Source organism: Arachis hypogaea, chromosome 9, assembly GCF_003086295.3.
Source record: "Arachis hypogaea cultivar Tifrunner chromosome 9, arahy.Tifrunner.gnm2.J5K5, whole genome shotgun sequence".
Classification (NCBI taxonomy): domain Eukaryota; kingdom Viridiplantae; phylum Streptophyta; class Magnoliopsida; order Fabales; family Fabaceae; genus Arachis; species Arachis hypogaea.
The window spans coordinates 6,245,781-6,317,869 of NC_092044.1; the positions used below are offsets into that span (position 1 = coordinate 6,245,781).

General features: G+C 33.4%; 6 protein-coding genes across 14 annotated transcripts in view; all 6 read right to left on the reverse strand.

Moving 5' to 3' along the window:
* Positions 1-26,109: 26,109 nt before the first annotated feature.
* On the reverse strand, positions 26,110-27,177 carry LOC140175033 (uncharacterized). The gene has a single exon (XM_072201930.1). It carries the CDS (start codon positions 27,175-27,177, stop codon positions 26,110-26,112), a length of 1,068 nt encoding a protein of 355 aa, XP_072058031.1.
* A 1,215-nt stretch (positions 27,178-28,392) lies between these two features.
* On the reverse strand, positions 28,393-30,128 carry LOC140175034 (uncharacterized). The gene is made up of 3 exons (XM_072201931.1): positions 29,255-30,128; positions 28,478-29,178; positions 28,393-28,404 (listed from the first exon to the last, which is right to left on the reverse strand). Exons 1-3 carry the CDS (start codon positions 30,126-30,128, stop codon positions 28,393-28,395), a joined length of 1,587 nt encoding a protein of 528 aa, XP_072058032.1.
* A 440-nt stretch (positions 30,129-30,568) lies between these two features.
* Positions 30,569-37,191, reverse strand: LOC112708788 (uncharacterized). Of its 8 annotated transcripts, XM_072202373.1 has the most exons (11): positions 37,082-37,191; positions 36,854-36,952; positions 36,594-36,653; positions 36,277-36,437; positions 35,817-35,887; positions 35,581-35,693; positions 35,158-35,487; positions 32,774-32,908; positions 31,771-31,827; positions 31,339-31,431; positions 30,569-30,899 (listed from the first exon to the last, which is right to left on the reverse strand). In XM_072202373.1, exons 7-11 carry the CDS (start codon positions 35,180-35,182, stop codon positions 30,688-30,690), a joined length of 522 nt encoding a protein of 173 aa, XP_072058474.1. In that variant the 5' UTR covers positions 35,183-35,487; positions 35,581-35,693; positions 35,817-35,887; positions 36,277-36,437; positions 36,594-36,653; positions 36,854-36,952; positions 37,082-37,191; the 3' UTR covers positions 30,569-30,687. The 8 variants fall into 8 exon arrangements, 5 of the variants coding, with proteins under 5 accessions (XP_072058474.1, XP_072058475.1, XP_072058472.1 ...); XM_072202374.1 differs by having other exon boundaries at positions 32,774-32,878; positions 35,581-35,887; XM_072202371.1 differs by having other exon boundaries at positions 35,581-35,887.
* An 89-nt stretch (positions 37,192-37,280) lies between these two features.
* LOC140175265 (non-specific lipid transfer protein GPI-anchored 31-like) lies at positions 37,281-38,506 on the reverse strand. Its single transcript, XM_072202376.1, has 4 exons — positions 38,137-38,506; positions 38,014-38,040; positions 37,483-37,528; positions 37,281-37,383 (listed from the first exon to the last, which is right to left on the reverse strand). The coding sequence occupies exons 1-4, from the start codon at positions 38,501-38,503 to the stop codon at positions 37,326-37,328; spliced, it is 498 nt and encodes a 165-aa protein (XP_072058477.1). The 5' UTR covers positions 38,504-38,506; the 3' UTR covers positions 37,281-37,325.
* A 16,578-nt stretch (positions 38,507-55,084) lies between these two features.
* LOC112710135 (disease resistance-like protein DSC1) lies at positions 55,085-59,759 on the reverse strand. 2 transcript variants are annotated; one of them, XM_025762246.3, is made up of 4 exons: positions 59,495-59,759; positions 57,381-58,455; positions 56,974-57,282; positions 55,085-56,866 (listed from the first exon to the last, which is right to left on the reverse strand). In XM_025762246.3, exons 2-4 carry the CDS (start codon positions 58,443-58,445, stop codon positions 55,397-55,399), a joined length of 2,844 nt encoding a protein of 947 aa, XP_025618031.1. In that variant the 5' UTR covers positions 58,446-58,455; positions 59,495-59,759; the 3' UTR covers positions 55,085-55,396. The 2 variants fall into 2 exon arrangements, with proteins under 2 accessions (XP_025618031.1, XP_025618033.1); XM_025762248.3 differs by having other exon boundaries at positions 59,063-59,612.
* An 8,586-nt stretch (positions 59,760-68,345) lies between these two features.
* The window catches only part of LOC112708790 (TMV resistance protein N-like), a 9,664-nt gene continuing 5,920 nt past the window's right edge, over positions 68,346-72,089 (reverse strand). Inside the window, exons 2-6 of the mRNA XM_072201856.1 lie at positions 71,443-72,089; positions 71,021-71,329; positions 69,019-70,655; positions 68,812-68,880; positions 68,346-68,584 (exon numbers count right to left, since the gene is read on the reverse strand). The exon at positions 71,443-72,089 is cut by the window's right edge and continues 449 nt beyond it. Of these exons, the coding sequence (XP_072057957.1) occupies positions 68,554-68,584; positions 68,812-68,880; positions 69,019-70,655; positions 71,021-71,329; positions 71,443-72,089 (2,693 nt within the window). The 3' untranslated portion in view covers positions 68,346-68,553. The remainder of the gene's footprint in view (positions 68,585-68,811; positions 68,881-69,018; positions 70,656-71,020; positions 71,330-71,442) is intronic.

The following is a 72,089-nucleotide window of genomic DNA, read 5'->3' on the forward strand; positions in this document are numbered from 1 at the left end:
GTATCTCTAAGTCCAATACTCTCTAGACCTGCTCACACTCTTGCTAACTTAGGCATCGGAGTGTCTTTGCAGGTACCACCCCCCTCTCCTCATACAAACAAGTCGGACGGAACCTCCCGAGTTGCAGACCCATTCGGAGCCCTCCTCTTTCACACATTTGGACCAGCCAACGCCATCCATTCTATTAATCTCCGGTTACCCACCTAACATTGGCGCCGTTGCCGGGGACCCGAGAGATCATCCACTAATGGCGGACAGATCCCACGAAGAAGGCCATGTGGAGACAGACTCTGAGCAAAAGAATCTGGACACAGGCAATAACGATGTGGACCTCACCCTCCACCAGGAAATTGACAATCAGCACAGAGAAGGCACCTCTGGAGTAAAAAACCCGAAGGTAAACTCCTCAGAAGGGCGCGAGTCAGAAAAAGAAGGACCATCCCATGTAACTGAACTCATGGGATTAGTCCACAGCCGCCTGGAACAGTTAGAGCAAGAGCGAGAGCGGCAAAAGGAAACTGAAAAGAGCCTAAAAGAGGAGATGGAACGACGAAAAGAGTTACAAAGAAAACTCTTAAAGTTGGAATCCTCCCTCAAAAGTCGCAACTCCCGTGACGAACACGAAGAGCCGCCCTTGGGTGGGGAAGATCCTTTCAGCGAGGACATAATGAGGGAAAAAGTTCCAAGGAACTTCAAAAGCCCTGATATGGACCTCTACGATGGAACCACGGATCCAAAGCATCATCTGAGCAACTTCAAAAGTCGGATGTACCTAGCCGATGCTTCCGACACTACGCGATGCAAAGCCTTCCCGACCACTCTATCGAAAGCAGCGATGAAGTGGTTCGATAGTCTCCCCCCGAGGTCGGTTACTAGTTTTGAAGACCTCTCGAGGAAGTTTTTAATGAGGTTCTCAATCTAGAAAGACAAAGTGAAACATGCACCGAGCCTCCTGGGAATAAAACAGGAGGTCGGAGAATCTTTACGAGCCTATATGAAAAGGTTCAACAAGGCATGTTTGGAGATTCAAGACCTGCCCACAGAGGCAGTCATAATGGGATTAGTCAATGGACTCAGAGAAGGTCCCTTCTCGCAGTCCATATCTAAAAGACATCCTGTTTCTCTAAGTGATGTACAGGAAAGAGCTGAAAAGTACATCAATATGGAGGAAAACGCCAAATTAAGAGACCTGAGTTGGCGACCTGGGCCCCCTCCCTCAACAAAAGAGAGGGAAAGGGAAACCAAGAAAAAGGAAGAACTCGGTCTCGAAAGACCAAGAAAATATCACTCTTATACTCCTCTGAAAGTTTCTATAGTGGACGTATACAGAGAGATTTGTAACACTGAGAGATTGCCACCCCCTAGACCCATTAAAAATAAAAAAGGGGGGAGCCACAGCGATTACTGCGAGTACCATAAAATATATGGTCACTCCACAAACGACTGTTACGATCTTAAAAATGTGATAGAAAAGCTGGCCAGAGAAGGTTGGCTTGATAGATATCTCATGGAAAGGTCGGACGGTCATGGAAAGAGAAAGCGAAACGATATGGATAGAAGAGACCCACCACCGCAAACACCAGAGAGACATATCCATATGATCTCAGGAGGGTTCGCGGGAGGGGGACTCACCAAATCCTCTCGCAAAAGACATCTCAAAAGAGTCTACCAGGTCGGGGAAGAGTCACCCGACCTCCCTACCATTTCATTCACAAAAGAAGATTGTCAAGGAATAATCCCTGGACACGATGATCCAGTAGTAATAACTATGATCCTAGCAAATGCCCATCTCCACAGAACCCTAGTAGACCAAGGAAGCTTGGCGGACATTCTTTTTAAGCCCTCGTCCTGTACTTATCCGTAGCGGACAAAGCTGTTTCATCAGCCCTAATCAAAGAAACGAGGTCGGACAACATCCAGTTTATTTCATCAGTAAAGTCCTACAGGGCCCTGAACTAAGGTACCACAAACTAGAGAAGTTTGCATACTCTTTAGTAATAGCCTCACGAAGGCTACGACCTTACTTTCAGGCTCACACAATAAGAGTCCGTACGAACCAACCCATGAAGCAAATCCTCCAAAAGACGGATGTTGCAGGGAGAATGGTTCAATGGGCAATAGAGCTCTCCGAGTTCGACTTAAGATATGAAACTCGGACAGCAATTAAAGCCCAGTGCCTCGCCGACTTCGTTGCAGAATATGCAGGGGATCAGGAGAAAAAACCGACTACATGGGAACTCTATGTAGACGGATCCTCCAATAAAACAGGAAGCGGCGCAGGCATAATATTGGTAGATGAAAGAGGAACCCAGATAGAAGTTTTCCTAAAATTTGAATTTCCAGCTTCAAATAATCAGGCAGAATATGAAGCCTTAATTGTCGGATTGAAATTGGCAGAAGAAGTCGGTGCTACAAAGGTGATGATATACAGCGACTCACAGGTGGTGACCTCCCAGATAAGTGGAGAGTATCAGGCAAAGGACCCAAACATGAAGAGGTACTTGGATAAAACTCTGGAGCACCTTGGGCGCTTTGCAGAAACCGAGATTAAACACATAACTCGGGATTTAAACAGCAGAGCAGACGCCCTGTCCAAGTTAGCAAGTACCAAACCGGGAGGGAACAACAGAAGCCTGATTCAAGAAACCCTCCAGGAACCCTCAGTAGCAAAAATAGAAGACAAACAAGAAGTACTTGAGGTAGCCGGTCTAAACCTCGGATGGATGAACCCCTTAGTCGAATACATGAAATTCGACATCCTCCCTAAGGAGGAGAAAGAAGCTAAAAAGATCCGAAGGGAAGCACAACACTACACCTTGGTGAGAAATGTCCTCTACAAAAGGGGGATATCGACACCATTGTTAAAGTGCGTACCGACCTCAAGAACCCCCGAAGTATTGGAGGAAGTTCATAGTGGGATCTGCGGAAACCATCTCGGAGCAAGGTCACTAGCCAGAAAAATAATCCGAGCTGGATTCTACTGGCCGACCTTGCAGAAAGATGCCACAGAATTTGTGAAAAAGTGTCAACCATGCCAGATGCATGCAAATTTCCACGTGGCTCCACCAGAAGAGCTCATCAGTATCACTTCTCCATGGCCGTTTGCAAAATGGGGAATGGATTTGTTAGGCCCTTTTCCCCAAGCGCCAGGACAAGTCAAATACCTGATCGTGGGAATAGATTACTTCACAAAGTGGATATAAGCAGAACCATTGACCACCATCACCGCTCAAAGAAGTCGGAGGTTCCTCTACAAAAATATCATCACAAGATATGGGATACCTTACTCCATTACTACAGATAATGGAACCCAATTCACCGACGCTACCTTCAGAAGCTTAGTAGCCAGTATGAAAATCAAACATCAGTTCACCTCGGTGGAGCACCCACAAGCCAATGGGCAAGCCGAGGCAGCCAACAAAGTCATACTGGCAGGGCTAAAGAAGAGATTGCAGGAAGCAAAAGGAGCTTGGGCTGAAGAGCTCCCTCAAGTGCTATGGGCTTACAGGACAACCCCCCAATCCGCCACGGGAGAAACACCTTTCCGACTAGTTTATGGCGTAGAAGCCATGATACCAATAGAAATCAATGAGCAAAGCCCAAGGGTAATTCTCCATGACGAGGTCGGAAATATACGAGGACACAAAGAGGAGCTCGACTTGCTCCCCGAAGTCCGAGAAGATGCCCAGATAAGAGAAGCAGCATTGAAACAAAGGATGACTACAAGGTACAACAAAAAAGTCATTCGAAGAACATTTGCCTCGGATGACTTGGTCTTAATCAGAAATGACATTGGAGTCAACAAATCAGGAGAAGGAAAGCTCGCCTCAAATTGGAAGGGACCATACAAAGTCAATGAAGTTTTAGGAAAAGGTTATTATAAAGTAACCGACCTGAACGGCACTGAGTTCCCAAGGTCGTGGCATGCTTGTAATATGAAAATGTACTACAGTTAAAAGCGAACTCTACTCCCTGATGTACTCTTTTTCCAACTTCATGATTTTTTCCCAAAATTAAAGGGTTTTTTCTGGAGAAGGGTTTTTAACGAGGCATCATAGTAGAGGCTAAGGGAAAATAGGCTATTAAAACCCTTAGTAGCAAGAAGGTACCTCCCCAATTAATAAAGATCTTTTTCCTCATCTATAATATCTCTTATAAATTCCTTTCTATTTTTTCTAAGTCTTTCTACGAAACGCGCCGACTTAAGCTCGATAAAACGTGAAAATCCCATGAACCGACCTAGATGGTCGTCAGGATAAAACGACGAGGTACAAGTCGGTGTAAAGAGGTTATATAAGCCGATCGTAAACAACTCGAAAACAACTCGACTCGCAAGTCGAAACAAATCTCCGAGTAGAAAAGCTCGAAAACACTTCAACTCAAAAGTCGGAGTGAAGAGCCGAGCAGAAGAAAAATGCATCGTAAAAATAACCTAAGTCATAAAAACTCAATAAAACATGGTTGGGTGTAAGGAATAACAAAAAGAGATTGAAAAACCTAGGAAAAAGTTTAAGGGCTGTCTAAAAGTCCTTAAACAGAAAGGCTCGGAAAAACAGACGAGCCAATAGGAAAGGTTTTCGGAAAAGATCAAGGGGACTTCAAAAAATCAAAAGCAGAAAAGCATACACGCATAAGGTAACTTAAACCCTTATCCAAAAAAGGGTATTTATTTTGTTAATTTAAAAACCCTTATTCAAAAAGGGCACTTGCTAAATATTTTGTTTACGGCCTTAAAAGGCCAAAAGAAATTGTTCAAACATCACCAAACAACATATAAAGAGTTTAAAAAAGGGGGGACTCACAGGCCGAGCCCCCATATAGCCATAAAAAAATTATTTCTGTAGAGGAGTAGACGAATCACCACTACCAGAATCAGGAAGAGCGCCACCAGGACTCGAAGAGAGGCATCCACAAGAGACGAAGAGGAAGTCGGAGGAACAACTGAAGAACTCGGAGCGTCCTTAGAACGAGGAGGGGACTCAATAATCCTCTATCCCCGAGTCTTCAATTCTGACTCGGAAACGATTACGGGGGCAGGAGGATCCACGATAGCACCATCAATAACAACTTTATCAGGATGTAAAGGAGAAAGATCCAAGTCAGGAGCAATAACTCTGACTTGCTCCAGGAAAATCCTCCAAGACTCCTCGGCACCATCAGCGATAGAGTCCTCCAACTCAGCATACGCATTTCGAGAGTTTAGCAAATTCTTCTTCACAGACACAAGATCTTAAAATAAATTCTGATAACTCTCCTGTGCTGTCTTCCTCAAACTCGCCTCCATATTGCATTGGGCCCGCAACTTGCTCTCCTTCTCCCGAAGGCTATCTCTCTCCGCCCTCAGCTTGGCGACCTCCTCCTTCAACTCCCTCTCATGCTCCTAGTAAGAAAGAAGCCTCCCCTCCAGCTCCTCAACCTTCGAGGTTACCCCCAAAGAGCTGAGAGGAGTCTTCTCAAAAATATCCAAAAGCTTGCCACAAACGCCCGCCGCCCTAAAACTCTTCTCAGCCAGAATGGTGAGGTGGTTTCGAACATAAACATCATCCATACTTATATGAGGATAAATGTTCTTTTGGACGAATGCAAGAGCATCCGCCTTAACCCCCCCATCAAAAGAAGAGCCAGACTCTAAAGTCTTGCGCTTCTTCTTCTCTGGCTCAGGAAGAAGTCGGGCGGAGGGGAGTGGCCGAGATAAGGTTGAAGAAGAAATCACAATGGGCTGAGAGGGAGTCCCCACGTTCTGAGGAGGAGGAGGAGGAGGAGGAGAGATGATCGCCCTGGCACCACCAGCCCTGCCCCGGGACTTTGCTTTAGCCTCCTGAACTCTCTGGTAAGATTCCTGAGCATTCTTCCTTGCCATGTCTGCAAAAGAAACAATTAGCAAAATTACAAGTCGGCAAACTTCAAGTCGGCAGATACAAGTCGGAAATAAGAAATGCATATACTACCTAGCTGCGACCGGACAAAGGTCGGCGATCCCTGGAGGAATTTCCTAGTGTCCAAGTATGGGGCCCTCCCCCACACTTCTCGGAAAAACCCCACAATGGCCGCCTCCACCTCGTCCAGGTCATCTAGACAATACTTTTCACAAGGGGAGGCCTCCAACCAATAGAGGGGGAAGCGAGGGGAAGAATTCTCATCCAGGAAAAATGGGTGGTGGCCCTCTACAGCTTGCACTTTGAAAAAATAATTTTTGAAGTTGTGGAAGGATTCGTCAAAAAGGGTGAAAATTCTCCGACCTTGAATGGCTCGGAAAGACACCCATTGCTAATTATTATTTAGCCCACTAAAGGGCTTAGTCATGTGAAAAAGAAAAAAGAAAATCCTCAAAGAGGTCGGAAAGTCCAAAGCGTGACTAACAAATTGATAAATTTTCAGAAAATCCCAGGAATTGTGGTGAAGTTGGGTAGGGGCAACTCGACAGTGGTGCAAAACAGATATTTCAAAATCCGAAAAAGGAAGAAAAACACCCAGACGGGTGATCATACATTCATACATAAAGAAAAAATGAGGGGCCGCCTCATTGGCCCTCCCAAAACAAACCCGGTCTTCCGGACCCGGGATTACCAACTCATATTTTGGCTCGTCCTCCTCCGAAGTACAAATCCTGTGGTGAGTACGAAGATGAGTAATAAACTCAGCGTCGACCAAGGGTTCCTCCCCTAGGACCGTGACATCAACCCACTGAGAAAGAACATCTACGGAAGCCATTTCTTTTTTCTTATAAAAGGTGACAAAAACCTACAAAAGAAAAAGAAAAGAAAAATAAAAAAACACGGTCTCTAAAGGGAGGAGATACGGAGCCAAAATTTACAAACCAACCTATCTACCCACAAAATAAAAGCATGCAAACACAAAGCATGTCATGAAAGAAGAAAAGCTAACCTTTATCCAAAAGTAAAGGTTGGAAGAAGCAGAAGTCTCCAAACGCAAGAATGCAGCACGAACGAAGAAAGAAGAAATTTGAAAGATTGCAGAACGGAAAAATGAAAGAGAGGGAAAGTATTTATAAACATGCTAAGGGGCATAATGGTAAAAACGGAGCAGTCATTAATGAGAGTGCACCGTTACCAAAGCCATCAATCCCTAAGTGCATCCCTAACGGACACGACGCTTGAATAGACGTAACTGTCAGAAACAAAAGGTCGCGAAAATCACGTCGGTTTAAAAACTCGTGTTTCCTCCAAGAAAGTCGGCTACGAACCCGAGTTAAATACTTGAACCCAAGCCCTAAAAAAGATCTTGGGCTCAAGTAGGGGCACTGTTCATACCCTGGCCCAATAATAAAGGCCCAGGTCCAAAAGAAAGGCTTAGTCCAGAGGATTGAGCCTTACTACGCACCGACCTAGTGTCAAGAAGTCGGTGTTGACTACGATTTGTCCTAAAGAAGTCGGGCACGAGATTAGTTGGCAGATAAATACTCATTCAAATGAGTAACCGCCCCTAAAATCTCTCTAACCTCTTCATCAAGCCATATCTTAACCTCCCTAAGATAATGGGACGGTTAACACCCTAAAAATATGGCACTACTCCAACGGTGGTTATTGGCTCACCACTATAAATACACTGACACCCCTCAGGTATCTCTAAGTCCAATACTCTCTAGACCTGCTCACACTCTTGCTAACTTAGGCATCGGAGTGTCTTTGCAGGTACCACCCCCCTCTCCTCATACAAACAAGTCGGACGGAGCCTCCCGAGTTGCAGACCTATTCGGAGCCCTCCTCCTTCACACATTTGAACCAGCCAACGCCATCCATTATATTAATCTCCGGTTACCCACCGTAACAATAATATATTGGTACCCTATACTTTTCTTTAATTTATTGGTAGAAATTTAGATATAGGCAATTTCATTTAAAGTTAATAGTTTAGAGTTATTAGATAAAAATTTAATCAAATTAATCAAATTATTTAATGACTCTCAACTATTTCTTTCATGTAAAATTAACTGCATATCAGTTTTTTCCTAATTTATTTTATCCAATCTTAAAAAATTGTCCAATTTTAATCATATACACTACCAATAAATAAATTATTTAAAACATATTGATTTTAGGTCATTAAACTAGCAATCATATTTATATATATATATCAAAAATCAATAATTAAATCAGTTATTTATATATATTATATATTAAAATATAAAATATACATTAAAAATTAAATAAATAATATATACATATTTATACATAAATATAATATAATTAATTTTTAATATACACGTAATATTTTTACTAAACTAATTAAACTTATATGCATATATAAATGATATCTATAATTTAAAATATTTTTATATTAAAATACAATTTAACTAGTTAGAGAATTGAATTATATTAATATTTTTATTCTTTTTCTTTATTGTTATGAAACTACTGATCATCCAAAAAATTTAAGATAATAAAAAAAGTAATATTAATAATTATATCTCTAACTTTTTTAAATAAAAGTATTTTTTGGATTTATTTGATTTACATAGACTTTTTTTCTTTTTTTTTATTTAAAATCATTCATTATTCTATCTAAAATTTAAACTGATAAAAAAAGATAACATTAATAATTATATCTCTAACATTTATACAACTAAGAACCAATAAAGATTCCGCTAATGACCATTATATTAAGATTCATTTAAATGAACACTAAAAACATATTTCTAGATTTAATATTTTATATTTTCTCTATCTCCTGCATTTAAAATACAAAATCAGTCTTTCTAAAAATTAATACATTTAAACTTAACACAAGACACAATTTAAACAAAAATAACAAATTTTAAATTCTAAATTAAATTCCTAAACCTTAAATCTTATATTATTTAATATTTTTATTTACTTCTAATAGGTGTGCTTGAATAATAATAATAATAATAATAATAATAATAATAATAATAATAATAATAATAATAATAATAATATCATCAAGTAGGGTGTGCTTGAATAATAATAATAATAATAATAATAATAATAATAATAATAATAATAATAATAATAATAATAATAATAATAATAATAATAATATTATTATTATTATTATTATTATTATTATTATTATTATTATTATTGATGATATGAAAGGTTAATTCATTAGTCATATTATTGATTATAGGAGGTTCAGTGAGAGAGGGATTATAGGGCTTTTCATTTGGAATCTTTGAGTCCTTTTTTCAACAGAGTTGCATGCCCATTCCCTTTGAGATTAGAGGGATTATTCTTTCTTTTTATTCATAAAATATACACTTAAGAATAAAATAACATATATATATTTTAGTCTATTCTATCAAGATACCTTTCAATAAACATAATAATCATAGTATAAATTATATATTTACTATTATTATTAATTTAATTTTTTTAATATTTTATCATTAAACATAAAAAACTTGAATTAAATATTTTATATATTTTTTTTATAAAAAATATTAGAATTAAAATATATGTTTACTACTATTATTTTAATAATAAATTTTATATTTTTAGTATTTTATCATCAATCATGAAACTTGTAAAAAAAATTTAAATTAAATATTACTAGAGGTACAATCATTAATATATATTTTTTCATTCATTTAAATTTTTAAAAGAAGTAATTTTATAACATAATATCAAAGTCTATATAGATCTAATATTGTTGTCAAGATTGAGTTGATGATTAATCCGATGGTAACTTTATCACCATTTCACTTGTTTAAGCGCCAAGTTACCGTCAGATTAATCTGTCGATAAATCTAATGGTATTATTAATTTTTTTTGGCACAGTTAAGCCAACAGTCTAATTAAAACTCTTGTTTAGCAAAAATCTAAAAGTAGCATAAATCAAAAAAATTATTTTATTAAAAATAAATGGTTTGAATACAATAAAATATCACAGAGGTACAGTATAATGAAGGATACAAACAAGAAAATAAGACTCTAACCCTACAGATCCCGATAATCGTCATCGTCACCGTCATGGTCCCCTTGCTGAGGCGGCGAGGTAGGTGAGGATATCGGTGCCCTACCAGTAGCGCGGCTACCTCCAGCGCCGCTGCCTTCAACACATATCTATTGGTTGTACTCTTCCATCTGTTGTTGCAATTGATTGAGCTGTTCCAGCTTCTCTGTTAGGTTTGAATTGATGGCAAAGACTCCTTCCACGTGTGCAAGAACGTCATTGTAGCTCTGCTTAGACTGCTTCGCTTGCTGGTAAAGTTCTTGTGTTAACTTCTACAACTCCTCCCTCAAGTCGACAATTTTTTGGGGATCGGTAAGGCTGGTGGCAGAGGCAAAAGCAGAGGAAGTCGAAGAGTAGAGGCCACTGGCGAAGAATAATCCAACTCGAAGTAGCGATTCTTGTGGGATTCAGAGGCAGTCTCGCGCCAAACCCTATTAGGACCTACCAATGAGCTAGGTCTCGGAGCCGGCTTCATCATTCCCACTAGGCGGTTGAGATTGTTGGGTTGCGACCTCCAACCTCTACGTGTAATCCTCCTATGTCATGTCACATGCGTTATGATTAGGATAACAGTTAAATAATTGACTTTACACCAAATAAATTTGAAATTTAGGATTAATTTAAACTCACATAATGAGTCATAGACCTCTCGTTAGCAAATCTCTCCTTGTTGGCCTTCAAAGTATGGGTATACTTGAATGCCTTCGCCAGTATCGCCTTACGATCACTACAAGAAAAAACAATATTTGTAACAAAAAAATTGTTACAAAAAATCAAAATTTTGAAACAAAAGAATTTTGTAACAGAAAAAGGCATCGTTGCAGTATGTCCCATTACAAAAAGTTTTTGTAACAAAAATCGAACTGTTACAATTCAAAGTAATATTTTGTAACAAATTTTTCTGATACAAAAAACCAAAAGTCGTTACAACAGTGATAACAAATTTTGATCTTCAAATATTTTTTGTTACAATATATTTTTTCCTATCATAAAATTTTGTTACAAAATGTAACTTTATTTTGTAACATTTTTTTCTTTAGTTACAAAACACTATTTATTTTGTAATAATTTTTTTAATATAAATTACACGCATAATTTGCCAAATTATATTATTTTTTAATTAATTAATATATTAACTAATTTACTCAACAAGTTAACATTTATATAATATATAATAACATAGATAGTTCAAATATCTTTCATTTAACTAAGATTGTTTTATAAATCTTCAATATATAAACTTTAAAGTACAAACTAACAAGACACATTGAAGAACCCTAATGAACTAGATTGATACATAGGACAAGAAAAACAAGGAATTATAAATCTCCAAAATATAAACTACAAATTACAAATTCTATCATGTTCATACATCTTCTTTCTCATAGAGAAGCTTCTAATAAGTGACACACACCTGAAAAGACGACCAACCAAAAAACACTAGCTTAAGAAACAAGATTTGTTTTTCCTTTAAAAATGCAGAGGAAAAACAAAAAACTATACTCATATTATTCAACAAAAAACTATAACCTTGGTGATTGTAGAACAAGCCTCTCAATATCTCTAATGTATAAAATGATGGGAGCAGTTTCTGAGATAGAAACCAAGAACTGCACAAAGAAAATGTTCTTAGAACTTTTTTTTCCAAAATCTATGTAGCAGAGTAGGTTATTATCAAATATGAGATAATAGAAGTTAAGCAAATTAAATTACCTTGTAAAGTGACAGAACAAATAGCTTTTCATCGAAACACAAGCTACTCATTCGCTTTAAAGGAGCTACAAATAAAATCTGAAATAGTAAGCATAATATTGCAACACAATAAGAAGCAACACTACTTATATTAGATGCAGTAGAGTCATTCCTCCTAAGCTTTAAAACAGTTTTCAAACCTTCAACACCAACACTTTGTTGATGTAAAGTACCTATAAGATCAAAAGATAGTTATAAAATGAAATTAGCAATTAATATCTAGAACAAGAACAATAATAATATGAAGTCAATTAATACAATTCTAAAAAATTTGGTCTAGAAAATTTGAGTTTTACTTTCTGTAGTACCTATAGTTTCAAATTGTTCAATTAGCACAAACATGTGAGAAAATCACATAGCCAACATAACCAAACGGTTCAACTCAAATTAAATGAGGCCTGCAATATTGAAAATAAGACACTTTGCAGAGCATAGTTCTTCATGTCCTGTCACCTAAGGTTTGAAGCTCCATGAAGAATAGCAGAGTTTTGCCAATATCAACAATTTGCTGAAATTCAAGACCCTATTGCATTACTAACCAAAGGCATAAGCACATGCTCATCAAAGCATTAATATCCTCATCACAGAAACTATACACCCATCCTAAATTTTCCATTCAACCAAAAAAATCAATATACTTGGCAAAGGAACAAAAATATTTACAGCAACAAAAGATTTAGCTGCTGCTCGAAGAGGGAGAGGGTAGCTTTTAGGTTTCAAATTAAAAGCATTATATGAAATATCATCAACTAGAGTATTATAATCTTATCAAAATACAAATTCAAAAGTTAAATAACAACAAAAAATATGCTAATAATCACATATCCTAGAGAGATGTCCACCAACATACATAAGAATTAATTTACAAAAAATAAATATGCTAATAATCACATTCTATTTTATCTACACAATTTCATTTAAAGTAAGAAGGCAATAATAATCCATCATATGTAAGACCAAACAAGCAGCAAATCAAAAGAGTAAATAAATGAAAGAAATATAAAAGAAGCAAGTATATATACCTCAAAAAATCCCTTATGTAAACAATGAGAACCATGTTTATTCACGATGAGTTGCTTGCAAGAAATTAAAATGTGGAGATACACAGGTAGAGTAGGTAGAAAGAGATATAGAGAATAGACTAAAAAAGTCTAATTTGGTGATTAAACTGTAGCATTCAACAAAGTAGCAGAACCTCTTTTGCAATTAAGCTAAACATAATCGCTGAGGCAAACCTTCTCAAAACATAATAATTATCAAAATTCATCACAATCTAAACTCATATCTAACAAACAGCTCAAAACTTCAGGCCATCAACGAACACCAACACAAGCAACAAAGATCAAACAAATCATCAAATTGCTGTGTGTAATAATAACAATGTATGTTGCAATTGCTCAGATACATTCTTTTAACTTCAACAAAAACTTCATTCAACCAAGAGAGGGATAACAAAAACTTCATTCAACCCAGAGAGGGATAATAAATCGTGAATCTTCCTCAGCAAATCCAAATCAGCCATAATACTAAATTGTACCTTCTGATTTGGCAACTAATAAAATATAATAGAGAAATAAAATCTGAAAAAACCAGAATTAACGAAATAAATCAGCAACAGAACAAATAAATTAGAAAAAAATTCATTGAATGAGTCAAAAGCATAGAATCAATCCTAAACCAGAATTAATAAAAAAAAACAGAACAAAAAATTCATAGTAAAAAAAAATATAATTAACAATCCAACCAAACCCTAAGAACAACCCAACCAAAGAACAAATCAGAATCAACAATGGGGAGGACGACGAAAGAATAAAAAAAATCAGAATCAAACCAACAATCAGAATAAAAAAGTTCAGAATAAAAACAAATCAGAATCAAAATCAAACAGAGGCTCCATCACAGTTTCAAATGCAAAGAAGGATGACGGTGCTGGAAACGGAGAGCTGGCGACGGAGGCAGGAACAGAGATAGCGCCGGCGACGGTGGAACAACACTTCGCGACGGAGGCAGGAGGCGAGCCCGGTGACTATGCTTCCACTGCTGAGAGTCTGAGACGTTAGTTGAGTGAGAGACTGAGTGAGCTTTGAAGCTCCAACCGGCGATGGCGTCACAAGTAGTCTGGCAGCTGAACGAAAGGGAGGGACTGAGCTCGCCGGCTAGCTCGAGGGTGTTGGGAGGGACGAGGGAGGGTGTGCTGCTGCGCCGTTGGAGAGTTGGAGTGAGTTAGGGTTGGTAACTAGTAAGGGTTGGGGGGTTACTGAATGCTAAACGATGTGTTTTGAGCATTTTTGGGCAAAGTAAAAAACCGACCGGGTCTCGGTTCGGTTCGACTGACCGGTTACCAGCCGGTTTAGCGGTTCAACAACAGTTTTTATTTTTTCCGATTTTGGCATATAGCCGAACCGTAATTCTCATCGGTTCGCAATTCAACCAGTTCGACCGACCGGTTCGAATCAATTTTTAGAACATTACTTTTTTCCCTTCAGACAGCCAAAACGACGTAGTTTCGTTGGGGAGAGGGAAAAAAAAGCAACAAACCGGTCCGAGTTTTAATCCGGTTGGTTCACCGGTTTTTGTCAAATCCTGGCTCTCTTCCTTGTCTAGTAAGCAAGCTCACCCGAACTGATTTAGTTACCGGTTCACCGGGTTTTCGGTCCGACCGGTCAGGTCGATCCAGTTCTGATAACACTGAATAAAACCATGAATTAACTATAATAAATCAGAATACAAATAATTCCATCACCATCTTCAAATAAAGTATTTTCCACGGTAGCACCATGAATAGCGCATAGTAGTGCAGCGCCCAATACACCAGCAACTCCCATCATATGAAATGGGTTTAATGTTATTATTTATTTTCTAACAATTGGAGATTTTACCGGCTTAATGATAAGTGTTGGGTTATAGTGGGTTTAGGTCTAGTAGAGAGTGAAAAAAAACTAGAGCTCTATATTTTATTCTTAAGGGAGCTTTTCAAAATTTTATTTATATGGACGAGGACGGCAAACAGTAGAATGAAAAAGTAAAGGTGAGGGTTAGAATTAGAACTTTTACTTTTTATATTTATTTTTATTTTTAAATTTTAATTATTTTTATTTATGTTTAATTATTAATTTTTTATTTAAAAAATTAATTTTTAATCAACATTTAAGACTTAATTATTAGTAAAATTATATATTAACTTTATAAAAAAATATAAAATAATATATACCATTTTTAAAAATAAATCATTTCATCTTTAATTTTTTTATAAAAAATAATTAATTAACATAAATGATATTTTAAAAAATAAAATTTTTAAAATAAAATAAAATTATCTTAAAGATTTTAACATTTAAAAATAATTTTTTTAGTTACAAAAATTCTTGTATTTTGTGACAAACAAATAACTTGTTACAAACAATATTGAATTTTGTGACAAATTAATTTTTTGTTATAAAATAATTGGAGTTTTTGAAACAAATGGATATTTTGTTTTGCAACAAAACACTGGTTCGTTACAAAAGTCAATATAATTTGTGACAAAAAAAAACAAGTCGTTACAAAATATCAAAACGTTTTGTAACAAATTATATTGTTGTTACAAAAAAATGTTTTGTAACAATTTTAAATTTGTTACAAAGTTTTTGTTACAAATGTTCCATTTTCTTGTAGTGGATCCAACGATTTAGACTACAAATTAATATATCAACTAATACAATAAATGAATCAATTAAACAACTAATTCAAGTAACTACTAAAACATTAAACAATGACAAAATTCTTACCAGTCTGCTCTTCATCTTCATAAAGGTCGTCGACCAACACCTGTACTTCGAGGACCTGGGAGAAGCCCTGTTAGCAACGTTCGTCAAATGGCGACGCTTGAAACCCTCATCATTTATAAAATAGGCCTCTAGTTCCTTCTTGTTGCATATACGGATCCACGAAGTTAGGTGATCGCACCCCTGACGAACATCGCTCATCATTTGCTGAAGTCGTTTGGCTGCTTGGTGGTCGTGTATCTTCCTGATCATGAGATTGTGTTCCACATCGCATATAAATTTCAACTGCACAAAGTGATTCACTAACATTACTTAGTCGAAATAAAATACAATTCAAACATAGTTAATTAATTCAACATAATTGAGTTCTTACAACCCACTTCTGAAATCATCGCTCTCTGGTCTCAGCCAGGATCTGCGTGTAGCTAGACCACAGATGGTCGTACATTAACTTAATGACCTCTGGTATCTCCTGTGTGCAAGCATTGAGGTTTGGTACAAATATATCAAAGAAAAAACCTAACATTAACTAACACATAGAAACACATAAACTTAAGATTAACAAAATTAAGATTAAAAAATTGTACTCACACCTGCATGCCATCAGGCTAAATAATTCTCAACCAAATGACGAGCGGTGATGGAGGGACATCCTGTTGGGAGTAATGGCAGAATTACCCACTGCGGGTTCTGTCACTACCTCTGCATTAGGGTGTAGTAGAAGGAGGCACGCAGTTCGAGATTGGGGACATGATGAATTGCTGGTCCGCTGGACCCGCCTGTGGCGTCACAGGAGTCGACGGAGTAGTCGGAGTAGAAGGTAATGACTAGGCAGTCTTTGGAAATTCAGTGGAAGACTGCCCTCTACCACAATCACGTGACCCACTCGACCTACATCTGCTACCTGTCGTCATGTCTGTACAGCGAATATATTACTAACACTAATCAAAACACTATTAAATTCACCATGAATAATAACATAAGAAGAAGCTTAAAAAATAATAAATAATTATAACAAATATTAAAAAGGATACAAATAACAAATAATTATTTTAATTATAAGTTAGGAAGTCAAAGTTAAGTACGAATAATTCAGTATTCGTGATTATATTTCAATATTACAATCATACGAAGAAACTCAAGGAAAAAAATTGTACATGGACATAACTCAAAACACTTAAAATAAGAATTTTAAGGAGGAACAAATTTATATCATAATTAACACAAATATCTATCAACCCTAAACATAATTCTAAAACTTTCGAAAATATATTTTTAATATTTTAATTTTACTCAAAATCTTATAAAAATTTTGACATAGTCTTCCCTAAAATTTAGATTTATCTACCCTTTAAAATTTTCATCCAAACTAAATATCTATCAACCCTTCTTAATTTATTATTTTTTTCAATCATTATTCATCAGGCAACATGCAAAAAATTTAAATCCTAATTCATCCACCAATAGACTTCAAGCATTGTTACTAATCAAATCAAATACAAAACACTTGTTAAACTTTCAAAGTATTCTAACTTTGTTAATAAACTAATAATAATAGTTGAAAAAAGATACGAAGTGTTTTGGTATTTTTTTTAACATATTGCAATTCATTAAGAGCAAGCAACCTTACATAATGCGAAAGAAGTAATGACTCAAAATGCATACACATTCTACTGTTGAAGGTTGCACAAGCTAAGTCCTTTTCAAAATACATAAAAATTATTTTTTTACTAGAATTTATACAAATAACATAAATTAACACAACTTATATTTAAATGTATAATAAAATTTGTATACATAAATCAATAAAATTTATTTATTAATTAAATATTTATTATCTAACCATCCAATTATCATTCAATTTGTTATCCAATTGATCCCAAATTATTTGCACTCCCTCATGAAAACCCTAAATTAGATTTCACTCTTAACGTGTTAACAATTTCACTTTTTTCCCTCATAAATCAAATAATAATAAAGAAATGTTAATAATTTTTTTTTATTATTCTATCTTATTTTCTTTTCAATCAAAACTTCAAATCCAAAAGAGACAAGGTGAAAGATAACGAACTAATAAAACTTAATAAAAAAATTAAAAACAAATTAATAATAATAAAAAATACTGGAAGAAAAAGAGCAGAAACGACGGCAAGTAGTGGCAGAGGTATTTGCAGTAGCAGCAACAGCGACAGTGTTTGTAGCAGCAGGAGAAAAGTTTACAACAGCAATGGCTGCAGAGTACTGAGAAGGTGCCGTTGAAGGGGATTGCCAGAGAAGATGAGGTTGACGGAGAGGGAGAGAGAGAGAGAGAAAGAGAGAGAGGGGGAGAGAGAGAGAGAGAGAGGATTCGCAGTTCGAATTTAGGATATAATTACCGTTAGATTTATCGGCAAATAACTCTGACGGTAATGCGGGGTGCGGATTATCAAAACTCATCATTCCATTAATCGTGTCTACCATCGAATTTTACTAACAGTAAATCTAACACTATATTTGGCGCCTATTTGCTTTGTCTACTGCCAAATATTATTGCCGATTTTATCGTCGAAAACGACTATCCGCCAATAATTACCTAACATGATGAATCCCACAATAAACTCGTTGCTAAATTTATGGATAAATTCGATATCAATGTGCGACGCTAAATATGACAATACCTAACGCATTTTTTGTAGCGATTGATGACTAAAGCCCACTTAATTTTAATTTTAATGTGAACTATCAATTCTGATATTGAAGGGGTGTATTATTACAAGTGCTACATCTATCCAGCATAAAGTTTTTAAATAGTTTATAAGCGTGAGAAGTCTACTCTATTTCAATTCTTTCACCCCATATATAAGCTAAATATATACCTAGAGTCGATCCTTATTGATTTTAAAAGAAAAAATTTTAATATAAGACTAATAAAAAAATTTATGCAAAATTTTACACATATCCAAAATTTAAAAATTTATTAATAACAGGTAGTTTAAAAATCCATTAATAAAAGATAGTTTAAAAATTTAAATCCCTTCCTTCACTTTTCCTTCTTATTCAATTCCTCCAATATTTTTCATTTGTTTTTCCTTGCAACTCATGAATAAACTCTAAGAACGCTTCTTTAATTTCAAATAAATGTAAGCATATTTTGATATTTTGCACATACACACACACATTCAATTAAATATTATTATATCAATAAAAAAATGATTTTTTACTTAATCACATGAGCGATCGTAAATTAAAAAAAATAATTAAATAATTATGTAAAGATATTTTATATTATTAGTGTATTAATGTTAAACTTTATGATGTCATATTTGAATACACTCATAAAAATTGATAAAAATTTATAGGAAAAATTACGATTTGTACCCATGAATTTTGCGAACGCTGATAAAAGTACCCATCAAACAAGAAAACTAACTTTGTATCTATGAAAGATGGGTTCCATGTGACAATAGTACCCAAACCGTAATTTTTCGTTGACTTTTTAATAAAATTCCCAAATTACCCCTTAATAAAAAGTCAACGAAAAATCACAATTTGGATACTATTGTCATACAGAACCCATCTTTCATAGGTACAACGTTAATTTTTTTGTTTGATGGATACTTTTGTCAGCGTTTGTAAAATTTATGGATACAAATAGCAGTTTTTCCAAATCCATAACCTGGTGAACATATATGTGGAGCGGGCGCACATATATATAGAGCTATATTATGTTAATGTTATAGGAAAAATTTCAAGTGTATCGGAAACATCAATATTTTAATTATTTTAACTGTTAATTTTAATTAATATATATTATATAATTTTTATAATTTAGATCAACAGTTAAAATAATTGAAACATCGATGTTCTCGTTATACTTAAAACTCTCCCAATGTTATAGTTATACTTAAAACTCTCGTTGATCTGAATTAATATATATTATATATATTTTTTATAATTTAGATCAACGGTTAAAACAACTGGTGCACCGGTACTTCCAGTGCACTTGAAATGCTTCCTATCTATTGGCTCCGTTATATATATACGTACTTTAAAAGTTATCTACAATTTAATGGCATAAAACTGAAAGCATCTAAAATAAATTGAACAAATTAATTTCTTATGAATCCCGTTTTAAAGTTACCAAAAGATTAAGAACGATAATTAATTTGATCGTGTATGTTTTCGTCATCTTAAAAAAAAAAAATTAATCTCTACATACAAGTCATTATGCTATACAAGTCTTACAAGTTCTCTAATTGATATTACGCTCAAACGCGTCTTTAACAGATTTTTAATTTTTGAAAGGATTCTGTTTCCTTTTTCGAATTTTTTGCCTTTTATTTCTCCTTCTTCATTTACGTGCTTTTCTTCTCTTCCTTCGTTATTCTCGATTTCCATTGTTTTTTAACATCAAGCTCTGAAATCGTTTTTGAAGTGTTTCATCTTCATCGTCGTGTTTCTTCCCGTTCTTCTTTTGATTTTGCAACATTATGTATTCTTTTCTTCTTTATTTGATTTTTTTCTCCCAAAAAGAATTATAAGAATATAAAATAAGAAAACGAAGAAGAAGAAGCCGCAGAAGATGAGGAGGAGAAAGAAGAAGAGTTCTGAATTATGGATAAGGATAAGGTGTACTTCAACGATTTTTTGGTGTATTTCTTAAATCCTTTGGGTGTATTTCTGTAACCGTTTGGGTAAATTCCTGTAACCGTTTGGGTGTATTTCTGTAATCGTTTGGGTGTATTTCTGAAGTTCCATTATCTTCAAAACAATTTCAAAACTTGATTTCAGAAACCATGAAAATCGAAAAAACGAAACAAGAATACTAGTGATAAACGCAGGTAAAACAACGAATGAAAAGGCGAAGAGAGAACGCACGAAGAAGATCAAACAAATTTGGCAAGAAACTCGTTTTCATGGATCGGAGGAAGAAGAAGAAGAGTCGTTCATAATGCATGATGAGTAGCGCGCTTTAGAAATAAAAAGTAGTTGAATAACGTGTGTGTATTTACTCTTAAATGTGGGAGTTTAATGCGCATGTATTTTGTTGGACTTGTGCTAACTTGTAAAACTTGTAAAACAAAAAAGCTTATATGTGTAATAGGCCTAAAAAAAAACCCTCATCAACACATCCTCATTGAAGGAGGCTAACTTTAAGACATACTAACATTGGTAGTTTTTATGCAAAAAATAAGAAACGGGTCAATTTGATTTATTTAGATTTAGGCGGTCTAGATAAGAAACGTTTAGTTCGAATCATTTATATGGCCAGCTCAATGGATTAAACGAGTTAATCCAATAAATTGTTTAAACTAAAAATGTTAAACAAACATTGTTATTTTTAATCAAATTTAACTTTTTTTTAAGTCAAAATTTAAAAATGAATCTAATTTTACGGACAAAAATTTATCTATTTAAATAAATAGCAAATTGATTCAATAAATTTAGTCTATTTTAACGATCCTAATAAAAAAGTCTAGAATCAATATTATCTGTCATCAGTTAGTTTAAAAATTAAAATAATTAAAAAATAAGATATAAAAATATTTAAAATTAAAAATAATATAAATATTCAAAATTTAAGTAAAGATTTGAATAGCAAATAAATTAAAATTTAGCGTGGACGGAAGTAATGAAAGGGTGGGGTGAGGGTCTATAGCAGTTGACACAGATGCAATTATAGTATTGGAAGGAAAAAAGAAAAAAATCCATGAAAATATAATTTTCAAAAATGGTGATTGAACGAAGTTATTTGACTATTACTCAAGACTGATTTTTTGTTATCTGTCAAGTAAACTTGATTCTATGAATTATCAACGACTCATTGACTAAAATCGCAAAGTGGTCTTTGAGATTAGACGAGTTACCCATAATTGTCCTTGACTTTTAAAATTCCCTAACAGCATCCCTCACATTCAGCTCCGGAACCCATAGTTGCCCTTCGACCCTTTCCGGCGCACAATCAGCAAACGGAGGGATGATCTAGCACCTCCAATGCCACGCTGGAGCCAGCAACTGCTAGCTGATGTAGCAAATCTGAATTTTGTACCCAATCTGGTCCCTGGTCTCATTAAAACCCTAAAAGCTAAGATCATCCTCTTCATCGCCTGAGCTTCAAACTGCTGCTGCTGATTCCTTCTCAGATCATCCTCTTCATCGCCTCCAGCTCCAGGTAATAACGATTCTTAGCTTTTAGCGTTGTATGAAAACAGTTGCCTTGATTGAAGAAAAGAGACATACATTTAAATCAGAAGCACATCCCATATGTCTGCCATGTACACTTTCTTGACCCAAAGATGCGATTGGAGTAACCGGTAATGAGTGGGCAACCTTTGACAATGGAGAGAATGAACCTTTACAATTAAGAGAGAGGGTCCTTGAAGTAGGTGGATGTGGAAGGACCATCCGTCTTTGCGAAAGAAGATAATGCGGCATCTAATGACTATGGGGGTATTTGCAGAGAGGGGAGTGCAGGCCGTCTGGAGTGAGGAATCAAGGAAGCCTTGTCACCTTTTTCATTTGCATTTGCAGCACATGTCTACAGTAAGTAACACAATGCAATGCTACATCAAACAATTGCAAACTGACAAAAGCAACGGCAGCTTATAGTTTTGAGTATTGAGTGATTACATTTTTAGAGGAAACTGAAATTTAGCCAAGTTACATTCGTATTATGGTAGCAGCAGCTAGCAATCAGGAAACAAAGAAATGGCAGATCGAAATGGAAGGCATATGATCTGTATGTGTTATTACCTGGAACTGGAGGCGATGAAGAGGATGATCTGAGAAGGAATTAGCAGCAGCAGTTTGAAGCTCAGGCAATGAAGAGGATGATCTTAGCTTTTAGGGTTTTAATGGGACCAGGGACCAGATTGGGTACAAAATTCAGATTTGCCACATCAGCTAGCCGTTGCTGGCTCCAGCGTGGCATTGGAGGTGCCAGATCATCCCTCCGTTTGCTGACTGAGCGCCGGAAAGGGTCGAAGGGCAACTATGGGTCCCGGAGCTGAATGTGAGGGATGCTGTTAGGGAATTTTGAAAGTCAAGGACAATTATGGGTAACTCGCCCAATCTCAGGGACCACTTTGGGGTTTTAGTCCATTATCAACAGCCAATCTAGAAAGTGGATTGCGAAAGTTCTCATTGTATTCCTAGCATCATGAATGAGCTTTTTTTTTTCTTCCCTTTTGGCGTACACACTACTCATCATAGGTATTCCTAGTGAAAAAAGATTAAGAATTTAATGGAAATGAGATAATATATCATACTACCACTATAAAAAAAAAACTATAGTTTATTGTCACGTTCTTAAAATGTATCAAAAAATGGAAAAACTCAAAAAAGGTAGCGACAATATTTTGTTATGCCTTTTGAGTTATTGGTACGTTTTTAAAAGAGTCACATCTGTAAATGTGTTGATTGTTTTATCGTTGTGCTTTTGTTAATTTATTAACAGACTTTATTTTTTGTCACATTTTTGTTTATGATCACGCTTAAAACTTGGCCCCTATAATTATGCTTTTAAAGCATACTAAAAAAGAACATATAACCACATTTTTAAAACGTGTCCATTAATTTGTTTTGGTTACGCTTTAAAAGCATGCCGGTAAATAAAAATATGATTATGTTTTTGAAGCTTGTCAATTGTTCGGATATTTTTGAAGCTTGTTAACTGTTCGGTTAACAAGCATAACTATCGAGTACCATTGTACAATATGACCACACTTTTTAAACGTGGTTATTATAAGTTAGCTCAAAAAAACTTTTTTTTTATTAGTCTTCTTAATAAGACATCACAAAATTCATATATAATTTTAAATTATAATTTGAAAGAGTAATTTAAATAATGACAAAAAAATATGTATATAAATTTAAATCAATCAATTCAACATATATAATTTTATCAAAAAAAAAAGACTTTGATCACAGCACAATATTTTAACAAAGTACCAAAAATCAAAGTCATAACTATTCATAAATTTTTAATACGCGAATTACAATTCCAATAACTATCACATATCTACTTTCTTTACATATTTCATCATTACAAAATATCAAATTTCATTATATTATTAGTGTGATCATTCACTGTGAACTCCATTATTTTTACCATTGTCCTGCACAATTTTAAATATTGTTGTGTTATGCATCTATAAAGACTAATTAATAATACGAATCCAATTCCAAATTCAAATTAATTAAGAATGTATACATCAGATCTTAATTATGTAAAATAAAGTTAAAACAAAATAGTTCTCTTATACATTATTCAAGTATTTTTGTCAACTAAATTCAATTAAATTTATCCAAATCTAATAAAAACTATTTACACAAAGTGCACATGAATCACACACTTTTTTCTTCGCATGTTTTTTTTTATTATCATTCTTTTTTTTGTTACTACTACGTTTTTTTTATTTCTCCTCCTACTCTTTTTTTTTGCGGTAGTTTTTGTTTCTTATTTTTTTGTTTAATTTTTTCTTCTTCTTTTCTTATTTTTATTAATGTTAAGAGAGTGAAACATAAAAAATTACGAGGATGTGAAATAAGAATAAAAATAAAGAAAAAGATGATGATAAAGAAAAAAAAAGGGATCAAAATTTTGAATTATATAAAATTGATTAAAAAAATATCACCAAAATCTTTTAACATGACACTGAAAATTTCTTAATTTTGATACAAGAATCTTTTAACCATAACATAGAAATCTTTTAACCATGGCACCGATTTTTGTTAAGAAGAAGAATTATTTTGATATAAGAATTTTTTCATCGTGACACAAATTTTTTAAAAATTTCTTATGTCATTTGCCAAAAAATCTAGTATTGTTTCCAATAAATTTTCAGTGTCATTCACTAAATTTTTTTGTATTATTTATAACTAATTTTTTATTATTGCTAAACTAATTATGTGATATATATAAACTAAGACGAAGAAGATGATGATGATAATAATAGTGGTAGTAGTGAGATGATAAAATAAAAGAAAAAAAAAGAAAGACGAGAAAAAAGAAAAAAAAAGGAAAAAGTGAAAAAATATGATAATAATACAAGTTGAACAAGAAAAAAACGAAGAAGAAAAAGAAGAACAAAGACATATTAAAAGGATATACATACATAAATTTAACTTGGTTCAACTTATTAAAAAAATAATTCTTTAGCATTTTTCGAAATAAAAAACATTCATATTAAAAAATAACAAATAAAAATAAATTTTTTAATTATATTTTTATATTCTATACATCTCATTCATATTAAAATAACTCAGTTAAATACACAATAAATATTTAAAAAATAATCTAAATACTTTTATTTTTATTATAAATATTTTTTGTGTGCTCCGAATGAATCACAAACATTTGAGTTCTGTTATTAAAATTTTGACTATGTCAAATTTGGCTAAACTACCTGGATAAAACATTCATTCATTCCATTGATTTAAATTTTAAAAAATTTGATCGAAAAACCAAAATACTTAACATGTTGTAAAATAAATAAAAGATATACTAAATATAAAATAAAGATGTATAAATAGAAGACTCTATTATTAATATAATTAGCTCAATAATATTTATATATATATAATAATATTATATGTTGTATTGTGTATATACTAGTGTGAAGACCCGTGCAATTGCACGGTCTTATACATGATATGAAAAATAAATAATTTGATATTTCAATTAGAATAAGTAAATATAATTAGTTAAAATAGAATGCGCATATTATTTTATACATTTATAAATAACCAAAAAATATATATATAACAAAATGCATACATATTAAAAAAAATAATGATTGAAAGGTATATTAAACAAAATAAAAAAATAAAAAATTAAAATATAGAAGAAGAAAAAGAGAAAAAAAGATAAAAAAATTAAAAGAAAAGGATGAAAAATAGTAAAATGTATATTTAGTTCCATGAATTTTTTTCATAAATTCAAAAATCATTTAATTTTTTTAATTTGATCAATTTTAAAAAGTGTGAAAAGATTATATGTAAACATGTAATCCATTAATTTGCTATTTTTTATAATTATCTTTTTTTATTGTAAATAAATTATACTATAACATTCTAAAATGTTTTTCAATTATCTTTTAGCAATTTACCACAAAAATATAAATGAAAAATGAAACGGATAGAGAATCAAAATTAAAACGGTAATAATAATTGGTGGAGAGTGGCTTCTCTCTTTTCAATAATGTGGATGTAAGAGTGGGTTTAGGATTTCAGGATTAGTGGGTTATTGATTTGAAGGGATTTGTTTTGTTAATTATTTATTAGTTCATTAATTATTATTATTAATTGTTATACATATAATATTGATAAAAAAATTTTATTTAATGTTAAAAAAATGTGCATTGATATTAGGAAATTAATAGTAAAATATAATTTTTATTAAAGAAATTTTGGTAAAATTAAAATTTAATAAATAAAAAATTATTTAAGAGTATATTAAAAAAATATTTTACCAATTAAAAAACTTTTTAAAGATAATTTCATAAAAATACAATTTAGTAAATAGAAAAATAATTTGTTAAAAACGTATTTGAATAAACTGAATCATATAAAATAAGTTAACATTTTAATTTATCTTTATATTTAATACAATAAAGCAGTATCATTACAAAAAATAACCACCACATAAAATTACATTAATATAAAAACAAAACAAAATAAATTATAAAATCTTATCAAATATTTCTTTAAATACGACATTATGAGTTAAAGTAGAATCATCATTTTCCTCGCCAGATACCAAAATTCTTAAACCATCTTTGCTCTTCACTCGAGAAATAGCGACATAGAGTTGACCATGAGAAAATACCGGTCGACGCAAGAACAGTCCAACACTGGATAGAGTTTGACCTTGACTCTTATTGATAGTCATTGCAAAGCACAAGTTTATAGGAAATTGTCTCCGTTGAAATTTGAAAGGTATCCCAGCGTCACTTGGAATTAAATTCATCCGAGGAATGAAAACTTTATCTCCAATGTGACTCCCTGAGACAATCTCAGCTCCAATCACATTTGTTCCTAGATCTCTAACAATAAGGCGAGTACCATTGCATAAACCACCAGCTGGATCAATATTTCTCAACAAAATAATAGGCACACCTTTCTTCAATTTCAATGAGTGATTCGGTAACCCTGAACATTTTATTTGATTCAAAAATTCAGTATTTATCCAATCAACATCAACGTCACAATAAGCATCACTACCACATATAGAATCAGCACTTAGATACTCTTTTTCTGTCCCAGGTAGCAATTGAACAATGTGATCATTGATTTCTTCAACAATCTCTACTGTTGGAGCTAATATGGCTCTGTCTTGGAAAAAACCAGTATCATCAAAGTTTCTAACTATGTCAGGATAAATTGCATTTATAATATCATCAATTGGATTATCAGAAGGAAAAATCAGAAACTCATTTGGAATTTGAACTAAAAGCTTTTCGTTAATTATTGTCCCAATACACCCTTCTCCAATCTGAAGAATCCAATCGAAAAACCTTTTCAATTCTTCCAAATTTGATTGATTTGTAGCACTTTCTAACCGCATATTTTTTGTCAACGTCAACACTTCAAAGTGCTTCCAAAGAATTGAAGAATTGATTGATGCCATAACAATCTCAGCACGAGAAGCTTTAGGAATAACAGGCAAAACCTGTCGAAAATCACCTCCAAGAACAATGATTTTTCCTCCAAAAGGTAGATCTTTGTTAGACACTGAAATCGACGTCATTATGTCTCGAAAACTTCTGTCTAAAGCTTCAAATGCCAACTTGTTAGTCATTGGAGCTTCATCCCAAATAATTAGCTCAGCAAGTCGAATTAAATCAGCCTTAGGACTATCTTTCAGAATTCTACAAATAGTATCTTCATTCAATTCAATTGGGATACCAAACATAGAATGAGCTGTCTTACCACCAGGTAACAATAATGAAGCAATTCCACTTGAAGCAACATTAATAACAATTCTTCTTTGAGAACGCAATTTGGCAGATAAGAGTCTATACAAAAAAGTTTTTCCAGTCCCACCAAACCCATAAATGAAAAACAACCCGTGTTCCTTGTTAGTAACACAATGTATAATCCTATCATAGATTGACTTCTGTTCTTCATTCAACTTTGAAAAATTTGAATCGTGTTCTTCAAGCATCACAGAAATGTCATATTCTAATTCACGCAACACCAAAGAATTACTAAATTGTGAGACCAAATTAACATTAGGAAGCGGCATACCAGCAAAATCTCTTAATGATTTTCCATTGGCCTGTAGCAATTTCTCTATCTCTATTAGACAAAATGTTTGTAACTCTTCGTCAGTCATTGTTATTCCTGCAATATATTTTTTTTCAGTTAGTAAATTCATCAAGATATCAAAAACTTGTATTGTTTGAAAATTTTTCCTATCATGCTATGTATGTATTCTAAACTTTCTGCATATCATTTTCGATTTATTTATTGTTAAGAGTTTTTCTTAATCCTATAAATAAAAAAGATAAACTAAAGATTGAGTAAATACCTGGAATATGAAGCTCACTTCGCCTGTAATAAATGATATCATCAGATAAATATTTCCAAGTTTGATTCCAAACTAAAACGGGCCTAGAGACAGAACCAGATATTAACAATGAAACAAAAAGTTTTCTCAATTGGGTGCCAGAAGATAACTCAGCCGCTTCATTAATGGCCAAGACAAACTCATTATCATCTATTAAAAAACCCATGGCAGAACATGCCTCTTGGAATGTATCATATAAAACAGAATTGACAGTCCTTATACTTCGAAAACTGGTGCATCCTCTTTGCACATTGAGAAGCATACGCATATAGAACAGCTCACCAGTTGAAGGATGAACAAAACTTAATCTTCCTATAGAAAATCCCCTTCTTCTTGGTTTCCACTGTCGAGATTGTAAATCATAAACGAATTTACTTGGGAACTCAACATATGTTAGTGTTCGTCCTTCAACATATGTTCGATTAGCCATAATCCAAGCAGTAAACATTGTCATCAAATCTCTATTTCTTATTAAAACAGAGCCAATAGTATCATGATCATCGAACACAACATGCTGCTGATTAGGTAAATGAAATCTGAGTCTTTGCACAGGTGGCCATCTATGATGAATTTCATATGCAAAAATTCTCCACATAGATTCACAAGGTGAAAGATACCGACAATCATAATACTGTTTGATCTCATCAACCACTTCAAAAGAATGAGTTGTCTCAGTTGAATGACTAATAGTTGCAGTTACACGATCTGGACCCTTGTTAATGTACTTGAAAAGATACTTTATAACATTTGACTTGTTGCAAAATTCCAAATTAATATGAGCCTGGTACTTCATCAACAATAATGGATTATATGGAACAACAAATCTATTATCAAGATCAACACCATGACTTTTAACTGTAACACCAATATCTCGACGCTTGTAAATAGGATAACCATCTTCATCAAAACTCGTATAATTAACAAACTGCTTCGGATAAAACTTGGAGCATCTTCCATCTTTCATGCATGGAGAAGTTGGTCTTACCCTACCACAAGGGCCATGAATCATGTATTTACTAACCACACTATACAAATGTGAAAACTTCATAGGATTAGGAAGTTCCGCACAAATCAACTCATCAACAATTTCAATATTCTGCAATCTATTCCTTCCATCAAGCCAAAGTAGAATATGTGCATGTGGCAAACCTCTTTTTTGAAACTCAATTGTATACATACCTAAATAGTAAAAAAATGTCGGTAAATATAGAAATTTAGCATAAATTCAATATAGAATTGTCTATATTCGATATACCTGCATTAAGAGGACCAAAAAAAACATCATTCTTAAGATCATTAAGAAGACACTTCATCTTAGCATGAAAGACTCGGTAAGCAATGTCTGGCCGATCAGCAATTGGAACTTGATCACGATTAATATATCTTTGAAACTCAGGCCAGTTAGGATTGCAAGTAAGGGTAAGAAATAGATCTGGATACCCAAAATGCTTACAAATAGCCATAGCATCTTGGCAATTATTAAACATGTAACGTTTACCACCAGTGAAAGAAGAAGGCAAAATCACTCGAGTACCAATTGATGATGCTTCAGTATCACCGCGTCGCATAGCTTCTTCAATACCTTGTAAGACTTCTCCTCTAATTGTGCTATGTTTTTTCCTGATTTCATAAAGCCTCTGTGACTCAATCATAGAGAATGAATCAACAACAAACTGTTGGAACAATCTTCTAGACTTATGAATAATGCTATCCTCATCCTCTCTCATTTGCAAACGAAAACAGATAAATTCTCGCATGGATACTCTAGTTCTTCTCCCTGCAACATTTATATCTTGAATATCTCGATAAGGAATACCCAATTGATAACCATCTTCCCCGTAAGGAAAAAGCAAGGGATATTGCAATGGCCAGTATAAAGCATGTGTCTCATATATTCTTTGAAGTTGGCCAGTTGCAGATTTAACAATGACATCACGACCAGTATCAGAAGAATCAAAATCACCAACAACCAAAGCAGCAACTTCATCGCACGAAGGATAATTATAAACTCTTCGATCACGTTCTCTTTGACTAAACAATTTCAAAGAAAACATCTGAGACGGGTGATTCTCATGGAATTCCCTCACTCTTCTAAATGATTGTGCTATGGGATTGTGTTGATCAATCATTTGGGTCAAATCAATTATCAGCTGTCTATCTATATTTGAACTTTGCCTATAATTAAGAAAAATAATAACACAATATTACTAAGTAATTTTACTTAAAATAAAGAAACATGCATTTTTTATAATTAGAATGAATCTTAACAACAATATTTAAACAATAGGATACGAACATTTTGATTATAATAATCAAAGTTACATCCATATTAGTATCTTACTAACTAAAAATGAAATTGAAAATAAAAGAAACAAATTAAAATTACAAACAATCATAACAAATTTTTGTAAGAATTGACCTTACCCAAATATTCTTTCTCTATGCGTTAACTCATGTTCTGTGTCATATATGTATAATTGGGCAAATTTCGGAACTTGACCAGCCTGAGGCAATAAACTTCCAATCCTATGATAATTTTGACCACTTATGATGAATTGTGGTGGGCCAGTTCCATCATTCACTGAGTCTATTACTTTACCACCAAGAGAAGTGAAAGCAAACATACTATTATAATACCGAATTTTCTTCTGAAACTGTAAAGACTTACTATCATGACCATGAATCAAATTATATAATAAATCTGGAGCTTTCTGAAGATACGGTAATTGAATTTTTCCTTGAAAACAACAAAGTGTAAAAAGAGGCTATTTTTCCTTGAAAACAACAAAGTGTAAAAAGAGGCTGATTAATTCTTAACTGTTTTTCAACCCGCTCTAGTAACCAAAACGACGCACCACAATATAGACAAGTATACACAGGGTCACCAATATCGAGACAACCTACAAAAATGAATAAAAAATTTAAATAATAAACAAATCCTTACAAATTTAACTAAGTAAAAAAATTATATTAAATAAAGACTTAAATGCTTCTTAATTTTTTTTTACTTAAGAAAATATACCAGTAAAACAATTAAAGATTCAGAAATTATTCACTGGATACTCATTGTCTACAAATTGAAAATATAAATATTTGATAATAATAATAATCTAACCAAATTTGAGACACTTGTATTGAAAGTATTTAAAATCAATGAATACTATTTTTTTCATATTATATTTGGTAAAAAAATGTCATATAAATTTTATTACGACCAGAATATTAAAATTATAAAAGGAACATAACGTGACTAAATATACTGAATGAGTAGATTATATCTAAATTAATACGAAAAATGCAAACTCCATAAATAAATCAATTATAAGTATACTGAAATACCTTGAACTTCACTTTGTGAAAAAAGTGGATGATCAACAGGAGACCGAAGCTCATTCCAAGAATTTACAGTAGGATCATATATTTCAGAGTCATCTTGATTTGGGTTTTTATTATGAAACAAAAAAAAAACTTATTATAAATAAATCAAATATAAAGATATACACGTCAAATAAATATTTAAACAGACAATCATGAAGTATGAAGTTATTAATAACTAAATGCATAATAAACAACATAAAAAGAATATACAAAAATTAATTCAATAATGAAATATATAAACCAAAATAAATAGACAAAAAATATAAACATGATAACAATGATTAGAAAAGAGTCCTTTTTATATTTTAAAATAATTAAAAAAATAATGTAAATAATAACTATACTTTCTAAGTTAACGAAGAAATTAAAAAATTTAAAACAATAAACTCATACCTGATAATATGAAATTGGCATTAATAATTGGAGTATCTTGCAAAATAATTGATCCCCCTAAAGAAAAAAAAAGAACTTTAAACGTAAAATTAAAACTATGGGAAGAGCAAAAAAATTAAACAGGTAGGTTAATAAATATCACGTACCAATATATTTAAACTTAAAATAAGAAAAATATTAGAAGTAGGAACAACATCAAACAATAAAGCATAGAAATCCAACCAATAATATTAATTGAACACCGATTTTATAATAGTAAAAAGCATTTGTAATGAAAATATGTAAATTTTAATTTCTTTCAAAAAAATCCAAAAGTGAATATAGCAAAACTGACCTCTTCTATCTTCAACTTGTTGTCCTCTCTTTCTCTTTAAATAATTTTTTCTATATAATCTTGCAGTAGCATAAGATTGAGACATTTTATGAAATTTTAACCAAGCTAAAGAAATTTAGAACCAACTAATGTTCACTATAATGGTATTTCGAATAAAATAGTACTTCCTTCTTAGACACCACTTCAGTTATATATAACCCAAAAAAAAAAAGAAATCAAAGAACCTCCATAAGTTCATTTGAAGAGAATGAATGAGAATGAATGAGTATAACTTGTTTTCTCACTGCATACACTTGTAACCTTGACTTTCAGAAAATAAAATCAGAATAAGTAGAAAGGCTTTTCAGAATACTCTTAAAGCATGAAAGTAATGCAGCAGACTTGTGAAACTTAGGATCCAATTTATAGACAGAGAAATGAAACCAATTCAGGATTTAAATTAAAAAATTTGAACCATGGAGGAAAAAAATAAAAGATCATTGTGTATATAACACTCACTTTGAAACCAATCAAAAGTGGAATTGATATATTCATTGGAGGGTATATTTCTTAAGGGAATATATACATATATAAGGACTACGCTGGAAAGAAGGATGAGCACTGATTATGAGGCAAAACAATATGAATGACCATCACATCATCGAAAATTTGACAGCAATCAACACCTACCAATCAAATCTGCAGAAGGCAGATAATCATCCATCGGAAGAATGAAGAGCAGGAGATCTGACGTGATTTGTAGAAGGGGAATGTTTTTCCTTTTTGAAAGAAAACCTATAACCAGAGAGGCCATGAAAGTACTTGCTGATGGGATTGATTTGCAACAAATGACAAAGGGGAGTTAGTCACAAGTAACGATACCTACTCTCATTAACCAAATAACTTTTTTGATAGAATAATAAAAGATAGTACTATTTGTTATAGAAGATGATGTCATTTCTCCCACCAAACCACCAAAATCTGATTTTTCATGTGAGGGTACAGTGAAAAACAGGGAAGAGAATCACTTTCCCCACCTAACCACATCCAATCCATCTTTTGTTTTTGAAGAAAAATTCAAAAACCAACATCCCATCATAACTTCGAAAGTGACAAAATAAAATGAGGAAGCAACAACTTTGACTGACATCAGAATCATGTATAAAAGAATGAGATGAGATCACAAATAACATCATTCAAACTAACATCCCATCATAACTTCAGAAGAATGGAATTCACATTATATTTTCAACAATTTGAAGCATATAATAATAAAAATACAACCTCACCTCCCTAGAACTGATTGAGAAACAATCTATACATACTATGATTTGATGAGCACTTTAACAAAAACCAACTCCCATCACAACTATTAGATCTAAATTACTAAAAAAGAACCATTAAATTTGTCTAGTTACCACTCAAAACTGATCAATGAAGTATAAAATGAGAAATTGAATTAACTATAATTTGATGAGCACTTTGACAAAAACCAACTCCCATCACAACTATTAGTTCCAAATTACTAAGAATAAAAGAACACCAAATTTGTCTAATTACCACTCAAAACTAACCAATGAACTATAAAATGAGAAACTGAATTAACTAAGAAGCTTATACCCTAAACACCATAATACATATATACTAATGATATCAGCATGACAATGTGCAAAACCAACAACCTTATAACAATAATCCTAATCCAACCATAATTATCAAGAAAAACATAGGATATATAAAAGAATTGATTTTGAACAGATAGATAGTAAAACATATGATGATATGAAGGAACTACATTATTCATAAATGAAAATGAACATATAAACCACATTCATATCAAAATCACATGATTGTAGCAATAAATCAATGAAGTTGTGGGAATCACAAAGTCATCTATGCATGGCTCCCGAATACAGATCCCAAAGCACCAAAACATGATGAAATTTCAAGAAATTGAATAAAATTACAAAGAGGGAGCTGAAATTAAAGAAAACAGTAGGAGAATATGACAGAACCATATTACATTTTTCTTTAATATTTTTATAAAAATAAGGAGAAGAGAAGGATGAAACTCTTTTCTCAGTCAAACAGAGAGAGGAAAAGTGAAGTACAATATGAAAAGAATGAATGAAGACATTCTCCTAATGCATCTAAAACAACTTTGCATAACCTAATAAATAGCATACATGCTTGAAATCACATGAACATAATCCTCTCTCACACCAAAGACCATAACAATAATAAAATTCAACAAACGTGTACCTAACCAATCACATCAACTACACAATTTTCAAGGTTACTTTCTATCAAAATGAATTTGTATCTATAGAGAAAAACTACCTACCTTAACTGTCCTAACCTCCTAAACTATAGTTGACAACTCTACATAAACACTTCTGAACACTGAGAATAAACAGTTACCCTAAGAATGACTTCATCCTAAATTTCACAGCAATCAACCACTAAAAATTTCAAAAGGCTATTCACTTAGCCATAGCTGATGAGATACTGGGTATGATATTCTCATTCTCATTCAAGAGGAAAGTACACTATTCATATATACTTATCTCAATTAATGTGATATATTAGCATATTTAAATAAATAAAATGACCTTTAACCCATGATCTGATTTAGCTCTTTCACTTAAATAAAAGAAAATTGCCTTCCAAGACACAAAACTTATATCCAACTGTATTTAATCTGTAATCTCTAGTATCTAATAATAGATATTGATACATTGATATCAATGTCAGAGAAGGCATTTGAAAGAAAACTAATAGATTCCTCATAATTCTTGATATAAAGCCATGCAAGAATGATTAATATGGTAATACCTCTGATAAATAATCCAACATAATTCCTAATATTTATGTAAAAGCAAAACACAAGCCACAATAACCATAGCAAATTAGATTCAATTGGTAGAGAAAAGAAAATGCAGTTAACCCAGAAAAAATTGTTAGCTATCTTCTGTTAATTTTTTGTATAGAAATATAAAGCTCCAGAGATATTGATTTTGAATAAAAGGAAAAGATCATAAAAGGAAATCAATGATAGAATTAACCCACCATACCTTGGTCTTCAACTTTCAGCCTCATCAATCCCCGAATTTGCCACTCCCCTGTTCTTCACAGACCGATAGAACTACTCACAAAACTCATGAAACTTTGTGTCGGAATCGATAATTTCTCTACCGGAGAATAATCCTTCAGGAGCCTCTGAATCACATTGGAGTAGGTGGAGCATCAGTGGCTGCGGCAAACCGGAAACAATGCACTGGCGGGGTATCGAAGGCGGACGGCATGGAAGAGTTCAACGACGATGATTGCGGCGAGAAGCATCTCCAAGGGAGGAGAAGGTGTTGCCGGTTTAGCTTGAAGGGGAATTGTTGGAGATGAAGGACCTGAAACCAAAAAGGTTTAAATAAAAAATAAAATACAAAATATTACAAAATGGAAAGAAGACCAAAGAGAAGAAGAAGAAGAGAGCTACCTACCGTTGTTGATGGGTGAAGAATCAGAAGCCATAGCTGTTTTTCTGTCTTCCTCACCTCTTCTTCTTCCTAACCTCATTTCTTCATTTCCTTCGTTGGGCTCTTGGGCTTGAACTCTGTCCAAAAAAGAAAAATCAATGAAGTATAAAATAGGAAATTGAATTAACTATAATTTGATGAGCACTTTGACAAAAATCAACTCCTATTACAACTATTAGAGCACTTCATATATAATTCACCGTTCTTCTTCTGTGCGGAATCACTGCAATTACATCCCAAGATCTTCATCAAATGAAAGAGACAAAAATACCTGAAGCATTATAAAATAACAAACATTACTCAACAGCTTTATGCTGAATGAAAAACCTTCCACAAAAAAATTGATGAGTTTTGCAAAGAGCATTTATGATTCTATCACTCTATCAGTTTATAAAGCGCAACATCAACTTATTAAAGAAATAGAAAAATGACGAAATACAGGATTCAAACACAAAATAGAACTAAATGAATTAGCAACTCCCATAAGAAACGAAACCCATTCAATGGAATCAGGATGTAACTGACAATTATTAGCCTTGATATAAGTTAACTTTTATAAAATAAAACAGCGCAAAGCCTGGCCAAAGAAAATGCAGCTGAAAACCCTAAATTAAAAAAAGATAAAAAAAATTCAGAAGCAGGGTTCGAAAAGATCCGTACATGAGGGTGCGCCGGTTGAGATCTCGGAGGAGGAGGAGAATGTATCAACCAGGTTCTTGAGGTTCCAAAGAGCGTCACTTGTTCAGAGTCCCCAGAATCCCACCGGCGTCGTCGCCATCATTGTGCTCTCAGACGATGCATTCGAGTAGCTACGGTTAGGACTGTGGGTGGGGATCATAACGATTAGTGATCTCAGAACAATAAAGGAAGAAGCCCATTGCGGCGCCGGTAAGTCGGTAACGGCAGCACCGTAGGGGATGGCGATGATGTCAATGGTAGATTAGCACAGGAGTTATCTGAATATAGTAATATAGTACCTTTTGTTGCCTCTCCTTCTCCAATTTGTACTGCTCTATCAAACTCAATTTTTCTGCAACCTACATGATTCATGAATGGTTCAACATTTATCAAACAGTGTTCTATTGTCTACCGATTTGTATTTTTCTAAAAATGAAAGATGCTTGCAGTAGCGACAAATCTATGAAATATGGATCCAGAATTTACAATGATGCTGCTCATGACACAATATTACACTTAATGAAGCAAAATTAAACAAAATGAAAATAAGAGTTGGTACCTGATGATCAAACTCAGCACGATCCATTGCCCGCACATCACTGTGAAGCTGCAGGTCAATCGGCTGTGTGATTTCTTTGACAGGAGGCTTTACCAAACACTGAAATATTAGCACAGAAGATAGTTGAGTAACTCAATACAGTCTATACAGCAAATGCAAGCATGTCACTGAAATGGAAAAAGTATGAGTTGTGAACCGAACACAAGATTTTGAGAGCAAAATGGGCACCTCAGGTTCATCTGTTGTCCATGGAAGCCCAGTATCCTTTGCTTCTCTTCCTCTGTCATCATTTCATGTATCTTCTTCACAAATTCTTCCTCTTTCACCTTTCCCCTTTCCTGCATTGAATTACAGTATCCATGTTATTATCCAATTCAAAAATCAATGGAAAATTGATTCAATCAATCAATTTGTTGCATCAGAATAGGCATTACCTCAGTTCTTAGCTTGAATGGTTTTTGGCTGGTGACTCTCAGCTGCTGCTTCTTCTTCCACCTGCTTCCCCCAAAGGTGCTAGTTGATTCCAAACTCTGAAAAAAGCAAATCCATTTAATTCAAATTTAGAAAACCCTCATTTGAATCAAATCTTCATTTTTTTCTCAAAAAAGGTAAGCATCCGGAAGACTTACATTTCTTCTGCTTCTTCTACCTCCATTAGAAGTCCTGTTAGATACACTGCAGTTTGAATAAAAAGTATAACAAACATCAACACAAACAGATAAATGCTACTATTAAATAAGTAGTATAACATAGATACATATATATCATTTTGCACACACATCTGTATATCATTTAATTGGTAGATATACCAAAGTGTCTCTCTGTTTTTAATTGGTAGATAGTTCCAATTATATTAGGTACCCAAAAATCAGAATGCATGTAGAGCATATAGAATGAAAACACTATAGAGGAAAAAAAAATCACGTTTAATTTTCCATTATCCACAGTCCGTGAAAAATTAACAACAAAAAAAATAATAATAAAACTACAAAATCAGGTATGGCTCCTCTTATATATGTCTAAGCATGTGATCCCTCCCAAACTTCTTTTCATTTTACAAATCGAATCAAATTTCAATTAAATCCCACAAATCCATATTCCATAAAATGCTGCTAAGAATCTAAAATAAAAAATGGATTATAAGTGAGAAAGAAACATACCAGGAGCGGCGGCAGGTGTTTCAGACACTGCAAAAAATAAACAAAAAAAAGTCACATAAAAATGAAAACTTTATCTGAGAGAAGATTCGAAAACAGGAAGAAGGAAGTTATAATTTGACTGACATCCACAGTTGGAAGCGGAAGGGGCGGAGACTTTGCATGCAGCGGGGAGAGCGAGGGCCTTGGTGACATTGAGAACGACGCCGAACTGAGCGCTGCTCTTGAAGGCTTCACACAGACACTGAGGCGCCGTTTTCAGAACCGATTTGAGCCCGGAGCAGCAGTTACCTTCCGGCTTGGTGGTGGTGCTGCCATTGGTGACGAAGGACAAGCAATCCGCCATGGTTAGAACCAGGGAGGAGCAATCCACGGCGGGGGCTGGGGCAGCGTTGTGCGAGTGGGACGGTGAGGCTCCGTTAGCTCCCAAGATGAAGACTGCACAGAGAACAATGAGAGAGAAACAGAAACGGGTTGGTGAGTGTGATGCCATTTTTGGGTACCTAATACAATTGGAACTATCCACCACAATCCTCTCCTATGGCTTCTTGTTGTTGTCGTTGTTCTTCTTCAATGATCACTCTCTCAATCTCAGCAGCTCCATCTTCTTGATCTTGCTCTTGTTCTTGTGCTTGCTTGTTCTTGAAGAACTCTTCCTGTGACTTCCTGAGATTCTGGTAAGCCACACAAAGACACTTGTTGTTCTTGTTGCTCTCTTTGCACTTACAAAACGACAGCGTTGAGTTTGAACCCTGATCACCATCACCACCACTCCCTTCGAACTTCTTGTTCTTATTCTTCTTTGCAACAACGAACTTCCTCTGCCTGATCTTGTTCTTCTGAACGGAATTCACGGAATTCACAACACCCTCCTTTGCTGCCGAGGATTGTGGCTTCTTCTGTGACTTGGAACACGATTTCTTCACAACAGGTGAAGGAGAAGGAGAAGAAGAAGAACCACAAGGATTGGATAAGGGTTTGGAAAATGGAGTGGTATTACTGTTAGGGTTGACATTCTCGGAATATTTGGAGGGTTCTTGATTCTTTGATCGGAAACCCTTGGCTGGAGTGGTTTGTGAAGTGAAGAAGAGAAACACAAGATTGGAACTGAGACTGATGTGAAAGGAAACCACTTTCTTTGACTCAGACCATGTGCTTTCTATTTTTTATTTTAAAGAAAACTCAAAAATCCAAAAAAATTCCACGTCAGTGATGTTTCCTCCTGAATTCTAGTATGTATAGATAGATATACAAAGATAGAAAGAAGTATTAAAAATAAAGAGAGAGAGAATTGCATTTGTTTATTGTTACTATCTCAATATAATAAAGATGATTAATATTGCTATTAATATTATATGTAGAGAGTAATAGAAAATAGAATTTAAAATACTTATAAAATAAAAGAAGAGAAAGAATTGTAGTAGAAATATAAGGAGAAGAGTATTTGATTGCAACATAAAGAGGGAATAGATTTTTTATTACTTGCTTACTTTTCTCGGAGGCAAAGGCCTCTATTTATACATGTATGAGGATGATCAATTTCAACATTCATTAATTATTATTCCTTCTTTGAGAATGTGAGTTCTGTATGGGAATGGGCATCCACGTTCCATTCTTATCACAATACTCTCCCTTGGATGCCCATTTAGGATTATTGCCTCATTAAAACCTTACTAAAGGAAAACCCTGTGGAAAAAACCTTAGTGAAGGAAAAAGAGTACAATATCCTTTGTGATGAGGACTTCCTCGTTAAAAACCTTGTCAAGAAAAACCCAATGGACAAAAAACTTGACCAAGGGAAAAAGAGTACAGTCTCCCCCTCTTGTCGACATCATTTAATATCTCAAAATTGACGCATCCCAATCTCATGTACCAATCTTTCAAAGGAGGATCTTGGGAGTGACTTTGTGAATAAATCTGCCAGATTGTCACTTGAACGGATCTGTTGGACATCAATCGTCCCTTGATTTTGAAGATCATGGGTGAAGAAGAATTTGGGAGAAATGTGCTTAGTTCTATCACCTTTGATGTATCCGCCTTTAAGTTGAGCAATGCACGCTGTATTATCTTCAAACAAGACAGTTGGGGCTATCTTATGATTAATCAGTCCACATGATGACAAAATATATTGAATCAGACTCCTCAGCCAAAAACACTCGCGACTAGCTTCATGAATCGCCAGTATTTCGGCATGATTAGAGGATGTTGCAGCAATCGTCTGTTTCGTGGATCTCCATGATATAGCTGTTCCACCATATGTAAACAGGTATCCTGTCTGAGATCTCCCTTTACATGGATTAGACAAGTATCCAGCATCTGCATAGCCAACTAATTGTGACTTGGATCCATAGGGATAAAACAATCCCATATCAACCGTCCCTTGAAGATATCGAAAGATTTGTTTGATTCCACTCCAATGTCTTCTGGTTGGAGAGGAACTATATCTTGCTAGTAAATTCACAGCAAATGATATATTGGGTCGCGTATTATTAGCAAGATACATTAGCACTCCAATGGCACTAAGATATGGTACTTCAGGACCAAGGATATCTTCATTTTCTTCTTTAGGACGGAATTGATCCTTTTCCACATCCAAAGATCTTACTATCATTGGGGTACTTAATGGATGTGACTTATCCATATAAAATATTTTCAAGATCTTTTCTGTGTATGTTGTTTGATGAATAAAGATCCCACCTTTTATATGCTCGATCTGCAGGCCGAGACAAAACTTAGCCTTTCCAAGATCTTTCATCTCAAACTCTTCCTTTAGAGTTTTTATAATTGTTGGAATCTCTTCAGGAATCCCAATTATATTTAAATCATCAACGTACACAGCAATTATAATGAACCCAGATGTAGTTTTCTTTATGAAAACACATGGGCATATATCATCATTCTTGAATCCGTTTTTGGCAAGATACTCAGTAAGACGATTATACCACATTCGTCCAGATTGTTTCAGACCATATAAAGATCTTTGCAATTTGACTAAGTATAACCCTTGCGAATATTCACTAGACGGTTTGGATTTCTTTAGTCCTTCAGGGACTTTCATATATATATCCCGATCTAATGAGCCGTATAAATAGGCTGTTGCCACATCCATTAAATGCATATGCAGTTTATGATATGCAGCTAAACTGACCAAATAACGCAATGTTATCGCATCCACTACAGGGGAATACGTTTCTTCATAATCTATACCGGGCCTTTGTGAAAAACCTTGTGCCACAAGTCAGGCTTTATAGCGCACAACTTCATTTTTCTCATTTCGTTTTCTCACAAATACCCACTTATATCCAACAGGTTTTACATCTTCAGGTGTACGGACTACAGGTCCAAAGACTTCACGTTTTGCAAGTGAGTCTAATTCAGCCTTCATGGCTGCTTCCCATTTTGGCCAATCATTTCTTTGTCGACATTCTTCAACTAATCTTGACTCAATATCCTTACTTTCATGCATGATATTTGATGCCACATTATATGCAAATATTTCATTGACAATTGTCTTATTTCGGTCCCATTTTTCTCCTGTAAAGACATAATTTATCGAGATTTCGTCATTTTCACAATTTTCAGGTACCTAAACGTCTTCTGGCGTTAACATTATATCAGAATTTTGGACAACTGCAGGTGTCTCTACTATGTCTTTTTCAACAGGAATATTATTTACCTCTTTTCTCTTTCGAGGATTTTTATCTTTGGAACCGACAGGCCTGCCACGCTTCTGGCGTGTATTTGCTTCAGTGGCTATTCGTCCTACTGGGACATCAATTCGAATTGGGGCATTTTCTGCTGGTATATAAGATTTGGTAATCCTCTTTGTATCGGAAAATGCATCAGGCAATTCATTTGCTACTCTTTGCAAATGTATAATCTTTTGAACTTTCAGTTCACATTGCCCTGATCGAGGATCTAAATGCATCAACGATGATGCATTCCAGTTAAGTTCCTTTTCAGGAAGCTTATTCTCTCCCCCTAATGTTGGAAATTTTGATTCATCAAAATGACAATCCGCAAACAGGGCTTTAAATACATCTCCAGTTTGTATCTCAAGATACCTCACTATAGAGGGAGAATCATATCCAACATATATTCCCAATTTTCTTTGGGGTCCCATTTTGGTGCGATTAGGTGGTGCAATGGAAACATATATCGCACACCCAAATATTCTTAAATGGGAAATATTTGGCTGCTAACCAAAAGCTAATTGCATAGGAGAGAATTGGTGGTAACTTGTTGGCCTCAAGCGAATAAGTGCTGCGGCATGTAAAATAGCATGCCCCCAAACCGATGTTGGGAGATTTGTTCTCATAAGTAAGGGTCTAGCAATTAATTGGAGGTGTTTAATAAGTGATTCTGCTAACCCATTTTGTGTATGAACATAAGCTACTGGATGTTCAATACTTATTCCATTAGCCATACAATAAGCATCAAAAGCTTGGGAAGTAAATTCACCAGCATTATCAAGACGAATTGCTTTGATTGGATTTTCTGGAAATTGTGCTTTTAATCGAATAATTTGAGCCAGTAATCTCACAAACGCCAGGTTGCGAGAAGATAATAAGCACACATGTGACCATCTCGAATATGCGTCTATCAGGACCATAAAATATCTAAAAGATCCACATGGTGGATGAATAGGTCCACATATATCACCTTGAATCCTTTCTAGGAATTCAGGAGACTCAAATCCAATCTTTACTGGTGATGGCTTTAAAATTAACTTTCCCTGAGAACATGCAGCACAACAAAATTCACTAGTTTTAAGAATCTTCTGGTTCTTTAGTGAATGTCCATGAGAGTTTTCAATAATTCTCCTCATCATGGTTGTTCCCGGATGACCCAATCGGTCGTGCCAAGTTATGAATTCATTTGGGCTAGTAAACTTCTGGTTTACAATGGCATGTGATTCAATTGCACTAATCTTGGTATAATACAACCCAGATGAAAGTGAGGGTAATTTTTCTAATATAACTTTCTTATTTGAATCATGAGTTGTGATACATAAATACTCATGATTTTTCTCATTCATTGTCTCAACATGATATCCATTTCGGCGAATATCTTTGAAACTCAACAAGTTCCTCAGAGACTTGGTAGATAATAGTGCATTATTTATTATAAATTTTGTTCCTCCAGGAAACAAAATTATAGCTCTTTCGGAGCCTTCTATCACATTGTCTGAGCCAATAATAGTATTAACATATTCCTCTTTTGGCACAAGATGTGTAAAATATATATCACTTTTGAGAATAGTGTGCGAACTTGCACTATCCGCAAGGCATACATCTTCATTACATATCCTTGCCATTCTCTTCAAAAACAAATAATAATAAAATGAGTAGCATGTACAGTTAAATTGAATACTTGATTGGAATTATTTTCCTAAGAAACACTGTACACAACAATAATATCATATACTAAAATTTTATTTTAAAACATAACACATTTAATGATTTCAAAATTTATAAACATTAATATTTCATTATTTATGTCCATCACATTTGAAACTTAAATACATAGAAAATAAAACTTAACAATAAGTTCTTTACATTATTTATTTACATAGATACTTCACAATCCCACATATTAAACTATTCCATCATTGATCAAATGACCAATATTCCCTTCAGGATCCTCAAAGAAATCAGATACATCATAATGAGTGGTGGAGTTCTCAGCATCATTTGAAACAAAATTTGTTTCCTTTCCTTTGTCATCCTTTTTCAAAGATGCCTGGTAAAGATCGACTAGGTGCCTTGGGGTACGACAGGTACGAGACCAATGGCCTTTTCCACCACAACGGAAACACTTATTCTCTGTTCATTTATTCTGCCCGATATTCCTTTCTTTATCCCACTTCTGGTGAGATCCTCTCTTTTGAACATGATTCTTTTTCCTTCCATAATTTTTCTTGTTATTAAAAGCTTGCCATTTACCTCTTCTGGGGTAATGATTTGCCGCATTTACTTTAGGAAATGGGGCGGGGCCAGCTGGGCGCGCTTCATGATTTTTCAAGAGTAACTCATTATTGCGTTCAGCAACAAGAAGGCAAGAAATTAACTCAGAATATTTTTTAAACCCCTTTTCTCGATACTGCTGCTGCAGGAGCACATTCGAGGCATGGAAGGTTGAGAAAGTTTTCTCCAACATATCATGATCGGTTATCTTTTCCCCACACAATTTCATTCGTGAGGTAATTCAAAACATTGCAGAATTATATTCATTTATAGATTTAAAATCTTGTAGACGCAAGTGCGTCCATTCATATCGAGCTTGAGGAAGTATCACCGTTTTTTGATGATTGTACCTTTTTTCAAGGTCTTTCCAAAGATCTGCAGGATCTTTTAATGTAAGATATTCATTTTTCAACCCTTCGTCAAGATGACGACGAAGGAAAATCATGGCTTTGGCTTTATCCTTCTGGGATGCATAATTTTCAGCCTTAATGGTATCTCCAAGATCCATTGAATCAAGATGGATTTCAGCATCTAATATCCATGATAAATAATTGTTTCCAGATATATCAAGAGAAAGAATTCAAGATGAGAGAGCTTCGACATAATGAAAATATTACCTGAGTCTTCCTAAAGATTTGATCAGAGTCTCGTGCTGATAACGTGTTGTAAAATAAATAAAAGATATACTAAATATAAAATAAAGATGTATAAATAGAAGACTCTATTATTAATATAATTAGCTCAATAATATATATATATATATATATATATATATATATATATATATATATATTATATGTTGTATTGTGTATATATATACAAAGATAGAAAGAAGTATTAAAAATAAAGAGAGAGAGAATTGCATTTGTTTATTGTTATTATCTCAATATAATAAAGATGGTTAATATTGCTATTAATATTATATGTAAAGAGTAATAGAAAATAGAATTTAAAATACTTATAAAATAAAAGAAGAGAAAGAATTGTAGTAGAAATATAAGGAGAAGAGTATTTGATTGCAACATAAAGAGGGAATAGATTTTTTATTACTTGCTTACTTTTTTCGGAGGCAAAGGCCTCTATTTATACATGTACGAGGAGAATCAATTTCAACATTCATTAATTATTATTCCTTCTTTGAGAATGTGAGTTCTGTATGGGAATGGGCATCCACGTCCCATTATTATCACAATACTCCCCCTTGGATGTCCATTTAGGATTATTGCCTCATTAAAACCTTACTAAAGGAAAACCCTGTGGGAAAAATCTTAGTGAAGGAAAAAGAGTACAATATCCTTTGTAATAAGGACTGCCTCATTAAAAACCTTGTAAAGAAAAATCCAATAAACAAAAAACTTGACCAAAAAAAAAATACAATATAACATATATAATATACATTATACAGTCAAAATTTAAATACAATTAACTTTATATAAAATTAACGATATAATTAATTTCTTTTAACAATTCTCAAACTATCAACTATATAAAATTTACTATACATGAATTTTCATCACATTATATTGATAAAAAAAATATGAGAGCGCGTCACATTATGTACCCTGAATCAATAAAAAACTGAGAGCCCGCCAAATTTGACTAAATTGTAGCCAATGGTCCCCATTAGGTGGCTCGTAATGCAATCAGAAAGCATCTCCGTAAATAAATAAACGAAGGCTTCCTTTCTTCTTTACATGCTCAAGATACTAATATAAAAATATAGTGATCTATCAAAAAAATATATATAAAAATATAAAGACACAAAAATTATATTTAATAAGAGAAATATATATTGTGTGATGGGATATTAAATTTTGTGTTTTTTTTATAGAAAGAATATAAAAATATTAATAAAAAATATAACTTTTCTTATTATTTTTATTAATTTTTTATAATACAGTTTTTATTATTATATTTTTTTTATTTTTATATAATAAAAAATAAAGATAAATTGAAATTTTTATAATTTATATTCAGTTTATTATTAAATAAAATATAAAATACTAAATTTTATATTTATGTCTTTCAATTTTTACTATATTTTTAATATTTTATTTTATTCTGTTATCAAAACCAAACGTAACAATGTAAATAGAAAATAAAAATAATAGTTATTTTCTATTTATATAGAAAAACCTTTATAAAAGAATTTGTTATATTTATATGTATATTTTATATACTTTTTAACAAAATAATTAGTCATAATTAAAAAAAATCAAATTTTCTATAATAATAGAATAATTAAATATGTTATATAAAATAAATTAAATATTTTAATAAAACAAAACTAACTATTTTCAGAAACACCAAATAAATATTTCTATGCCATACCTAATTAATGAACAACTTTTTTATATCTATATAACATGATTGTTTTCGATTTTTCATAATAAGTATTTCTTTTACCTTTTTTATTCATTAGCAATTTTATTATCTTAATATAAATTTTGTCTTGCTATGTTAAATTACCAGTAAAACTAAAGTGACTGAATATAAAGATGTTTAGATTTTCATTAATAAATCAAATATCTATATTTTTAATGTGTTTAAACTGATATGCAGTTAAAATAATATTTTTATTAACATGAGAATATCTATATAAAATCATTTATATTAATCGTTCTAAAAAGGAATATATTTTTTAATCAAAATCCTCTTTTAATTTTGTTCTAAAGAAAAAAAAAGTATTCATGTTTTAAAATATATAAGTAAAATGGCTATATATATATATATATATATATATATATATATATATATATATATATATATATATATATATAATACTTTTATACTATCAATCAAATTTTAAAGAAAGAGAGAATAAGGAACTTTGAGAAGTTTCTCTTTTACGATCGAGGCTATTTTTAATTATTTACTTTTAATTAAATAAATACCAATAAAAATCCTTATGATTTCTAAAATTATTTATATTAATATACAAATAAAATAACGTTCAATTAAATGATTCCAAGTATTTTAAGAAAATATTCTCTCTTTTAATTTCTTTTTCTTGTTTTACTAGATAAAAAAATTCTTCTTTTTTTTACTCTTAGTCACTACTTTCTTGACCGATGCATGAAATTTATGACAAATTATACCATTTTACTTTGTTAGTTGATTTTTAAGTTCTTGCTTACAGGCAGGCGAGGCTTTAACTCAAGTGGTAATTTATATGCTGCATCTGGTTGGGTTTAAATTTGGACGAATGCACCAAGTATTAAAAAAAAAAAATATTATATGGGAGATTTTATAACATAAATGTGTTGTAATATTTAAAATTAGAAATAGCTAACAAAAAAAAAAAAAAATCTTGCTTAGAGGTTATGGTGAGGTAACACCTACTCGCAGTTAGCGATGTAAGGTTTTCTAATTTAAAGATCCCTTTAAGATTTTATGTCTGCACAATAGTAAAAATGATTTTGTTTGTCTTTTTATTAGTTTAATTTTTTGTAAAAAATAATTTTATAATATAATATCAGAATTTTTATAAAAAAATAGAAGTTAATTCTTGTTATTTTTTAAAAATATAAAAAATAATATAAGACAAAAAATAAAAAAATTTTATATAAAAATTTAAATAAACTCAAAATAACTTTTATTTAAAAGATATATTAAAAATATAATTATTTATATATTTTTTTATTAGTTTAAATTTTTAAGAAAAATACTTTTGTTACAGGAAAACTAATAAAAAAAATAGAAAGATGTATGGAATTTTTTATTTTAATAAATAAAATGAATGTAATATTTATCAAAATAAATAAATTTAAAAGTAATTACCGATTTAAATTCTCTTGTCGTATCTCGTTTACAGTGTAAACGAGATGCTGCCTGTCCGCGCCTATATATACAAGTCGTTTATAGCTTAGTTCCGGGCTCCAGTTTGATTTTGTCAACCTCTTTCTTCCCTCTTTTAATCCTTTCTGATCATACCTTCGACTGAATCAGGGATGGTGCGCCAGGTGGGGAATGATGGAGACATTAACAGGCTGAACGAGACGACACATTACGCCGGGGCGGCCGACTTTAAGGTTAATTTTGTTATGTTTGTTTAATTTAAGGATGTGGCCATTGTTAGGGTAGTCATGAAGAACTGGAACGTAGTTATATGAATTAGGAGTTAGGTCTGTAGGAGGAATTTAGAATTATATTCGCTTGTGCTAGGTTGGTATGACATAATTATTAGTTTGGAACTCCGTTATTCTTGTGCTATATTATTAGTATTTATAACGCTATAGTTAGGATTTGCTTATTATGAAATGTGTAATGTAGAGACACATGTAGGCTAGAAAGTTGAAATATTTTATTCTTAAGGCTAAATTATTTTTTTTTCATTCTTCAGATGCCTCGCCTCCTACTGCCCCAGCGAGTGAACCATACTTTACCTCCATCCGACGTCATCGTCCCGTATCTAGTTGAGGCTGGATTCGGTGACATGGTGCCCCTCGGGGATTTTACTTTTGACAACTCCCTGATATTGGCACTCGTGGAGCGATGGCGTCTAGAGACGCATACGTTTCATCTGCGGTGGGGTGAGGTCATTATCACCCTGCAGGACGTGGCGTATCACCTCGGCCTACGCGCACACGGTAACCTTGTCGGGAGTGCCTCTGTGACTTTGGTAGGTGGTACCAGACGGAGATGTGGGCGTTGGTGGAGCAGCTGCTCGGCGCCAGGCCTCTCGTGGCAGCACATACAGCAGGCGGTGAAGAGGAAGGAGTCTTTCACCCTGAAGCTTGTGTGGTTGCGAGATCGTGTCTGCCAGATGCCCCTGACAGACGATCCCGAGACCCTCCGACAGTACGCCAGGTGTTATATCATGTTACTGATCGAAGGGTATCTGATGACCGACAAGTTCAACAATCTGGTGCACCTTCGTTGGCTACCGTTGCTCCGGGACTTTGAGGAGTGTAGGGCGTTTCCTGGGGTTCGGCTATGCTGGCCTGGACTTATTAGTCACTTTGTTCGGCGGCACAGCGGGGCGTTACGGGTATCGCTGGCTGCACTCTGCTGTTGATGTCTTGGATCTATCAGAGATTTCCTCAGTGGTGTCCACCAGATAGAGAGGTCTACCAGTATTCGCTGCCTACGAGGTGAGAAATATTTATTTATGTATTTGAATTAAATAATTTTGTCAATTCTTTTGGTATGTTACTTCATGAACCGTATATGTTCTCCTGCGATGTATTAAGTTGGTTGGATTACAGCAGCAGAGCAGGGATCAGCATGAGGCCAGGGTCCTGCATTGGAGGGTTTTGATCGACCGACTACGATTCGACGAGGTTAGTCGTAAAATACTTATGTCTTTATTTTTAGATAGACACCATATGCTTTAGTTTGTGTGTTATCTGGATAATTAGATAGATTTCGTAAAATAATTGTGTTTGTATTATGTCGAAAACTTTTTTTCTTCAGTTTGTATGGAGAGTCTACGATGACCCTGCTATGCAGGCTTTGTACCCGCCCTAGTTTCGTGAGGAGGAGGAGTGGGGGACATGGTTGTCAGCAATGCTCTGAAAATCGGACCGGATCGGCCGGTCGAACCGGTTCAACCAGGAACCGGCAAAAAAATGGTCCGGTCCAGTGTATAAAACTGCAAAATTAAAAACCGTTCAAAAATCGTTGAACTGGCCGATTACCGACAGGTCGGACCGGACCGGAACCCGCCGGTTTACTGAAAACGACATCGTTTCCTTCCTTGAAAGGGAAAAATCCACGCGTTATCTTTATCCCCAATTCCCCTTTTCTTCAACTCCTTCCTTAAGGCAAAGAGCAAATTGCCCTAACCTCCCCCAATGAAAGCAAACCCTAGCCTCCACCAATAGTTGTCCCCGTCTGTCGGAGTGAGAGACTGCTGCCGCCGTCTGTCGCACTCAAGAACTTCCGTCTTCGTGCTCTCGGGCCTCTCGCCGGATCCTCTACGTCGAGTGCTCGCATCTCGCCGTTCTCCTCTGTGCTCGGCTGCTCGCGCCTCCCTTCGCCAGCGAGTGCTCGAGCTGTGCGTGTTGGTTGCTGCTCGTCGTCCGTGGTTGTCTCTGCTCGATTCTGCCTCCCAGTCTCACTCGAGTCTCGTCTCAGTCACTGGCATCTCATGGTTTGTTTGTCTCGTCACCGGCGGCAGAAGCAACTCATGGGGGTGTCTCTTGCTTCGTCGCCTTCCGTGGGGTGATCGCCGACTCGCCGTCGACCGTTGGTGAGTCCCTGCACCATCGCTTCCCTGTTCTCTCTTTTTCAGATTTTTCTTCTCCCTGTATTTTTGCATGTTGCTGAATTGCTAATCAAATTTGCCTTGTTGCTGTAAATTGGGACTTTACTTGGATTTGTTAAATTTGTTGCTGTAACTTAAATTTGTTGCTTCTCAATCACAGAATCAGAACAGAATACTCAGTCAGTGCTTGGTTGATTGGGTTGAAAACTGTTGAATCTTTTCACTGTTCCTTCAGTACTTTTTGTTGTTGTTAATCATTGTGATGAGCTTTATTAAAATTGGGTTGAAAACTATTGAATTTTTTTTCATTTTTCATTGTTCTTAACTTCTGTTCTTATTAAAAAATTTGCAATTGGTGATCTTTTGATTTATTATATGCTTCATGTTTTTAATTTCACTCTACTTCTAGGCTTTGAAATCAGTTTATGATAACTGTGATGCAATTATTTAGTTGGATAACTGATGTAATTATTGAGTTCAAGAGATTGAGTTTTTGATTTGCAAGGTGATTTTTGGTTGATTTTTTATTTAATTTGGTAATAGTGTTTATGATTGGGGTTATCTGATTTTCATTCTTTTTGAATTTGGTAACAGTGTGATTACTTGTTGCTGTTTGTAATGTTTGTTGCTGAATGATGATTGTTCTTTCTTGCCTCTGTTTAGTAATGTTTATTGAAATTTTGTACTTTTTCAATGCATATTTGTATATGTGTTATTAGTCAAAGTCATGTCAAGGCCATGCAAATTTATTCAATGTAGTTAAGCATTGCTTGCCTAGTCCAGTATGTATGCTCTCTGCTTCCCTAGAGTAAACATTTTGCGAATTCATGAATATTATAATGTTTCTTAGAGACAAATTCACAGGGGGAGCATTGTATAATCTCATGTTAACAACAGAGACAAAAACTTACCTCACTATACTATATAATCATGCATCTAAGCTCATATCTATTTCCAGTTAGTTTGTAGTTTTGTACTATACGTGATTTGTACATATCATTGTAAAAGAAAAAATAACAATGGTTACAATTGTTTGTTGAAAATGTGCAAACTTTAGTCATGAAAGTTGTTTGTATGATGTGAGATCTCAATGAATAAGTACCTTTGCATTGTATTCAATGATTATGTTGTCTGAATGACAGTGTTGTCATGAGACAAAAAATGGGTTGAGTTATATTTCAGGATGTTTATTTATAATTTATTTATTATTTTATTTTAAAATGATTTTTCCGGTTGAACCACGGTTAGACCGGTTGGACCAATAAACCAGTGAACCAGTAGCTAGAGCAGTTCGATGACCGGTCCGGTTCTCAGAACCTTGGTTGTCAGCCCCTATTGTGCTTCAATATTGTCCAGTTTCACCACGTTGATCAAGTGAAACGGCAGTTCAATGGAGAGCAGCAGGTACCAGACACTCTGGTAAATCTTAATAGGTGAGATTGATGTTATATTTCGACTTACCATTTTCACTGACAAGTACTTGACTACCACTGGTCGTGATGAGGATGTATGGTGGCTGCTGAAGCTGAAGGAGTGGTATGATAGATGGCACCAGAGGTTTCATCCCGGTCGTCGGATCTCTGTGTACCACACCTTCGATACCAGGCCGACCTTAGAGTACTATGACTAGTGGTGTGGGGCTTGCCGTGTTAGGCATCTGTCAGGGCAGGAGGTACTGGAGGACCCGAGACTGGCGGAGTTGCCCCCTGACGTACAACCCACTGCCAGCCAGCCCAGGGACGATCTTGCCCTTCCTCGGGGCGTGCCTGATCGACGTCGATGTGCCTGAGATCTGTCGGATATAACCAGCAAGTCGTCTTGTGGGGTGATGTGGCGCCTCAGATTAGCAAGGAAGAACGACCATGACTCTGTGCTCTCGGACTCGACTATGGCAAAAGCAATTGGCAGTATGTTGATGTTTCCGTCTTGCTCCACCGCAATAAGCAACAATCCACTGTACCTGCCATATAGATGCGTGCCGTCTACGGATACAAACGGCTTGCAATGATTGAAGGCCTTGACACATGACGGAAAAGCCCAAAATACTTTGTCGAACATGCAGCGATCGCGTACCATGAGGTGTCCATCGTAGTATGGTTTGACGCGTAGGTTACAAATGGTGCTGGGAAAATAGCTCAGCAGTGCCTGAAGCAGCTTCGGCACCTTGTTGTACGACTCTTCCCAATCCCCGTAGATCCGTGCAATTGCCTTCTGCTTTACCATCCACACCTTTATGTATGAGGGTTTGAAGTGATAGCTTGCTTGGACCATACCTTGCAAGACCGGGATACTGACAGAGGGGTTAGACTGTATCAAGGGCAATATGACCCTGCAGATGAGACTGCTATCTAACTGACGATGGTCTTGAGACATGGTGGATGCTAGACAATTGTGCGGTCCACCAAACCTCCGAACCTCCCTAATCACAACAAAACATTTATGCTTACACTATATCTCTAACCTACATAACATATCATACAAAAGTACTCAAATTTACAATTAAATTTGAACTTACCAGTATCCGAGATTCTGACGAAGGGCCACACGGAGGCTCCATTAACAACCATTGCCGGCTTGACAGCACTGCACATAGTACTTTAACCGGTCGGACTTGATCACCCGGTACTCAACACTCCTGCGAATACTGTAGTTTTTCACACCTTGAAGCACCGCCTCTCGACACCTGAACCTGTGGCCGATCCGAAACTCTACACTGCCGTCTAGGTTGTAATTCGCTTCACAGGTGTTAGAAACCGGGTTCCTCTCATGCATGGCGTCCAAATCTAGACTGTGATAGTGACTTGGCACTGCCTATAGCACCGGAATCGGGTGAGGTGGAGGTAGCACATGGTGCGCCACAGCCCCGACAAGTGTCTCCAGCACAAACTCATCCTCATTGCCACCATCGGATGACTCACTGTCCACACTGTCCGCCACGTAATCTTCGTCCGACTCCTCTTCACCCTCCTATGCCTCATGCTCTAGAATGGCGACATGAATGGGCGGCGGTGCGAGAGATCAGTCGTCCTGCACATAGGTTTCGTGTATAGAACCACCACTACCACCGTGACCCACCTCGGCAGACAGTCCATTACCTGTTCTACCATGATCCTCCCATAGATGTCGAACATCAGTCGCACATGCTCGTCCCCTTGAAGTCGGAATAGTCGAAACCAGAAGACTCCGTTTTCCATAGGTGCCAGCAACCTATACCCCACCCTTCCTATCTCCCTTGCTTCTGTACCACCGACCTTGCTCAATATCAAACTCTTCAAATCCGACAACGTCTCCACACGCTGAGTGCGAAATAATATCGGATCCTGACACTCAAACGTCACCTCGTTGTCACCATTTCTCATACGACAATTGGGATAGACAAGCACAACTATGAATGGATTGTTACTGTCCATTTAGCTTTGTTTTTGTGAGAAAAACGAGACAGAGAAATGATATGAAATGTGTGTAGAAAATATCAAGGGTTACACATCCTTTTATAGATGCTGAATATTTGTCTTTTTTTAATCTCGTTTACAGTGTAAACGAGATATACACGTGTTGCGTTAACGTGTCATATCTCGTTTGCACTGTAAACGAGATATGACAAGAAAATTTAAATCGATAAATCTTCATAAAATTATTTTTTTTGGTAAATATAATATTTATTTTATTTATTAAAATAAAAAATCCAAGATGTATGTATGTGGCCGATAAATGTCGTACAAAACTGTGATAAAATTTTAGCTTCTGAATGTTTATGTTTGTAGATTGGTTCTGATTAGTTTAAGAGTACCTTTTTCATTTTGATTTTAATGTCTTCTGTTTTTAAAAATTAGTGAAAAAAGAAAAAAATAGTAAAAAAAATATTTTTCACTTCTTTCATTTTTACTTTTTTATAAAATTTTGAACATGAAAAATATTGAAAATAGAAATGGAAAATAAAAAAACACATCTAAATATGCCCTTATTTTACATAATCTAGTAAACATATTCCACACTCTCACCTAGGGTTTCATCTAAATACTCTCTCTCTCTCTCACACACACACATTTTTGAGAATCACGCTTTTTAATTTGTTACTGAATACATCTTTTTTTAAACATGACTAGTCCGAAAGAAAGGGAAAAGTCAATGAGTCATTCTCCTTTATTTTCCTTCAATTCACACTATTGGATTATGTCATCAACTTTTGAAAAGGACCTCCAACGAAAGATTAATGATTAATTAATTATATAAGGTGGCTGCAACGATAGACAGTGGAGAAGGTGCAGGTATCCTTCCTACATGGAAAGAGTTAATAAACTTTTTTTTTTTTTGTTGGTCATGGAAAGAGTTATAAACTTATACATGTCAAGTGGTAGAAATTAAATTATTGCTAATTCATCAGCTCAATTATTCTACGTTAAATATTTGCTATTTTGTCCTTTTCAAGATTAAATTTTGAATTTGTACTAAATTTCTTAATTGTAAAGTCAAATAAATTATAAGAAATGAAATTCAGAGTGAAAAATCATCAAAATCTCTTTTGGCTTTCATTAGTTTTTAACAGAATAAAATATCAAATTCATCAAACCTTTTATATATTAGATAAATTACGAAATAAAACATAAGACAAAGTAATATTTTACCTTGTAAATTTTCAGATAATTTATCCCTCGAACATATTATTTAAAAAAAAAAAGAATAATTTGTCATTTGTTAAAACATATTAGAGACTAATTTATTTTTTTATAATTTATTTGAAACTAATTCATCTAATAATATTTCAAAAGTCAGAAATCGGTTTCTTATTTTTTTTTTTATTAGATACTAATAATTCGTATGAACAAATATCATTAGTTATAACCTAATTTGGAGTTTTACTCTAAGAAAAATAAACCATATTTAAATTATATAGTACTTATTTGTGAGATAATATTTCATTTCTGAAAAGAAATTACAACCGGTCAAATTAAACAAGCAAACAGAAAGGTGAGAATACAATCAAATTTCTTACCAAAAAATTTAGGTACACAACCTTAGACAAGTCTTTTCCAGCAGCAACAATTGCAATTTATTGATATTATTCCAAATACTTGATTGAAATATACATCAATCAGCAAGCACAGCATACAAATACAATGAAAAATCACAATCAAATAAGCTTTGGATGATTACCTTGTGCTTTTCACTTCTAGTATTCATCTTCCATGATTCTCTTGGATCTCTGCTCTCTTCATGATCCTGCCTCCATATTTGAATATATCCATCGGACGCCACACTCTTTTATCATTGCTTCCTCTTTGTTTGGTAGCCGAGCAACGAACTTAACTGTCACCTTTGCATTAAAATGGGAATTCTTTTCAGTAATAGATTCTCTTCCTTTAACTGCTTCCATTATCTGCTTTGAACATTCTTCATCATACCATAACAACACATGATCCTGCATAACATTCAGCTGGTATCCAAAGGTCATATCGCAGTCCCATTCGACAATGGCGGAACTTGCTACATGGATACTTTCTCCCCAGCTTGTTTCCAAGTAACATTCGCACTCAAAGTTAATAACAAGTTCATCAGTGCTGCATGATTGTGCTCCAGAAAGAACCAAGAAGAAAATGAACCCACACAAATTGGAGCTTGGAGGCACTTTAGTACTAAATGAAGATTGAGCAGAGTAGTCATGGAAAAACTCTTGAAGTATGCTACCTCTTATAGGAAAGAAATAACAGATCTTCCCAAAATTAATCACAGTATGATCTTCATTGTCTCGTTGTTCTTCCGAGACTTCTGATTCGGTTGTTAGTATTGTTTCCATCCAACATTTTGTCCTAGCAATAGCATCTTTCAGAATGGCATTGCATGAATTTTCATCAAAATTCATGCAGTCCAGGAATATGAAAGTACCTGCATGTTGTTTGGGTGTTTCACTTTCCAAACTCAATATTGTCTTCAAAGATTTACAATCCCATACCTTAAGACATTCAACAGAAGGTGGAAACACTGGTATAAATTGCAGCATTTCACAGTGACAAACTTTAAGAACTTTGAGTTGTGGAAGAAACTTAATGCTTTCAGGTAAGCCTATGACATTGGTTTTATGAAAGCTTAGTTTCACTAATGATGATAGCAAAGAGATGTTGTCAGGGAGTTCGGTTAAGCTATGGCAATTATCAAATTTGAGAAGCTTTACATGTTTGAAAACAGGGCTGGGTAGTACTGAATGCAGAGTGGTGACCACGTCTTGCTCGTGTTCACTGATGTCAGAAAGCATGATTTGATTAGCAAAATTTGCAGGAAGTTTTGCAAGATTCTTGCTAATTGGAAAAGAGAAGTTTACAAGGTGTTTAAGATGCAGAATTGATGGTGGAAGTTCTTTCAAAGGAGTTGATCTCAAATGCAAATGAATTTTGGAATCTTGATGCAGAATTGGGACTGAGAACTCTTGGAGATTAGGGCAGTTATAGGCAACCACTGTATGAAGAGAAGGTGAACAATGGCTACTGCATAGGCTCTTGAGTTCTTTGCATCCATACACAGCTAAAAATTCAAGCTTCTCAAGAGAGAAAATAGAAGGGTGAACATGAGTCAAGCTTTCACAGAAATTGAACCATACTTCTTTTAAATTTGGGGTGGCTGAGAAATTTGGACACTCTATCAAGCGCTTGGAGCCTCGAAGGTCGATTATCTCTAAACTTGGTAAATTCTGTAACAATATATATACATACATACATTTAAGGATTAGGATTTAACACTTAAAATTCTATCAAAGACAAACAAATATATACATACATGGTGTTATATCATGCATACCTGTACTCCGTCCCAAAGTTTCTCGACATTGCTGTATGGCATGGAAATCTCAACCAAGTTTTTAGGCCAACCAATGGATGGTAAAGATTTCAATGGATATCCATCCCACTGAATATATCTCAAGCTATTAGGTAATTCAAGATTTATTGGAAGATACAAATTATTGTTTGTTCTCCTTTCCCCATGACCAATGCTATCAGCAAAGGCAAGTAACCTTAGATTTGGCATCTTTCTAAATGCATTGGAGCTTATATATAGATCTGTGGTTTGAGTCATGTCCAAGAATATGCTTTCAATTGCATCAGTCCCCTGACAAATAAATACAACAATCAATGTTAATGTAATATTCAATAAGCTATATTTCATATATGTTTTTGGAAACAACACAAAGAATCATTTTCTCTTACTTTATCATTCTTCAGTATGTCACAAACTTCATCAGGGTTCCACAATCTACTTTGTCCCCCAGGAATTTTAGCAGACTCTTCACAGACAATTTCTTGACCCATCTCTTGTATCAAGTCATGCATTTGTATTCTCTTCATTTTGGTTATTGTTATCAGAGCCTTGTCTAAAAGGTTTCTTATCCCTATATTTGCATGGAAACCACAGGAATTCAATATCATTATTACTTTTTCTCTTTCTTCCCCTTTGAAAAAACATGCAATGTCAAGAAATATATTCTTTTCTGCATCATCCAATTCATCAAAGCTCAATCTCAACACCTTATGAACATTTGCATCAGGAGTTCCTTTCAATTTTGCTAGTGCACTGTCCCACTCATTTTCACTTTTGGAACGAAGAAACGATCCCAAAACCTTTAGAGCTAAAGGGTTGCCTTTGGCATAAGCAACTGCTCTCTTCGATAGCTCCCGGAATCCATTCTCAGGTGGATGGATTTGGTTAAAGGCATTCAAGCTAAAGAGTTTAAGGGAGTTATGATAGTTCATTTCCTTGACTTCAAGAATTTGGTCAAGTGCTCTACTTGTAAGGACATGCTTATCTCGAGTTGTCACAATAACTCTGCTACCAACTCCTAGATAATCATGTCCTACTCCGAGCAAAAGATCAAGAAGATCAGAGCTATTCACATCATCTAGAACAATAAGAGCTTTCTTGTGCCTCAATCTATTCATAATATTAGAGGATATGATTGTGGGAGTATCAATATGAATATCTTCTTGTAGTAACTCACAAAGAAGCTTATTCAATATGTATTTGAATCCATGCTTTGATGATTCTTCTCTTACATTTGCCAAGAAACAATTGACTTCATATTTGGGAGAGAACTCTTCAAATATAGCAGCAGCAATGGTTGTCTTACCTATACCGCCCATGCCCCAGACTCCAATTACTTGAACTTCTCTTGGTTGGGTTCTCAATAAAGATTCAATATGTGCATAGTTTTGGTCCTTCACAAAAGAGTTTTCGGTTTCATTTGTATTATCGAGATTCAATTTCTGCAGATCCATTTGGAGTGTGCTTTCATATTTTCAAGTAAACAAAGAAGTCAAATGAGGTTTGAGTCAGTCCTTCCGTGTGTAACAATGTAAGTAAACAGAAAATATGATTACAAACAAAATAGAAAACATAAATAGGAAAATCAGATGGAAATAAAATCAAATAAAAGAAAAAGACGTAAATCTAGATCGTATAATTTTACATATAGATGGTAAATATTTAAAGTTATTAAGAAGTCACATGATCACTCAAAAAAAAAATGCGGCTCTATATTATAATCTCAACTATTAACGAAAGATCTAACTAATCAAATTCACTCTTCACATTCATACATAGAGAATCAGTTGCCCTCAATTAACATATACTTTCCATATATAAAAAGATGTATCTAGTCAGAAGAGTAGTTTTACACTTTTACTTTTATGTAAGAGCAAGAGCAAATGGTGGTTGTGTAACAATATACGGTTGTTAAAAGGGTTACATAATCAATTAAGAAAAAGTCACATGACCTTTTTATTTTTTATTTTGGTCATTCATGTGAAGTGTTAAAATTGCATGAGTTTACTTCTCCCTTTCTTTTATATGATTGATGACTTGTCTCAAATAAAAAGAAAATCAATATGCATACCTGAGAGATTAACTTGTCCAAATTAAAAGGCACACTAGTGTTCTGACATCATGATCAATTCAAGTACCTCACGGAACCCAGAATACCTCATTTTGATTAAAATTCTGACTTCATTACATATCATCTCAATAATAACCACCTTAAATTGAAAAATAACAGATTCTGTTTTCTATTCTACATAGATCGAACTAGTCAATTATAACAGAATAAGAATGATATCCAAACTCATTCAACTTGAATATCAAATTAATAATCACTCATGCATTAAATAAGTAATTTTAGGTAATTTACTAATTTCAATCTCAAATACCACACAGTTTCAGGGAAAACTTCAGCAATTCAGATATATAGTCCATAAACAAACTTCATAGAAGCAGGAAGAAGGAACAAACAGTAAAATAGTGAAGTAGATGTAAGAGTTGAACAACCTACCTTGGATTTTGCTTCACACTGTTCTCACTTTTTCTGCGGTTCTTAGTGTCTCTGAATGGAAGAAGGCTAAGCTTTATATAATCTCTTTTTGGCTAATATTTTATTTACATGATACATCAAGCAAGCTTTTTTTTTTCTTTTTTCTAATATTAAGAGGCATATGTTTCTATACTTTGGGCTAAGAATTTAACAAAAGAAAAAACAAAGCCGAATGACACTAGCAATGCTAGGCAACCATAATGATGTATGTAATGACGTTAGACATGATTTTTTTCTTTTTTCACAAAAATATATATATCAAAAAATTATGCACTTTAGAAGTATTTGTATCACCTCTGCTACCCCTGGTACAATGTCATCATAAATCACCATGGATCACCTTTTGATATAACTATTTCTGCCTGATTGAGGTGTCTTCTTTTACTTTGTTACTTTATAAATTTTTCTTATTTTATAAATTTCTTTCCGTATTATTTATATTTTAAGCAACTATTTTTTCATTATTTAACATTTACAAATTTCATGTGTAATAGAAAATTATTAAATTAAAAATGTTTAAAAACAAAATTGAAAGCTAATTTGAGATTTACACTAAAAGATGTTCCACTCACAATTCTACTTAATTGGAATGCAAAATTAAACTTAAAAAAAACGAAAAACAAAAAGCGCAACAGATTAATTAGGTACGCTTAATTGGATTAAGACCGTAAGAAAGCACCAAATTAGCTGCGCTGGAGTGAATCAAAAAATGAGCCTTTGAGAAGGAGTAAAAGCTTTTTTTTTTGAATTATGAAAAGAAAATTTTTTAACTTTTTTAAAAAGTTAATTCATAATCTTTTAAAAAAATAAAAATATACGACTTTTTTTTGTTTTTTAATAAATTATTTTATTATTTTTGTAAAAAAATAAACTTCAAAACAAAAAAGATATACTTTTATTTTTGGCTCTGTAAAAAATGTTTTCTATTTTTGTTGGAAATCCTGATCTTCCACCACTATTTTCACACAAGGTTCTATTTGTTAGAAGACCTTTCACCATCATTTTACGCAATGTTCCATCTGCTAGAAGTACGAACACTCCACCACCATTTTCACATTTTTACGTAATGATTCATATAGTAAAAGTATTGATCCTCCACCATTATTTTTAGACAATGTTTTATCTAAACTACTTACTGCATATATTCCTTCAAGGTATTTTTTTAAAAAGCAAGATCTTAGGTTTACACAAGTTAGAATCATTGGTGCTTGCTTTATACAATTTTATTTCACGGAATGACATAAGGCATGAACAATTTAAGGAATTTCATGAAAATTTTAATTTTATGGGTGAAGGTGAAATAGAAGAACTAATTTCTAATGATATTACGTGGAAAAATGTTAGAAAAATGGAATTAATAAGAGAGTAAATAAATAATCAATTGCCTAATTAATTATAATCTTAGTGATTAGGTGATATAAAATTATTAAATATTATTGAAAAGTATTTGTTATCATCGTTATTTTAATATTCATTTTTCTGTGTAAAAAAATGTATTTTTTAAATTATTTATCCAAATACTATAATTTTAAAATAAATATTTTTATAACTAAAAATATAAATACAAAATAACTTATTTATAAGATATTATTAATAAAAAATTTTATGCTTTAAATTTTTTTTCAAAAAAATTTATTTAACGTATTCTTGAATAATTGACCATGAATTTCTTACTCCCCATTTTATGGAGGAGTACCATTAACCCATTTAAAAATATTTACAAATTGAATCCCATTTTTTTTATTTTTGAAAAAATTGATAATTAAAATTTTGCCTCCCTAGTTTTGCTTTTTACATCTTTTTTCTTTCCTTTTAATCATAATTCCAGAAATGAGGAAGATGTCTCTGCTAGGACTTCTTTCCTAGTGATTCGTGTTCTTGTTGCTGCAGCTACCACCGTCGTTGTCGCTGCTGCTTGTACTTAGCACCGCCACCACTCCTTTTACTGCCACCACACCACACTTCCGGTCCCTCTACGTTGTTGTGCTTTGTTTTTTCCCCTGCGAACTACTCAGGTTTCATTTTAATCATAATTTCAGAGATGAAAGAGATGTCTCTGCTAGGACTTCTCCACTAACATTCATGTTCTTGTCACATCTCTACAGTTACCACTGTCATTGTTGCTGCCTGCACTCAGCACCGCCACTACTCCTTCTGCCGCCACACCACACTTCCCAGTCCTTCTGCGTTGTTGTGTGCTTCGTCTTTGCCTCTGCGAACTACTCAGGTTTCATTTTACTTTATTTTGTTTTATTACTTTTTCTATGACAATTTTTGTGTATTTGGAGATAGGGGTGCCCGCGGATCGGATCGGATCGGATATGGCAAAAAATTCGATCTGATCTGCATTAAAATCATCGGATCGAATCGGATCCAATATCCGCAGCTTTTAAGGTTGGATCCGATCCGATTCGATCCGCAAAACAATTAAAATATTTTTAAAGGCTTATTTTTATTAAAAAAATATCAATAAAATTCATTTTTCTATTCTTTTAAATATGTTTACTCTTAAAATAATATTAAACATACTTTTCTTAAATAATAAATTAAAATAATATAACATATATGATAATTATTAATTGAAATAAAACATAAAAATAATATTTATTTATTTATTTCTTTAATTTTGCCGATACGCCGATATGCGGATCGGATATGCGGATACCAACACAAAATCCGCAATCCGATTCGATTAGTGTGCGGATCCGATCCGAAAGCCTTGCGGATCAGATCCATATCCGCAGTTTTCGGATCGAATTCGGATAAACACCGCGAATATGTGGATCGGATCCGATCCATGGACACCCCTATTTGGAGATTTTTCTGCTGTCTTCGCACCGCAGTGTTTATTTTAAGGGTGGAAAAGAAAATAAAACAATTACTTCACTTCAATGGCAGATTTAAGTGTGGAAAAGAAAATGCATTGACTTAACTGAACATTGCAATTGGCAACAAGCACAATGAATTTTTCTTTGCAAATTTGTGATTATTAATTGGTGTCTGATTGTGTGAAGATTTCGAATCTGACTTGACTTGAAAATTTTATTCTGGAAAAAAACTTGTCCCTTTGATTTAACCAAACCAACACAATTCGAATAGGAAGTGCAATTTTTTCTTTCTTTTGTTTTTGATTGAATCAGAACTTTGCATCATATCATACGTATAATTTATATGCCTTTTTGAGCCCATGTAACAACATTGGTTCCTGTTCGTGCAGAGAAAATGTGATCTTAAGCATCCCCCTGGTGATGAAATATACAGAAGTGATACCATGTCAATGTTTGAGGTATATTTACAGTAATATTTTTTGTTATTATTAATATAAGTTTATCATCTATTCATTTTTCTCTTCCTATGGTAAGTTTTATCCTAGGCCACTATGATTGATATTTTTTATATCCAAACTCAATTCCTTATTTCTTGCAACGTTGTGATTACTTTTAATGACGGGAAGAAGAACAAGGTTTATGGCCAGAATCTGTGTTATTTGGCAAAGTTGTTTCTTGATCAAAAGACCCTCTATTATGATGTAGACCTATTTCTGTTCTATATTTTGTGTGAATGTGATGATCTAGGATGCCACATGGTTGGCTATTTCTCTAAGGTAAATAATACTTGGCTCTAATCATTTCAGGTTGGCATGAGATATTTCAGTATTTATATTTTTTAATTTGCTAGCCCAATTCTTTCATCTCTTCTGAGAAGCCTGTGATGCTTTGTAATTGGTGAAACTTGACATCGGACATTGTTTTAATTTAAATATCTTATTTCTCCTCCATACTTATGCCTTGTGGTTTTGTTGCACTTATTTCTTCGTATTTACTTTACAGAATAATACTGGTGTTGATATTGACTACCTTTTATCATAAAGGAAAAACATTCCGAGAAATCCTATTAAAAATTTCTAATAGCCTTCTGTAAGTGCTCTCTCCCCCTCCTCTATCCTTCTCACACGGATGCGCACACACATTTTTGTAGATTTCATCCATTCTAATTTCAAATATTGAACAACATATGAACTTTCCAAGGGGGACAAAGTTGGCACGCCAGAAAGACCCCTTTCAGATTTTGGACTGTTAAGCTACACAGGATATTGGACCAGAGTTCTCTTGGACATTCTGAAAAAGCATAAGGGTAACATTTCCATCAAGGTAAGCATCTGTATAATAATTTTATTTCATAGAACGCATGTTATCTTGTTACTGAGAAAGTTGCGTTTCTGCAGGAACTAAGTGATATGACTGCCATTAAAGCCGAAGATACATTGACAACTCTTCAGAGCCTAGAATTGATCCAAATACAGGAAAGGACATCATCTTATTTGTGCATATCCTAAGGTTCTTGATTGCCATCTTAAAGTTGCTGGTAGAGGGGGTCTTGAGGTTGATGTTCGCAAATTGATTTGGACCCTTGCAAGGAACAAAATAGAGGCAAGATCTACCTACCATTTATGTAACCTTGATGAACTTGTATATATAGATTTAGGTTTGGTTGGTTAGTTGTTTTAGCACTGCCCCTTTTGTGTATTAACAAATAACAAAGATATGGTCTTGTAAAGATCTTAACTAGCTTAGGAACATACTGATTGTTATAAGCAGAATCATTCTTACCTGTTTTAATTCATGACTCAATTTATTTGTGCTTAATTTCAACAAAAGGAAAAGAGAATACTTGGAAATCGATCTTTAATATTTAAAAAAAATAGAAATTGGTAATGATTAGATTTAATTCTGCCTTTTCTTATGAGCAATGTACTAAGTCACCTCTTTTTGTGCAGTTTGAGGCATGTATTGTATTTTCTTTTTTACGGTATCTTCTAATCCTGCAACTTAAAGATTAATTTATTACAAATTTGTACTCGATTTAAGAGATAGCATATTGAATTAAATTCTGAAATTAATATGACAACATTTTGTCATACAAGAGACCCAAAATTAAAAAGACTTCCCAATCAAACTTGTATTTACAAGCCACCAAAAGAATTAAGATGAGAAAAACTCAAAATCTATGAAAAGTTGAAAACCACTAAAGACAGATATGCTATAAGGCTCTTGCAATGGTTGGTCATCAGAACACAAAATTGGTTTCCTTAGCCTACTGTCTCTTCTATATTCTCATCCATGACAAGCAACACTGTTTAACAAAAAGGGTTAGTCACTTCATGTTCAAGCAAACCATAGTAACCCTAATGACTCCTGATATTCTGGATATAGCGACCAATTTGCTGCACACCGAGATATGACGCATCTACCGCAAGAAATACTCCAAGCTTCCAAGCTGTGAGGAAATGATCAAACATACAAAACATCATGATTGAGAAAAAGAGAGTTGCGACTAACAGAAAGAAACATAGATTTGGCAAATTACCAGCTGCACTGAGAACACTAATCTATAACCCCAACCTTCCTTCGCTGCAGCCGCTCTTTGCTGATCAGTCCAACTGGATATAATCATGAAAACATAAATTTTGCATTTCTAGTAGTAATATAATGAAGCTATATTTAAATGGTGCACATAATGATTATGTTGTTTCAATTTTAACCACCAATTTCTCATCAATAGCTAGTAATTATAATGAATTTAAAATACTAGAAATTATAACCTAGTAATAGTATAAGAATGTCTCCCCTCATATCAAGATAAGAAAAATTGTTAAGAAAAAATTATACATATGATATGATGCAAAGTTCTGATTCAATAAAAAATAAAGGGAAGGGAAAATTGCACTTTCTATTCAAATTGTGTTGGTTTGGTTAAATCAAAGGAATAGGTTTTTTTTTTTTCAGAAAAAATTTTCCAAGTCAAGTCAGATCTTAAATCTTCACACAATCAGCACCAATTAATAATCACAAATTTGCAAAGAAAAAATCATTGTGCTTGTTGCCAATTGCAATGCTCAGTTGAGGCAATGCATTTTCTTTTTCACCCTTAATCTGCCATTGAAGTGAAGTAGTTGTTTTATTTTCTTTTCCACCCTTAAAATAAACACTACGGTGCGAAGACAGCAGAAAAATCTTCAAATACACAAAAATTGTCATAGAAAAAGTAATAAAATAAAATAAAGTAAAATGAAAACTGAGTAGTTCGCAGGGGTAGAGACGAAGCACACAACAACGCAGAGGGACTGGAAAGTGTGGTGTGACGGCAGTAGAAGGAGTAGTTGCGGTGCTGAGTGCAGGCAGCAACAATGACAGTGGTAACTATAAAGATGTGACAAGAACATGAATGTTAGTGGAGAAGACCTAGCAGAGACATCTCTTTCATCTCTGAAACTATGATTAAAATGAAACTTGAGTAGTTCGCAGGGGAAAAGATAAAGCATGACAACGCAGAGGGATCGGAAGTGTGGTGTGGTGCGTGGTAGTAGAAGGAGTGGTGGCGTACAAGCAGCGACAGCGACGGTGGTAGCTGCAGCAACAAGAACACGAATCACTAGAAAAAAAGTCCTGGCAGAGACATCTCTCTCATTTCTGGAATTATGATTAAAAGGAAAGGAAAAAGATGTAAAAAGCAAAACTAGGGAGGCAGAATTTTAATTATCAATTTTTTCAAAAATAAAAAGGGGTTCAATTTGTAAATATTTTTAAATAGGTTAATGGTACTCCTCCATAAAATGGGGAGTAAGGAATCTATGGCCTAAAATATATATTTTACATCAAACACAATATAAAAACTTAATTCAATCTCATTCTTTCAATCTCTATTTTCCAATTCCAATCTCCCTTCCAAATACAGTCGAAAGTAACCATTTTAAAAAAATTTTAGTCTGTTTTTTCGGCTTTTTTCTATGGTAATGGTTTTGGGAATCCTTTGTACTGTAACCATAGAAAAAGGTCGAAAAAACAGACTAAAAATTTTCGAGAATGGTTACTTTCGACTGTATTTGGAAGGAAGATTGGAATTGGAAAATAGAGATTGAAAGAATGAGATTGAATTAAATTTTTATACTGTGTTTGGTGTAAAATATATATTTTAGGCCATAGATTCCTTACTCCCCATTTTATGGAGGAGTACCATTTCTCCATTTTATGTATAATATTATATTTAATTTATTTTTAAAAATTGAATGATAGATTTAAAATTTGAAAAATTAAATAAAAATATTTTTATATAAAATATTATTAAATTTTGGTCACTGTTTTTAAAATTTTAGTCTCTTGTATTTTTACTTTTTGAAAGTATTGAAGGGATTAAAATTTAAAAAAAAGAGACTAAAATTTTAGTTTTAATCTCTGACCATTAAATATAATACTAAATTTTAGTCTTTCAATCTTAGTCTTAATCTTCCTAATCAAATGCTATCTTCAAATCTTTTTTTTCTCTCAATTTATTTTATTAAGTGTGATTTTAAGTAGGATTAATAAAAAATATGTAAAAGAAAATATTAAATAATAAAAAATTATATTTAATAAAATAATTGAGATAAAAAAATTTAAATTTTGAGTGGATCAATGGTCAAAATTTACTAAACTCTTTGGTAAGAAACATAATGCTTTAGGAGAAGGTCAAATTAGGTTTGTCTGCTTTTATAAAATTATGGTAAGTTATTTAATTAAATTGTTTAGAATTTAAAATTATTAAAATATAATTTTTTAATATATATATATATATATATATATATATATATATATATATATATATATATATATATATCGAAATCGGTACAGGTGTAATAATTTTAAAATTAAATGTAAATTTGTGTGATGACTAAAAATTGCTGTGTTTTCTAAAAAAAATGGATTATGATGAAGAAATCGTCAGAAACTACAGATTTACATTTTATAATGATTTTTGTAGATATGTAAATATTACAAATACGTATATAATATTAAAAAAATTGTAATTTAATAATTTTAGATTCCAAACAATTTAATTAAATAAATTGACCTAAAATGATAAATTATAGTAACGTGATGTCTGGACTGAAATTATTGGAAATATTTTAATATCTCTGCTCTTATCTATTGCTCAATGTCTCCTTCGTAATTTCGTATACATCAAAACAGTAGTTTCTAGCCAGTTTCCATTCCCTTTGGTTTTGTTTTCCACTTCACTCATCTTGAATTAATCCATCACTAATTGGTTTTGCCGTATGTCTTCTGGAATCTAAATTGGCTCAATATTCATACTGTGTTTTAACAAGACTTGTTTGGCCCTAATGATTTTTTATACAGTTCATAAAATGGAGATATATAATTTAAATGAGATTGAAACGTAATTTTATAAAAATATGAGGTGCATTTGTAAATCAAGATTGATGATTTTGTTTCGTAAAAACCGCGCCTCTAACATAAGTGCTTTTTTGGATTTTTTTCAAAAATAAAATAAAAAAATCCATATTTTTTCAAACATTATTTTTGTTACACTAAATCTAAAATTTTATTTATTTCTAATATTTATATTAAAAATGAAAATAAATTTAAATTAGTGAATTTTAATTTATAATATAATAATAATATAGTAATTATTTTATATATAGTACGAATATAAATTAATTATTTTTTTATTTGTAAAAATTTTAAGAGGTTTGAGCTTGTTATCGATATAACTCGTATGATAAATTTTACTTTAAAAAAATTATATATATATATATATATATATATATATTAATTGATGAGTGTGACATATTTTTTATATAAATAATTTCAAAAAAAAAATCTAATAGTTATTCTATTATCTATTTGGTTTTAGTTCAATTTAAATATTTTTTATTATCTTTGAAAAGAAAATTTTTTAAAGAATTTAATAATATGTGACGAAAAATATCGAATAAATTATATAAAAATCAATTAAAATGTAACACAAAAACATCTTTAACAAAAGATGAAATGAGCATTTTTATTTTTATTTGAGTGTTCGCAAATAGAAAATAACAAATAGAAAGAGAGAATAGTATTTAGAAATATAATTGAGAAGGAGTGAGACCAAAAAGAAAAAATAACTGGGAAGAACCCATTTTGATGGCACTGAACTATTGAAGGCACTGGAAGCTCTTCTTCGGCATTCAAGTTTACCCATCTTCAGCAATAATGATGTGCAGTTGCTATATTTCTATTATGAAGAGAACAATAATACTATGTTAATAAAAAAAAAAAACCCAATATCAACAAAATGGTAGAAGGAAAAATATATATAAAAAAACAGAAGATAGTAACATGATACAATATTAGCTAGAATATCCAGTCCTAGGTTATTAATAAAAGGAATATAATCAAAATATGTATCTTTAAACTGAAATTGCTTATAAGAACTAATTGTAAATGGACTACACATTGTACCCCAGTTTGATCTCCGCGCTACGAAAGCCTCCATCAAATTGAATGTGCAAAAGTTGTTCAAGCTTTTTCCTGTTCATTTTTTTTTGTTTTGTTTTAAAGAGGAAAATATTATTAGCATATCTTGCTGGCTAAAGCATGCATAAATTAAATTAAACTTATTTGCTTAACACTCAGTTATAGTAACCAATTAATTAATTAAAAGATTACCTCAAGTTTTCTACTGATTCAACTTCCATTAAGCTATTCTTAAATTTCTTTGCTGGAGGAACTAGTTCTTCTCCTTCATCATCAGATTCCAAGTCCTTTTCTTCTAACTCGAAAACTTGCCTGCTTCTCTTGAACCTGCACACTCTTGATTCCTTCTCCATATTTGTGTATATCCAACGGATGCCACACTCTTTTATCACCACTTCTTCCTTGTTTGGTAGCCGAGCAAAGAACTTAACTTCCAGATTTGCATTCTTGTCATCATCATCAATGGCCTTTCTTCCTCTGATTATTTCCATTATCTGCTTACAGCATTGTGAATCATACCATAATAACACATGATCCGACAAAAGATTCATCTGATATCCATAATAAAATTCGCAGCTCCATTCTATTAAGGACGAACTTGCTATATGGGTCCTTTGACCCCAACTTGTTTCCAAGTAACATTCAAACCCAAACCTAATGTCAAGGTCACCACCAGTATTGCATGGTTGTATTGGTGGAACAACCAAGTAGAATATGAAGCCAAAGAAATTGGAACCTTGTGGCAGTTGAATGCTGATGGAATTTTGTGAAGAGCCACGATGGAACAAGCCACCAAGTTTACTGCCTCTACTTGGCAAGAAATAACAAACCTTGCCAACGTTGGCGTTATCCTCACTAAGAAAGCCATCATCATCATCAACAACAGTGCACTCTTCATTTCTATTTTCTTCCAATCTTGGTGAGAGTTGTTGTGTTTTAGCCCTAGTGTCCATCCTAACAATGGCATCTTCCAAAATGGTATTGCATGACTCTTCATCCAAATTCACGCAGTTTACGAATATAAAAGTAGTACCGTGTTGTCTTTTTAGTTCACTTGTGGAGCTTGACACTGTCCTCAAAGATTTGCAGTCCCAGGCCTTGAAGTGATGAACGGAAGGTGGAAGCGCTGGCACATGTTGTAACCTTTCACAATGACAAAGTAAAACAATTTTGAGTCTCGGAAGAGTCTTAATGTTTTCTGGAAAGGTCATGATATTAGTGTTGTGGAGTCTTATCACCAACAATGATGATAACAGTGAGATGTTGTCTGGGAGTTCAGTTAAACTTTGACATCCATCAAATTTCAATTCTTTTAGGTAATGGAACATAGGGCTGGGTAGTATTCTGCGTAAGGTGGCCACTGAGTCAGATTCATGATTATTAGGGTCTGAAAGCATGATTTGTTTGGTGTACTTTTCTGGAAGATCCATGAGGAGATCACTGATTGGAAATGAGAAGTTATCAAGATTTTGAAGATGCACAATTGATGAAGGTAGTTGGTTTAAGGCAGTTGACCTCAAATGCAGATTAATATGAGAATTATCTTTTGAAATTGGGATAGAGAATTCTTGCAGATTTGGGCAACCATAAGCAACGACATCTCTAAGAGATGGTGAACAAGTGGTGCAAGAAAGGCTCTTAAGTTCTTTGCATCGAAACACACATAACCCTGAAAGCTTTGGAAGAGATAAAATAGAAGGATGAAGATGAGTTAATTTGTCACAACCATTCACCCACACTTCTTTTAGATTTGGAGCACCGGACAAATCTGGACACTCTATCATTCGTTTCGAACTAGCCAGATAAATTAGCTCCAAACTTGGAAAATTCTGCAACAGCATACAATGGACCAAGCAAGTTAATTTGTAAACTCTAATAAACAGATAGAATTATTCTTGTATAAACACATAAATTTTAATTAATATATTATTTAACAGAAGATTTATATTTTTCCTTAAACTTATTGTCATGGATAAATTTAGAAGGAAAAAAAAACATATATATATATATATATATATATATATATATATATATCAAAATCAACCACTAATATCAATTATCAATATATTTATATATAAATACATGTATAATTTAATATATTTTAAATATGTATTTATATTTTAATATATATTTTATATTAATAACTTATTATTGATTTTTGTGTACACCTAAGATTGTTGAGAAAAAAAATTACCAGGGGCTCATCCCAAAGCTTTTCAAGATCACTATACGGCATGGAGAGTTCAACAAGCTTGCTTGGCCAAGAAGTGGTTGATAGAGATTTTAATGGACATCCATCCCATTGAATGTATCTCAAGTTATTAGGCAACTCCAGATTTGTTGGAAGACTCAACGTATAATCAACTCTCTTTTGTCCAAAGCCATTGTTGTTAGCAAAAGCAAGTAACCTTAGCTTTGGCATCTTTCTAAGTGCATCAGAGCTTATACATATTTCTGTCCGCTCAGTCATATCCAAATATATGGTTTCAATTGTAGCGGACCCCTGACAGATAAATATAATAATAATCAATGTTAGTGTAACTAATTTTTCATTATTATATAGGCTATATATTTTATTAAAAAAACATTTGTTCTATTAAAATGTCATTCACTTACTTCATCATTTTTTAATATGTTGCAAATTTCATCTGGGTGCCACACTCTGCTACGCTTTCCAGGATTCTTGAGAGATTCTTCGCACACAATTTTGTGACCCATTTCCTGTATCAAGTCATGCATTTGTATGCTTTTATTGGTAGCTATTGATATAAGAGCCTTGTCTAAAAGGTTTCTTATTCCAATATCTGCAAAGAAGCCACACTCATTCAATATTCTTATCACTTTTTCTTTCTCTTCTCCTTTAAAAAAGCATGCAATATCTAGAAATATATCCTTCTCTGTATCATCTAATTCATTGAAGCTCAACCTCAACACCTTCTGAATATCTGCATTAGGAATCCTCTTTAGTTTTGTCAATGCATTGTCCCATTCCTTTTCACTTTTGGAATGAAGAAATGACCCCAAAACTTTCAAAGCTAAAGGATTTCCTCTGGCATAAGCAAGTGCCCTTTTTGATAGCTCCCAGTATTCATTTTCAGGAGGATGGGTTCTGTTGAAGGCATTCAAGCTGAACAGTTTGAGAGAGTTCTCATCATTCATTTCCGTGACTTGATGGATATGATCAACTGATCTACTCAGAAGAACATGCTTATCTCTGGTGGTAACAATAACTTTGCTACCAAGTCCAAGATAATCTTGTCCCA

Coding starts and splice junctions, on each gene's coding strand:
- LOC140175033 (XM_072201930.1), bottom strand. CDS start 27,177: ATGACGTCGATTTCAGTGTCTAACAAAGATCTACCTTTTGGAGGAAAA.
- LOC140175034 (XM_072201931.1), bottom strand. CDS start 30,128: ATGATTGATCAACACAATCCCATAGCACAATCATTTAGAAGAGTGAGG. Junction 29,179..29,254: donor TTTTGGTCCTCTTAATGCAG/GTATATCGAATA, acceptor TTTACTATTTAG/GTATGTATACAATTGAGTTT.
- LOC112708788 (XM_072202373.1), bottom strand. CDS start 35,182: ATGAGGCTGAAAGTTGAAGACCAAG. Junction 31,828..32,773: donor GCCTTCTGCAGATTTGATTG/GTAGGTGTTGAT, acceptor TTTTTTCTTTAG/GGGGATCAATTATTTTGCAA. Junction 31,432..31,770: donor TGCCAATTTCATATTATCAG/GTATGAGTTTAT, acceptor ACCCAAATCAAG/ATGACTCTGAAATATATGAT.
- LOC140175265 (XM_072202376.1), bottom strand. CDS start 38,503: ATGGCATCACACTCACCAACCCGTTTCTGTTTCTCTCTCATTGTTCTC. Junction 38,041..38,136: donor TTCCGCTTCCAACTGTGGAT/GTCAGTCAAATT, acceptor TATTTTTTGCAG/TGTCTGAAACACCTGCCGCC. Junction 37,529..38,013: donor AACACCTGCCGCCGCTCCTG/GTATGTTTCTTT, acceptor TTCAAACTGCAG/TGTATCTAACAGGACTTCTA.
- LOC112710135 (XM_025762246.3), bottom strand. CDS start 58,445: ATGGATCTGCAGAAATTGAATCTCGATAATACAAATGAAACCGAAAAC. Junction 57,283..57,380: donor ACATACTGAAGAATGATAAA/GTAAGAGAAAAT, acceptor TTTATTTGTCAG/GGGACTGATGCAATTGAAAG. Junction 56,867..56,973: donor AACTTTGGGACGGAGTACAG/GTATGCATGATA, acceptor ATATTGTTACAG/AATTTACCAAGTTTAGAGAT.